Raw genomic sequence first — 72,089 nt, forward strand, 5'->3', positions numbered from 1 at the left:
CCAAATCTGCCTTAAAATGATATCCTGATTAATATTTGTGCTGTTAATTAATGTTGCTGGCTGTTGCTGCTGTACTCCTGTTTGATTTGTATCATGAAAGGTTTCCAGATTTTCTTATGACATCAAGTGGAAGCAAAGACAAAACTGGCAAATCCATGCATTACACCATTTTTGAATACAATGTTTATTTCAAGTGAAGCAGAAATGATCATTCAAAAGAAACTGTTACACTTTCACAACATTTGCTTGTCTTATATTCTCTCCTCCAAACTGAAGTGAATTTTCTCTTCTGAGACCAGTAGTCTTAGTTTTCTAAACTACCATCAGGAGATGCACATTGATTCAGTTACATTTTTTCCCCATTTGGAAAGTATTCACACAGTACTTTGTCTAACCATAGCGACAACACAGACTTCCCCATTATTGATGGAGAAGCATCACCTAGTTTTGAACTTAAGCATCCCAATGTCAGTTCACAGCCATGAAATATTTTTAACATTTTTATTGGAAGATTTCCTTTCAGCTTGGAGGAAATTGACCAAATTGAAAATTAGGGTGGAACAATAGTCGACTTGTATGATGGTGACAGACCCACTGATGTTGTGCAAGGCCAGAGCCCTGGAGTTCCTATCTGGTATCCACTGCTACTCCAATGAGAAACTGCAAATGTGTCAAGGTATTATCAGCATTCTATCATTATTTTAAAATAATTATTCTTTACTTCTAAAGTTCCACTTCCCTAATTTAAATAGTCGACTAAACTACAAAACCTAACAAATAAAACATATGTGAAAAGATCAAATCAAAGTGCAAATGATGACAACTGACACACTGTAGTGAAAGAGTTTTCTTTATTGGTTTCTCCCTTCCCCAATCAGAAACACACTTTTCCAGATTTAGGCAAACTTGAGTTTTAAAAATTAAAACACACCTTAATGATAAAACTCAACTGCAAAATAAAATCTCGCTCCATTCTCATACCCTTAACCTTTTATTTCCTGTTCTTTAAAGAGAAGGAAAAAATAAATAAATCTATCCTGGCCACAGATATCCATTTTCAAAACAAAACAAGTTCTAAATCAAAGTGGTGCCCTGCTTGATAATTTTATAGTTTGATTTATCAAAATATATTTCTTTTAAATTCTTAAGGTACATTTAAAATGTTTCAGGATCTGGTTATTTGAAATTTTGCAATGTTTTTTGTTTTTTTCTCAAAGCTAAGCACTATCCACGCATCCAGTCTGAATATATCTGAATCAAAACTTGTGGAATCCTTGATTGTTGGCAATCTGCAAAGAAAAAAGTAAAACATTTCATTATCTGGCTCCTCTCCAACTGGAACTTTCCAATGACTGAATCTCCGATAGCTCCCCTAACCTCACGTATCGCTGTTACTATATAAAAATACTCATGTTGTCAGTTAGAAGTGACTGCAAAAGAATTATCTGCAAATTGAAGTACTTTTCCTTCAGTATTTGCAGTGAAAAAATCAAATGGTTCAAAGGTTTGAAGCCTCAACATATTGCACTGTAAGTCAACAAGTTTTTATACTAATTATCACAAACTGCAATAGGTAACCAGCATAATTGATTTACCAGAACCACCTACTTGCTGTGTGTCATATAACAGGAATATTACTGGAACTTGAAACTACAGTTCAAACAATGTTACTATTTTAAAATTAATAAAACTGATTTAATCCAAAGTAAAATACCAACTAGCAAACCAGTTAGCAAGTTTTGAGAAGATTTGTAGCTCAGGTTGAGGTTCTGGATATAAGTTTGATCGCTGAGCTCAAAGGTTCATTTCCAGACATTTTGTCACCCTAAGTAACATCTTCAATGGGCCTCTGGGTGAAGCACTGACAATAATTCCTGCTTTCTATTTATATGTTTGGGTTGGTGATGTCATTTCCTATGGTGGCATCATTTCCTGTAGTGATGTAATTTCCTATTTTTTTCTCGGGGGTAGTAGATGGGGTCTAACTCTACATGTTTGTTGATCTTTCCCTTTAGACAGACATCAACACTTCCCATTCTGCACTCCAATCCTCCAACCAAAGTGGACAACCTGCCACTTATTATAGTCTAACTGCCATGTCTTGATCGCTTACTCTGCAAAACTCCTTGCAGCCTCTTTGAAACCTCCTCAAACTCACATTTTTAGTTTGACATCCACAAAAAGTTGGAAATTAATGCATTATTGCATTAATGTAACACAGCAATCTGCTGGAGTGAAGATTAATGTAAAGTAGAAATTTAATATCTTTGTCGTGCTCAGGAAATTCACCTGAAATGAGTAGCAGAAATTCAACAGCACTACACAATCCTTAATTGCACTTACTTCTAACAAAACTAAAAATGTTTTTATCATTGCTACTGCAAATGTCTTCACCAATAACCGACTGGCTACTTTGACAGCAGGTTCTAATGTCTCACAACTCAGTACTGATTGCTTTTGTGACAACTATGTTTATTTAACTGTATGAGTTTTTGTGGTCAAGTCTTACTTGTCCTTGCACAACCATTCAGCCATATGGCTTGTTTTACCATGAACTCATTTTCCTTGGGAACATCCAGACTTCGTTTCCATCAAGATGGCTTTAAAACCATTCTATTTTGTCATAACCCTGCTTTCTAGGACAATCCTTGTCCAGCTTCCTAAACAAAGCTCTTGAAATCTGAGACTAGAATTAAATCCTTAGTGACTTTGATTTGTCTATAATATTATAGTCACTTTTGCACAAATAATCCCCCAGAGGTATAATATTGTATCAAGTAACCAATCACCATTAGTACACTGTTGTTAGAAGAATTGTCCTCCAATGAATCTGGAAATACTGCCACATTTCTCAAGTATCTAAAAAATACTTTTGTTCTGGAAATTGTCACAAATTCTTCAGCAAAAGGAAAACATAACCTAGTTCTGACCCTGCTGGAAACAGTTTGCATAAATCAGCAATGAAAAACAAATACTGATCCAAGTAAAACTTTAATCCGATCACTTTATTTGTTGGAGTTCCCTTCCTCTTTCATAGGCACTTGTGATATATATTTTTTGATGATATTGGACAAACTCTCATGTCACTTTTCTGGTTGGGTTCAAAACTCCCATGTCATTTTTCTGTTCCTGTAGTTTTGCTTAGTTCTCCAGGAACTATGGTCCCCTTGTCCTGAAGGCTAGAAAAAATATCAGTCGTAGGCACAGAGTCATAAAGCATGAAAACAGACTCCACCCTCTTGATCTAACCTACCTGTCCATCTTCCTTCCCACCAATCCACTCCACACTTTCCACTGACTGATCACAAATACCTACCTTTGCGCACCTATTGCCATCCCACTTACCTTTCCCCTAGCCCAACCCCATTTATTTTTCAGCCACCTTCCCCTTCACCTTCTGATGAAACGTTTTGCATAAAACATCAACTCCCTTGCTCCTCAATGTTGCCTAACCTGCTATGTTTCCAACGACACACTTTATAGATTCGAACAGACTCTTCCATCCAACTAATCCATGCCCATTATGTGTCTAAACCAAACTAGTCCCAATTACCTTCATTTGGCCCATATCCCTCCAAAGCCTTCCTATTCATGAACTTATCCAAATGTCTTTTAAATGTTATAATTGTATCTACATCCACCACTTCCTCTGGCAGTTCATTCCACACATGAACTACTGTGTTTAAAAAAATGGTGCCTCTCATGTCCTTTTTAAATCATTCTCCTCTTATCTTAAAAATATGTCCCCCGGGTTTGAATTTCCCCACCCTAGGGAAAAGACTGCAGTGAAAAAGGTACCAGCCCAACCAACCTCCCCTTATAACTCAAACCTTCCATTCCTGGCAATATCCTGCTAAATCTTTTCTGAACCCTCTCCAATTTAATAATATCCATCCTAAAGTAGGATGAGCAGAACCGCACACAGTACTCCAGAAGATACCTCACTAACATTCTGTACAGCCTCTAAATGACATTCCATATCTTGTACTCAAAAGATCTGAGCAATGAAGCTAAACACCTTAACCACCTTGTCTACCTGTGACAGAAATTTCAAATAATTATGTACCTGAACCCCTAGGTCTCTCTGTTCTACCACAAATTGTACAAGTCTTGCCTATGTTTGTTTTACCAAAATATAATACATCACATTTATCCAAATTAAACTCCATCTGCCAATCCTCAACCCATTGCCCAACTGATCAAGATCTCTTTAATCTTAGATAATCTTTGTCATTGTCCACTATTCTATCAATTTTGGTGTCATCCACAAACTTACTAACTATGCCTCCTATATTCTCATCCAAATCATTTATATAAATGAGAAAGAAGAGTGGGCCCAATAACGATCGCTGTGGAACACCACTGGTCACAGGCCACCAGTTCAAAAAAACCCTCCACCACCACCCTCTATCTCTTACCATCAAGTCAATTTGTATTCAACTGGCAAGCTCATCCTGAATCCCATGTGATCTATGGGGTCCCCTCCACCAATTAAATTAGTCAACAAAAAACTGACCTATATTGGAGGTCAATCAATGATTCAAACTCTTACCATTGCACATCTCATTCCCAAATTAGGATGTAGCTACAACCACAGCTGCCTTCTGGGCAGCCTCTTTCTTGGCTTGATGGGCTTGTAGTACGGCCACAGCTTCTTCAACCTGCAGAAGACAGATTGCATATATACACAAATCACAACTCGCTATACAACGTGTACAGCATTCCATTAAATGGGGCAGCATGGCACGGTGGCTCAGTGGTTAGCACTAACAGTGCCAGGGACCCGGGTTCAATTCCAGCCAATGGCAACTGTGTGTGTGGAGTTTGCACATTCTCCCCATGCCTGTGTGGTTTCCTCCAATGTTTCGGTTTCCTCCCGCAATCCAAAGATGTGCAGGTTAGGTGAAGTGGCCATGCTAAATTGCCCACAATATTCAGGGGTGTGTAGGTTAACTGCATTAGACACAAGAAATGTAGAGTAATAGGGTAAGGATACTCTTTGGAGGGTCAGTGTGGACTTGTTGGGTCCAATGGCCTGTTTCCACACTGTAGGCATTCTATGATTCTAAGTAATATTTCTCAATATTTTGATAAAAGTTGTTAGATACCTTTCTTTGAAATTTCACTTGCATGAAAAAGATCAAGTCTTCAAAAAGTCTAAACTAGTGAATTATTGCTAGGTACTCAGCCTGTACTGGGTTTTCACATCCAAATACCCCTGCATGTCCTGGAAAACCTAACCATATATAAATTTTATTTGTTGTGTGGAAAAATCACCCTCAGATTCGGCTATTGTCAATGGACCAGCCCACAATCAAAAAGGAGGATCTGAAAATGAGCCTCCACAGGAACAAGCAAATTGTGAGGCAGCTTTAAAATCCAGAGAGATGGGTGTATTTTTTGCTGAAAACCATTTTCATCTCAGCCCAGGCAATGTCCTATTATCTTTAAAATTATAGCAGTCATTTGGATGTTTAAGCCAGTCTTTACCTTCAGCCACATAATAATTAATCTGAATCAGTATACCTTTGACCGGAGTGATTCTGGGGACTCCAACATGTGTAGCAGCTCGGAGTTATCTATCTCTAGGAGCATTCCAGTGATCTTTCCAGCCAAGGAAGGGTGCATACTCTGGATCAAGGGGAATAGACGTTCACCTGAAAACGGAACAGAACAGGATAGGTCTGTCACGGAATTGAATTCAACAGCAGATAATTGAGAAGTCAATGCATGCTTACCAATCACTTTGCATTTGTATTAAATAATCCAGCACTTTATATTTCCAATGATGTGCCAATATTTGACAACTCAAAGCCATACCTAATACTTGGTTAAATTTTATTGCAGCCACATGGAAGGTGGGCTTCAGATTTCACTTACCCAGCATCTGCTTCTGTTCCTGAGGAGGGGCTGCAGCAAGCATGGAGGCAGTCAGAGGTTCCTGTCCTTGTACAAGCACTGCAGATTGAGAGGGCTTAAAAATCACAGTAATTAGTAAGCTAAATGGTTTCTCTCTTTCCCCCACCACCAAGATCATTCCATTTCCAAACGTTAGACAAGGCACAATAGCCAACTTCCATACGAGAACTCTTGCAACAGTAAGTATGAGTGTGTACTAGACTAATTTATTTTTAAATTCATTTATGGGAATGTGGGCCTACATTTATTGCCCTTCCCAAATTTCATGGATAAACTTTCCCCCAGTTTTCCTAATACACCAGGGTTACATCTGTTGGTTATCCTTGGTAGGTAGCACTTAAGATAACATCTACTTCCTGAAGATTGGCACATTTTGCCAACAAGATTATGTTGGCCAGCTGCCTTCCTGAACCACTGCAGTCCATCTACTTTGCATCTATCTACAATGCCATTAGGCAGGGATTTCTAAGATTTAAACCAGGCAACACCGAAGGAATAGCAATATACTTTCAAGTCAGAATGTTGAGTGGCTTGGAGGGTAATTTTGCAAGTCGTGGTATTGCTATGTATCTGCTGCTCTCATCTTTTTAGATATTAGTGGCTGTAGGTTTGGAAGTTATGTGCACCGAGCCTTGGTGAATTTCTGTGGTACATTTTATAAATGGTACACTGAGCGTCAGTGGTGCAGGAAGTAAATATTTGTGAATGTGGTGTCAGTCAAGCAGGCTTCTTTATTGTGAATGGTGTCAAGCTTGTTGGAGCTGCAGTCACCCAGGAAAGTGGGGAGAATTCCAACGCACTCCTGATTTATGCCTTGTAGATGGAGAGATGATTTTCAGAAGGCAAGAGAAGACTTGCTCACGACATGATCCCAGATCTCTGACTTGCTCTTGTAGCCACAGTGCTAATATTGCTAGTCCTGTTTAGTTTCAATGGTAACCTCCAGGATGTTGACAGTGGAGGATTCAGTGATAGTAATGGCATTGAATGACTTGGGGGATGGTTAGATAGTCACTGTTTGGCCCTTGCATGGCATGAATCTTGCTTGCCACATCAGTCCAAAACCTGGATACTGCCTCAGTATCCTCAGTATTGCTGCTTTTAGGCATGGATTGCTTCATCGCAAATGGTGAACACTAAAATCAGAAGCAAACATCCTCACTTCTGACCTTGAGGAGGAGGGAAGGTCAATGATGAAGCTGAAGATGGTTAGACCAAGGACACTACCCTGAAGAACGCCTGCAGAGATGTCCTGAAGCTGAGCTAACCGAGGTCCAACAACCACAACCAACTTCCTTCTGCCAGACAGGACTTCAACCAGTGGAGAAACTTCCCCAGACTCCTATCCGTTCTAGTTTTGCTAGGGACCCTTGATGCCACAGTCAGTCAAACGTGATACTGTTGTCAAGGGCAGTCACTCTCACCTCACCTCTGGACTTCAGCTTTATTGTCCATGTTTGAAGTAAGGCTGTAATGAAAACAGGAGCAGGGTGATTCTGGTGGAACCCAAATTGAGTGTCAATGAGCAGGTTATTGCTATGCAAGTGCTGCTTGATAGCAGTGTTGATTACCTCTTCCATAATTTTTCTAATGGTCAGAGTAGACTGATTGGCAGTAAGTGGCCTGGTTGGATTTGTCCTGATGACGGGCAGAATATGGGTCCAGAGTGTGGTGCTGGAAAATCACAGGAGGTCAGGCAGCATCCAAAGAGCAGGAGAATCTATGTTTCGGGCATAAGCCCTTAATCAGGAATGAAGCTTGTGGGTGAGGGGGCTGAGAGATAAATGGGAGAGGGGTGGTTTTGATGGGGGGAGGGAGCTGAGAATGCGATACGTCGATGAAGGTGAGGGAGAAGGTGATGGTTGGAGAGGAGGGTGGACCGGATAGATGGGAAAGGTGATGGACAGGTCAGGAGGGCAGTGCTGAGTTGGAGGCTTGGGACTGGGATAATGTGGGGGAAGGGGAAAATGAGGAGACTGGTGAAATTCACCTTGATCCCATGTGGTTGCAGGGTCCCAAGGCAGAATATGAGGTGTTCTTCCACCAGGGGTTGGGTGGTAAGGGTTTAGCGATGGAGGCAGCCCAGGACCTGCATGTCCTTGGCAAAGTGGGAAGGGGAGTTGAAGTGCAAAACAGACCTGAGCAATATTATACATTGTTGGGTAGATGTCAGTGTGTAGATGTATTGGAAGAGCTTGGCTAGGGGCATGGCAAGTTCTGAAGCACAGACTTCAGTACTATTGCCAAATTGTTGAAACCTTTTCGGTATCCAATGCCTCTAACTATTTGAGATCACACAGGGCGAATTTAATTGGCTGATGACCGGCATCTGTGTTGCTCGAGACCTCTGAAGGACATTGAGCCAGATCATCCATTTGACCCTTCTTGCTGAAGACTTATGCAAATTAATGAGCCTTATCTTTTGCAGTAATGTACTCAACTCTCCAATCATTGAGCAAAAACATGTTTGAGGAGCTCTCTTCTTCAGTGAATTGTTTAATTATCCACCACCATTCACAGCTAGATTTCGCAGGACTACAGAGCTTAAATCTGATCCATTGGTTATGAAATCACTTAATACTTTCTATCAATTGCTGTAGGTTTCGTCCGGGTGCTCCAGTTTCCTCCCACAGTCCAAAAATGTGCAGATTAGGTGAATTGGCCATGTTAAATTGCCCGTAGTGTTAGGTGAAGGGGGAAATGTAGGGGAATGGGTCTGGGTGGGTTGCTCTTCGGAGGGTCGATGTGGACTTGTTGGGAACAAGGGCATGTTTCCACACGATAAGTAATCTAATCTAATCATATTGTTTGGCCTGCAAGTTTTGTAGCTTCACCAGGTTAGCACCTTATTACTGACTAAATGCAAAAAAAAATTATACTAGTTCAGTTTATCATGTACTCAATTCAGGTAATATTCCATTAATAACTGAATGGAAATTTCATAAACTTACAGTACCTGTTGTACGGCCATTTGAGGTTGCACTACTGATTGCTGTGGGTTGCGAACAGTGGGAGCATACTTATAAGGTGGAACACCCCTTGGTGTCGGACCAGCAATTCCAGGACGATGAGCCAGATTCTGAGTCGTTGATAATCCTGAAATACCAAGGCATAATTGAGATTTTCATAACAAGAAGTTGAACAAAAATAAATCAGTATTTATCATTATACTGAACAAATCATCTCAAGGCAAGGAATGTTGTTTCCATAATAGGTAATCAATACACCAGTAAAATGATTGAAATCAGATGACTATTGCCAGGCTTATGAAAAGCCATCTGCTATTACCTTAGAAGAACCCTGGAAAAATATAAGGCATGGAGCCCCTGACTGATTTTTCATATTTAGATTGAGTGAGTAGAATGGCCAAACCACCTACTACTGCCAAGGCTGAGATTAAGTAACTCAAGAGAGCCCTGAGCTCAAATTTAGAATGTTAATGTTTTCTGTAGCTCAATTCCATAAAGAAACCCTGAAATTTTCCCCCATTTTGCTCTGAATGTGCCCATTTCAATTAATATTGTACCTCATTAAGTGGTAATTTGTTAACAATAACTGCAGTATTTTCAGCTGCAAAGTTAACATCACCTGAGACAGAATATCAAGAGTCCATAGCTTCGCTCCAAAATCTTCAACACAATAATCTAGGCTAACATTGCCAAAGGAGCACTCACACTGTCAGAAGTGCCTGGTTTTAGGTGAGATTTTAAACTGAGATCTTGTGGTGGATATAAATGATCCAATTAATTTGTTTGAAAAATTTGTGCCAGAATTGTGTCTGAATTCATTGAAACATGTATCCTCAACCAACATCATTGGACAATACTACCTGGTCATTTATCTCCATTCTGTTTGTGGGACTTCACGAAGTGTAAGTGGGCTGCCACACATGCCTACATTATAGCAGTGACTTAACTTTAAATGTACTGATCAGATAGCATTTGGTAGACCATAAGCATCTGCAAGTCGTTGTTTCCTTCTAGAGGGACATCAGTACCAAGTCTAATACTTCATTCACAGGATATAGGCATCACTGACTAGACCAGTATTTATTACCTTTCCCTAATTGCCAAGAAGATAGTTGAGAGTCAACCACATTGCTGTGGGTCTGGAGTCACATGTAGGCCAGACCAGGTAAGGATGGCAGGTTCCTTCCCTAAAGGATATTAGTGAACCAGATGGGTTTTTCCGACAATCGACAATGGATTCATGGTCATCATTAGATTCTTAAAGATTTTTATTGAATTCAAATTCTACCATCAGCCATGGTGGGATTTGAAGCCAGGTCCTCAGAACATTTCCTGGGTCTCTAGATTAACAGTCCAGCAATAATACCATTAGGGCATCGTCTCCCAGATCCAATACTGACAATCAGGGCTGGAATTTCATCCCCATTCAAGGCGGAAATTTGCACCACCAGCCAACATCATCTCAATATCAAGCCTGTGTCCTGGAGGGAAGGAAAATCGGTGCTGCAAGATCTAACTGCCCCCAATGTGACAGGTAACCACATGAGATAGGTAAATGTCCACTTAAGCCAATGAAAGAGGACCAGTGGAAGTTTCCACTCAGTATGCCACATTCCTGAGACAATAGGGATGAAGCCAGTCACTTGGAGCCAGCACACCAGAGGCTTTGAAACTCTTCCTGTGGAGGGGCACTCCTATAAAATGCTGGCACGTACGCTGAGGCAGCAACAATATATAATCTAAAGTTTTTAAAGATTACAAATACAGAACTTCAAGATGAGGACAGCCCACTCTCACTTAATTGCAGGATGTTAAAATTATTTCTTGTTTGATAGGATGTGGGCATCACTGGCAAGATCAATATTTATTGCCCACTCTCAATTGTCCTTGAGAAGACAGTGAACAGTCTTCTTGAACTGGTATGGTCTACAGTGACAATGTAAGAATTACAATATCGTTCCAAGTCAAGATGTTATGTGGATTGCAGAAGACCCTTGCGGTCATGGTGTTCCCATATGTCTACTACTTGTACCCTTCTAAGCAGTAGAAGCCGCAGGTTTAAGAAAGAAACTTGCTCCAGTATATCTTGTACATGACACACACTGCATGACACCTCCACGTGACCCTGATATAAGGACTCTGACCCAAGAACCAAAATTATGCCCTCAATGTCAAATATTTGCACTTTTGATATAATTCACTGGACAGCCAGCAGGAGAAAGAACAAAGACTGAAATCGGCAATCTTTCCACAACCAAGAATAACATGTTTTTTGCTGTTAGGATGGTTCACTTCCTCCAAAGAGGGTATCAGAGGAAATAACACCAGGACTTCCTGTAGTTGGTTTAAAAATTCATATACAAGAAACCAGCCCTATCAGAATCATAACTTGTGAAACAGAAACATCAACAGACACTGATAAATCAGGGGGAAAAGTGAGCACTGCAGATGCTGGAGATCAGATTAAAAGGGTGTGGTGCTGGAAAAGCACAGCCGGTCAGGCAGTATCTGAGGCCTGGATGAAGAGCTTATGCTCCTTGGATGTTGCCTGACCAGCTGTGCTTTTCCAGCACCACACCCTTTGATAATGATAAATCAGTTAATATAAAGGGGAGGAACTTTACAATTCTTTAATTAGATATGAATTTAAAAGAACAGACGCTACATTTGCTTTGAGACTTATTCCGAAATTTCCAAAAACGTGATTCTAGTTTATTAGGAAGGAATGCAAGTAAAATTTAATGTTATTTAAAATAAATTATCTTCTGAATGTAATAGATATGAGAGGCTCTTCACCTACTATTCAACCATTTTCATGAATGCATTCCTCAACTGCCAGTATAATCTTTTTTCGGGTTATTTGAAGATGTATTAATACGACAAAATGCTTCATTCAGCAAACTCTCACCCATTCTCTGTGCACCAGGAATACCTCGAGGACCCTGAGTATTTCCTGTTGGCGTTAGGTGCCGCAGAGAAGGCCGAGGACCTCCCTGACGAAGGGCATTTGGCATGGCTTGGAACCCTGTTGAAGAAAAGAAGATTCTGAAACCAATCAAATAATTATTTTTTAAAAATATGTTTTTTGCTTCTGAAACCAAGCACAAAATTTCCCAAATGAAAGTTAATGTTTCACGTGGATGACCTATATGCCTCATTCCACAGATTCTGTTGAGAATTACCAATTTCCTGTTTTCCCCCCAATTTCCAGCATGCACAGTTTTTGTTGCTGCATTACTACAACTTGTAATTGAATTCAGATCTGTCCTGTAAAATTTGCATCTACTTAAAATGTTGTATTTTTAAGAATGACTTTTTATAAGATTGCTTTCTTACACTAAACTACCCTAATGTGAGCACTGCAACAAACAGGTCGTGCACAACCAGTGCTACTTTTAAAATGCGAACATAAGCAACCATATAGTGGTCGTAAAGGATACAAAATGCAACAGGCTACATACATCAAAGGAAAATTACAGGGGCTATTGCTTAAAACCTGAGAAAGAATACTAGGTTACATTTATATTTGTGACTTGAGCGTGCTGTCAATAATCCATTATACTCGTACACAAGTCACAAATTCAAAATTTCAAATCAAAAATCTACATAAACATACAACAATATTATAGACTGTTCTTATGTACATATTAGGTATAGTTAGCAAGTTTGCAAATTACACCAATATTGGAGGTGCAGTGGACAGCAAAGAAGGTTACCTCAGATTACAACAGGATCTTGATCAGATGGGCCAATGGGCTGAGAAGTGGCAGATGGAGTTTAATTCAGATAAATGCGAGGTGCTGCATTTTGGGAAAGCAAAACTTAGCAGGACTTATACACTTAATGGTAAGGTCCTAGGGAGTGTTGCTGAACAAAGACCTTGGAGTGCAGGTCCATAGTTCCTTGAAAATGGATCCACGGTAGATAGGATAGTGAAGGCGGCATTTGGTATGCTTTCCTTTATCAGTCAGAGTATTGAGTACAGGACTTGGGAGGTCATGTTGCAGCTGTACAGGACATGGGTGAGGCCACTGTTGGAATAGTGCGTGTAATTCTGGTCTCCTGCCTATCGGAAAGATGTTGTGAAACTTGAAAGGGTTCAGAAACGATTTACAAGGATGTTGCCAGGATTGGAGCATTTGAGCTATAGGGAGAGGCTGAACAGGCTGGGGCTGTTTCCCCTGGAGCGTCAGAGGCTGAGGGGTGACCTTATAGAGGTTTATAAAATCATGAGGGGCATGGATAGGATAAACAGACCAAGTTTTTTTTCCCTGGGGTGGGGGAGTCCAGAACTAGAGGGCATAGGTTTAGGCTAAGAGGGGAAAGATATAAAAGAGACTTAAGGGGCAACCTTTTCATGCAGAAGGTGGTACGTGTATGGAATGAGCTGCCAGAGGAAGTGGTGGAGGCTGGTATAATTGCAACATTTAAAAGGCATCTGGATGGGTATATGAATAGAAAGGGTTTGGAGGGATATGGGCCGGGTGCTGGCAGGTGGGACTAGATTGGGTTGGGATATCTGGTTGGCATGGACAGGTTGGACCAAAGGATCTGTTTCCATGCTGTACATCTCTATGACTCCACGATTCTATAAGAATTTTCCACTATATTGATAAAATGAAGTATGAACTACACAAATTAAGAATCTTCAACTTTGAAAAGTACTTTCAATTACATATTGGAGCAGTGTTAATATTCCAAACATCACAACCTGTTGTCTTCCAAAGACCAAACTGTCGTTCAACAACAAAATTATTAAGTCGGTAATGTAAACATTTTACTGAATATCACTAATTGTGCTTTTAAAAACTCTACAAGTCAAACTAGATACACAATTGCAACAAAAACAATAGTCAAACGTGTATTTGTATACTCCTTACTAGTAACTGGATCAGCATTTGAATTACTTGTGACTAAACTGAATTTACCATCTCTTTCCACCTAATCCAGATTTGATCATCCTTAGAAGAGATTTAAGTGTAAATAACATAAATGCTCACGTCCAAGACCACCAGGCAAGCTGGCATGTTTTAACAAAGCTATTGCCAATTAACACACCAGTCCTAGGCTACCAGTTCACATTATTCTCCAATAAGAATGCATGCTGGACAGCTACTGGGAGTCAGAGTCGAAACGTGTGGCAATGGAAAAGCACAGCAGGTCAGGCAGCAACCGAGGAGCAGAAGAGTCGATGTTTTGGATTCCTGATAAAGGGCTTACGCCCGAAACATTGACTGTCCTGCTGCCTGACCTGCTCTGTTTTCTTAGTGACACTCTTTTCGCCTCTGACTCTCCAGCATCTGCAGTCCTCACTTGCTCCTAGCTACTGGGAGTCAGCCAGGAAATACCCACCTCCCTTTGTCCCCCACACTAAACTACCTGAAATAGAAATCTCTCTACAGAATGAAGGCAAAGATCAATTCAGTTCAACAGAGGAATATTTCTTGGGGCTTTCCTGAGCCATTACATTACTGCCATATTAAATACCATTAGTAACTACTGAGGAAATCCCAACTTTTACATTAGAAACACCGAAAAGATTTTTCTTACAACTTAGAAGTAGTGACGAAGTGCTTTTTTTTAAAGAAAGCAAGTGTCTAAGAAAAAAGGAAAATCTTTTTGTTAGGAAGCTTTCCCTACATTTCCTTGAATTTTATAGATTTGTAATATCCAATATTTTCTTTCATACACAACATGCCTCATTCATTTCAAACGAGTAAACATGATAAATGCATACCTTGGGGTCTGGTTTGTTGCTGTTGCCAACGTGGACTGGGTCTCATCTGAGCCATCTGATTTGGTGCATAATATGTAGCTCTACCTTGGGCCTGGAATGAAACCAGAAACTGTTTTATCCTTTCAGCAACACATTTATTCTGTAGCTTGAAATCCCCAGATCATTTTCTTCATAATTAGTTTTAATAGGAATTAAATCCTAAAGTTGTGCAAAATTGTAAATTCATTTTATTGTACTTTAATTACTGTGTCACTTTCAGCAGCTGCTAAAGCCCTTTAGCAGTGCATCATTCTATTTTGTTTTGCTAACTTGATTACAAAACTTTTCTCCTACTAGTTATGCATTAATTTACTCACTGCATGTTCAGTTCTAGTGCTAATCCGACTGAGGCAATACCCAAAGCAGAACATAGAAATTATACCAGTAGGCAAAATACTCCTCCACAAAACAAGGTTAAATTGTAGTTTAGTTATGAAACTACAATACAAGCTATATGCACTAACTAGTTCTATGGTTGTACTATATAGCTCAATGATTGGTGGGGGAAAATAGGGCTCAACCATATCTGGGTTATGTCTTGCCTCACTGAAAATCAAGCCTGCTGGTCATCTCATAATTTAATGATTTTAAGAAACTATGCAAGTTCCCCTATTTTTGTGCTTGTTTAGACTCAGGTGACAGATCAAACAACCAGGTTTCTGTATAAAGATTATAACTTAAATCATAATAAATAAATTTTAGCTATTGGTAAACGATTATGAACTTTTGACATATAACTACTAGTTAAACCAGTTTAACTACCCTACCTACCTTCCCCCCCCACCCCAATAAACTCCACCCTACACAGAAAATATATTGCTGTGTGTGGAAGGAAGAACTGAAAAGGAGATTCAATTATCTGTGCACAGGTGTTGCAGAGATGATCCTTCTTTTAAGATCAGCTGTTCATTGATTTCTTTTGTCCAGATTTTTTCACATCCTTGCACATCCTGATTCACATGTTTTAAAGTTTCCCAGTTCCTGGTTAGAAGTTACAGCTTACAGCAACTGGTAAGGGAAAGGAAACAGGCTTTACTACACAGAGAGACTACCTCTTCCTTTGGAGGTTCAAATGCTTCTGGCCATATTGTTAACACCCACAAACCATTCAACTGCCTAGGAGCCAAACACAGTCAAAAAAATCAAAAAAACTATGGATGCTACAAATCTGAGACAAAAACAGAAATCACTGGAAAACCTCAGCAGGTCTAACACAACGTGTGGAGCAAAATCAAAATTAACTTTTTGGGTGCAGTGACCCTTCAGAGGTCCTTATGTCAAGAGCCCTTCAGGCCTGTTAATCACATTGTCATTGACAAAGCTGTCGTCTTGCCATCGACAACTGACCACATTTCTATCGACCAATCAGCTACTTGTGGCTGGCCAAATCTCACTTTGTACACATTCCCTGGTGCTAATTCAACAGCAACTAACCTTCTCCCAATGGCTGTACAAGCAGCAGTGTAGAACTTATCTAAATAATGATAACTTGCTTTAGAAAGTGCAGTAATTCCTTCCACAATCCTTGTTTTTTAAAACAGTCCTATTTCCAGTCCACAATCAAACATACAGGAAATAAAATACATATGGTCTTTACAGTTACAACAGTCAGAGGCATTGTAGCAGCTGTGACACATTCAAAATGATTGAGATAATTAAGAAAACAATGTGATTAAAGGAATGAATGCTTTAGGGAATTGTTTCATTATTTCACAAAGACTTAATTTAGATTGGTTTGATACAAATGCGTAGCATCAGCTTTCTTGTATTTGTATCTCTTCATATTTTGCCATGTAAATGATTGAGTTTCTATACATAAAAAAGACAAAAGTTAATAGTCTATTCACTTCTTCAGAGGGAGAAATAAAAGCTTGTCATCTCTCCCCTAAGGTGTTCACAGACCCATAAAATTTCTAGAGCGAGGAAGCATTAAGTCCACACTGACCCTCCAAATAGCATTCCACCCCACCCCTATAACCCTGCATTTACCATGGCCAATCCACCTAACACCTTTGGACTACGGGAGGAAACCAGAACATGCAGCAGAAATCCACACAGACATGGGGAGAATATGCAAATTCCACACAGTCGTCTGCAGCAGGCTTTGAACCTGGATCACTAGCACTGTGAGGGAGCAGTGACAACCCTGGAACCACTGTCCCACCCCTCTTGACCATGACTTCTAATTACTCTTTATGTGGTTTAGGTGTCAGACTTTGGCTGGTAGTGTTCATTTAAGGAATAGTGAAACACTGTCCTATGCTAAACTTACATACCCAGGAGAGTTATAGGCACATAAATAATTACTTTACTTGGATCAAAAAACATTGGGTGTGAAGTGTTTCTGGATTATTTGATAGGATATTAAATAAATCTAAATTCTTTCTACATGAAATCACAAAATATTCAAAAGCATGTTAAATGTACATACTTTATGTTACTGTAAATTAAAACAAAAGGACTTACAGGGTGAAATCTTCCCAGCTACCGAACAATGTGGGCATTAGTGGAAAAAAAATGGGAGAATCATCCTTGAAATTAGCAGTAAGGTGATACCCAACATCAAGAGCAAAATGTCCTATTATCCAGGCAAGAGTTGAATGGAAATATAAGACTCTTGTTAGTGAGTGTCAAGAGGCCTACTTTCATAATCATCCTCAATAGTACAGCACAGTACAGGCTCTTTAGCCCTCTATGTTGTGCCAGCCTTTTATCCTACTCTAAGATCAGACTAACCTACATATCCCCCCCACTGTACTATCTTCCATATGCCTATCCAAGAGTTGTTTAAATGTCCCTAATGTAACAAGACTCTACGATCTAGAATCAGTGCATTCCACACACTAACTACTCTTTGTGTAAAGAACCTACCTCTAACATCTTCCTTAAACCTTCCTCCAATTACCTTAAAATTATGCACCCTCGACAGACATTTCTGCCATGGAAAAAAGTCTCTGGCTATCCACTCTATCTATGCCTCTCATTCATCTTGTACACCTCCATCAAGTCACCTCTCATCCTTCTTTGCTCCAATAAGAAAAGCCCTGTCTCCATCAACCTTTCTTCATAAAATATGCCCTCCAGTCCAGACAGCATCCTGGTAAATCTCCTCTGCACCCTCTCTAAAACTTTCACATTTTTCCTATAATGAGGTAACCAGAACTGAACACAATATTCCAAGTGTGGTCTAACCAGGGCTCTATAGAGCTGCAGCATAACCTTGCAGCTCTTAAACTCAGTCTCCCTGATAATAAAAGCCAACACACCAATCGGCTTCCTAACAACCCTATCAACTTCAGTGGCAACTTTGCTCATGTTATGACATATCATCTCACTGATTTGCAATTTCCCATTCTCCCACCAACCAGACAGAAATAGACAGCAACAATTCCCAATATGAGAGAGAGAAAAGTAACCTTGCCCTGTGTGCTCACCTGGTGCTCCATCAGTCAGTAACATCTCAAAGCACAAACCATTGGCAGCAACCATACACATCCTTGTCCAGGAAGATCTCCAGGTCCCCACTGGCAAAACAGTGTGTCAATTTCTCTCTACGAAACATATCTGGGGTAACTGACAGGAATTATACAGGACAGCTGCAAACCGCCAGTGTGCCCAGATGCATAGCTGGGCTTTAGAGATGGCAGCAGTGCAGGAATCCTGGGACGTCCCAGCAGTGGCCAGTACTTCCACCCCCAATAAGTGGGAAGATATGATGGAGGCGACAGGGATGTGATATATAAATAATGAGTTTTAAAAGGTAGCATGATGGAAGCTCTGAGAGAAACCATCTATGAAACTTGCTAAAAATAGCATTTCTGTCAATTTCTGGTGAGATTCAGATCACATAAACCATGGTGAACAGCCTGCATTGTGGGTTTCCTCGTGGCAGAATGATTAGTTGCAGGCATGGTGTTACAATGCTTGCAAAGTCTTTAGGTCTTCTGCACTAATGTGGCCATACCTCAAATGAGTCACATTCTCCAAGAGGACCAAAAAACCCTGAAATTATTGTATAAAAGTAACTTGATATCTGTTGCTAAGTTGTAGAGACAGGCCTCAATTTAGAGGAGACCCATCTGGATTTACTCAGCATTGCTTTGGCACAACAGCTCCTCCAGAGTCTGCAATGACAATCAGAACTGGTTACAGGAATCAGGTGCTCCGTTACACAGAACTATATACAGCCAAAGCTATATAACTGTAAATCTGCAGTGTCTTCAAAATTTTTCCTATCTTAGGCAGTTTTGAGAAGATTTGTAGCTCAGTTGAGGTTCTGGATGTAGGTTTGCTCACTGAGCAGGAAGATTCATTTTTCGATGTTTTATTACCATACTAGGTAACATCATCAGGGAGCCTCCGGATGAAGCACTGCTGATGTGGCCCGCTTTCTATTTGTGTGTTTACATTTCCTTGGGTTGGTGATATTCTTTCTCAGGGGTGGTAAATGGGATCCAAGTCAATGTGTTTGTTGATACAGTTCCAGTTGAAATGCCATGCTTCTAGAAATTCTCATGTGTGTCTGTGTTTGGCTTGTCCTAGGATGCAAGTGTTGTCCCATTCAAAATGGTGTCCTTCCTCATCTGTATGTAAAGATACTAGTGAGAGTGGGTCATATCTTTTTGTGGCTAGTTGGTGTCCATGTATCCTGGTGGCTAGTTTTCTGCCTGTTTGGCCAATGTAGTGTTTGTTACAGTTCTTGCAAGGTATTTTGTAAATGACATTAGTTTTACTTGTTGTCTATATAGGGTTTTTCAAGTTCATTAGCTGCTGTTTTAGTGTGTTGGTGGGTTTGTGGGCTACCATGATGCAAAGAGGTCTGAGTAGTCAGGCAGTCATTTCCAAGATGTCTTTGATGTGGGGAGAGTGGCTAGGGTTTCTGGATGTGTTTTGTCTGCTTGTTTAGGTTTGTTGCTCAGAAATCAGCGGACTGTGTTCATTGGGTACCTGTTCTTTTTGAATACACTGTATAGGTGATTTTTCTTTGCTTTTTGTAGTTCCTCTGTGCTACAGAGTGTAGTGGCTCAGTGAAATAACGTCTAATGAAGCTTTGTTTGTGGATGTTGGGATGATTGCTTCTAAAGTTCAGTACTTGGTGCATACGTGATGTTTTCCTGTGGACGTTGGTTTGAAGATCCCCATTGTCTGTTCATTCTACTGTGACATCTAGGAATGACAGTTTGTTGTTGTTTTCCTCCTCTTTAATGAATGAAACCCTAACCACTCTCCCCTACATCAAAGACATCTTGGAAATGACTGCCAGACTACTCAGACCTCTTGGCATCATGGTGGCCCACAAACCTGTCAACGCACTAAAACAGTAGCTAATGAACTTGAAAGACCCTAAACAGACAAGCAAAACTAATGTCATTTACAAAATACCTTACAAGAACTGTAACAAACACTACATTGGATAAATAGGCAGAAAACTAGCCTCCAGGATACACGAACTAGCCACAAAGACATGACCCACTCTCACTTATATCCTTACATACAGATGAGGAAGGAAGCCACTTTGGGACAACACTTGTATCCTAGGACAAGCCAAACACAGACACGCACGAGAATTCCTAGAAGCATGGCATTCCAACCGGAACTCTCTCAACAAACATATTGACTTGGATCCCATTTACCACTCCCTGAAAAAAAGAACAGGAAATGACATCAGCACAGGAAATGATGCCACCAACCCAAGAGCCTGTCAAAACTATAAATGTCTGTATTTAGTTCAAGCCTAACTTATTTTAAATTGTCTGGTATGGTCTCTTAACATTAAATCACCCCCTCTCTAGGCAGCTCATCATGATGGGGCCACAGTATAAGCAATTGGCACAAGGCTGATGAAAACCCACATTCCAACTGTTAGTAAACAAACAGAAAAACATTTATAAGAAAGGTCACTTACCTTTAAAATTCATATGCCCATCCACAGCGTTCTCTTTACCAGGTTTCACTGGCCATGGTGGGGACTCAGTAAACAGCATGAATATGGGTAGGTAAAGTATGCAACTTTCTCTCCCTTGTCCCTTTTGCACATAGTCCTAAGGCTCCCAGCTGCCTTGAGTGGGAGCTTCAGATACCTAGACCTGACCAGAATATAGCAAGACCCAAAATCAACAAGAATCTGGCAGAACTAATTTCCACCAGACTTCCCAAACTGTACTGTCCTATCAGTTTCTGCTCTGGAGTGCAAAGGGGACAAAAATTCCAATGAGAACTCACCTGAGGTACAGCTGGCATAAAGTAGCCTCCTGCAGCTGGCTGAAATTGGTTGATGATTGTATTAGCTGGCATGGCCCGCATCCCTGCAATTCTTTGCATATACTGATTAGTTAAATGTGCCTTGCGTTCCTCTTTCCTTTGGGCAAGGGCTACATATAATGGCTTGGAACCAACAATACGTCCATTCATTTCCGTTACAGCTTTTGTGGCTTCTTCAGGAGAGGAAAAACAGACAAAGCCAAAACCTTTGCTTCGGCCATCCTCCAGCATTACCTTTAAAAATAGCAAAATAAGTGGCAGAAGAATTTGAAGTTTGCAATGAGAAAGAAACTGTGGCAAAAAAAAATAGTTTGTACTTATTCCCAGAATAATCTTGAATCTTAACTACACAGTGTGGTTAACAGCCAATTAAGTGCAACTATGACTAAAATTATCTTAATTATCCAATTGTGAAAAGGAACAGAGTAAAGACCAAATGCCCACCATACCTTGTGGCCTATTCTCACAACTGACAAAAGTTCCTATATCTGAGTTAGTTGGGTTAAGGAAGTGTATCCACCATCATCACCCCAATATATTATAGAAACCGAGGGTGAAATTAATGCTGCCCCAGGAGTTGGCTGGGAGGTGGGGTAGCCTGGAAATGGAGATCTTGGTACCTTTCCGACTTTTTCCAGTAAGGAGGCCACTTAGTGGCCTTATTGATGCCATTGGTTGTACATCAGTCAGGTGGGTGCCACACAAAATCTCGTCAGCAGGCTGCAGTGTGGAGTGGGGTCCCTCTTTCTCAGGAATCTTGCAATTATCAGATGATTCAACTGATGAGGCCATAGGAGAAACCCATCCTACCCTTTACAATGATCTCCCTCCACTCCCTTTACTGGGACCTCTGACTAGCTCCAGCTATCCCTTCCTATTCAACTTGAACTTCACTCAGAAGCTCCAGAAACAAGTTTCATTCTCAAGTCTCCTGTAAGCACCTTTCCTAATGAAGTTGCAAGCCCTGTAGAGTCAACAGCCTCTAACTGGCTGACAACTCAGATGAAGGACTTTTGCTCGAAACATCGGTTTTCCTGCTCCTCTGATGCTGCCTGACCTGCTGTGCTTTTCCAGCACTACTCTAATCTTGACTCTAATCTCCAACATCCGCAGCACCCACTTTCGCCTAACTCAGAGATGGGATACCTGTCCTGCATTAGAAACACAACAGGACATTTCTCTATTGGAGCCAGACCCCTTATAGCAGTTGTGAGCTACCTTACTGGGAATTATCAAGCTCGTGTCAATGGAAGGGGCCCACCATTGTGACTATGAAATTCTAACCCAGGTCTTAATTGGATAGCCCACAAAAACAATGATGGAGATTACAGTGCATGATTGATTTATGCGCAGCCAGCACACCAACAAACTCAAAGAAACCTAATAACAAAAATCGAGCAACCTCAATGAAACAGGCTTCCCCTTTCCTGCTGTCATTTGAATTAAATGTTAAGTGAAGGGATCTCCAGACATCAAACAGGGTTAGGAGTTTCAGTCTCAAATGTTTTGCCACAGAGACCTTGGGGCTGGTGGCTGGAATAAATTTTTAATCTGAAAATAAAGGTAACGGCTTCAGTCTCCCAATATTTACTCAGCAGAAACTTCTACTCATCCAGTATTGGATATAAGTAAGCAGTCTGACAAGTTAGTGAGAGTGGAGAGGGAATAAGAGATGTGAAGATGAGTCGTCAAAATTCATGTGAAAAGCGATAGTTTTTGTATAATGTTATAACGTTCGTATGATGTTATGTTTTGTTATATTATGCAAGATGGCACCAGAGCATGGCGACTCTTTATTTAGTCTCCAGCGATTGTCTTCTTGCATCTATTATATTCCTAAAATTAAGTCTGGTAGAATTATTAACAATGTTCTTTTCTCTAACACTTTCCTCTTCATTCTGTTCTATTACCCTGACGTACTTATGCAAGATATGATTTGCTTGGACAGCATGAAAAACAATACTTTTCAATGTATGTGACAATAGTCAAATCAAAATCAAGTAGAAGGGTAAAATGTAGATGTGTAATAGAACAAGGTCAAGGATGGATTTTTGGTTTCACCAGAGGCAATGGTACATGAAAAAATCAACTAGGAGAAAGTGAGGACTGCAGATGCTGGAGATCAGAACTGAAAGATGTGTTGCTGGAAAAGCGCAGCAGGTCAGGCAGCATCCAAGGAGCAGGAGAATCGACGTTTCGGGCATAAGCCCTTCTTCAGGCTAAGATAAAAATTAGGGGGGAGGGACTTGGGCAAGAGGCGTTGGGAATGCGATAGGTGGAAGGAGGTTAAGGTGAGGGTGATAGGCTGGAGAGGGGGTGGGGGCGAAGAGGTCGGGAAGAAGATTGCAGGTCAAGCAGGCGGTGCTGAGTCCGAGGGTTGGGACTGAGATAAGGTGGGGGGGAGGGGAAATGTGGAAGCTGGAGAAATCTGCATTCATCCCTTGTGGTTGGAGGGTTCCTAGGCAGAAGGTGAGGCACTCTTCCTCCAGGCGTCGAGTTGCAAAGGAGTGAATTTTAAACTGGGAAAGACAACTTTGGACCTTTTTACTTATTTTACCCTTGCTTGTTTTTCTGCTTTGATGATTAGCATTATTAGCACTAATTAGTAAATATACCTTAGCACTGGTGATTGATCCAAATGGTGCAAACTCTTTCCTCAGTTTTTCATCATCAATGGTGTCATCCAAATTTTTAATGTATAGATTCACACCCTAAAAACATTTGAGTAAAATCGTTAACTCTATGGTTTTAGTCTGAACTAACATTCTCAAATCTAGCAGCTGAAAAATAGAATAAAATTGGTTAACAATGCACTGCTGCATTATTCCATCTTAAATCAGTAAAACTGTCTATGTTCTAATACACACAAACCAAACATAAGCTAGAAAGCCATTAATCTAACATTAAAAGTTTTCTAAATTAAATGGTGCAGGTGACGTTTATAAGTTTAAAGTTTACATTATTAGGCATTATTGTTTAATTACCCATTTGATTAATTGTTCAAATATAAAACAAATTATTAGCTGAAAACACTTTCTATATTTGTCATTCAAAGCAAAAAAAAACTTATGAACTGTGAATTACAATAGTTACATTTTCTAAAACTAGCACTTTTCCAAACACACTTTTGCAGTCTTCTGGCATGAACTTACTGGGAACACTCCAATACAGAAACCTGCCAGAATCTAAAGGAGAAAAATCATGCAAGAAATCCCACTGTGCTTTCAGTACTGTTCAGAAATTTGCAGAGTGAGGACTCCTAGCGGGTCAGTTTCAAAAGGGATACCAAATGTACAAAAAGGAAGTCACTTAAGAACTTGATCTAAAAACTGATGAAAGTTTTAGAATACATTGGTGCTTAATACCCTGAAGTAGATTATGAAAGTACTGAAAAACTGTCTGCACTTATGGAACTGTGGCACAGAATGGGTCACAGTCTCTGGGAAAATATGGGAAAAACTTCCTGTATGTCTGAAAATCTGTTGCAAAGTTGTAGAGACAAGCCTCAATTTAAAGAGACCCATCTGGATTTACTCAGCTTGTACTTTTGCACGACAGCTCCTCCAGGATCTGCATGGGCAATCAGAACTGGTTATAGGAACTAGGCACGACTTTACAAACAGAACTATATATGGTTAAAGGCACACAATAGTATATTTGTTGCATGCACAACTTTTTTTTCTATGACAGTGCAACAGTTAGGTGAATTTTCCTTAACCGCAGAAGATCATATAGCAGGTAAACTATCTCTTTTTGTACCATATATTAAACATGTAACTTTCAGCTGATTAGTATTTCCTGCGTGCTGTCTACCCATTTTTTAAAAACGAGCACTGCTGCTTTTGAAAAGAAAATGATGATAATTTGCTCTTGCCCTACAGAACTCAATTTATATACAGCAGTCATTTAACACCTCCTTTGAATTGTAACTGCACCAAATTTGACAAAAATGAAAAAGTCAAAAGGAAACAGACTCTGTATATGTGTCCTGCAGCAAATTAATCAAGAGATTTCCAGTTTGATTGTAACTTTATTCCCAAAGTTTGTTAATAATAGGTGTAATTTCCAAATGTGGTTATGTATTATGAGGCCATTACAAAGGATCTTCATTCTGATGAAAAATCTTTGAATTGTTTCCCTCCCCACAGAAGTGCTAGACCTAGTATTTCCAGCATTTTGTTTTTATTTCAACTTCATTACACACCTGGTATCTACTGATTCGCTCCTGTTTTAATTGTTCAAACTTTCTTTTTAGTTCAGCCTGTCGTTCCACTTTTTTCTGGGCACGTCCAACAAACAGCATTTTCCCATTCAGGTCCTTCCCATTCATTTCTTCCACAGCCTAGAAGTACAAGACAAGAAAAGAGCATCAGCTTATCCACACTATTTCCCATGGCGGAAATGTCTATCATGAGGGGTCATAATTTTAAGGTGAATCAAGGAAGGTTATGGGGAGATGTCAGAAATAGGTTCTTTACATAGAGTGTGGTGGGTTATGGAATGCACTGCCAGCAGTTGTAGTAGAGTCAGATACATTAGGGACATTTAAATGACTCTTGGATAGGCATATGGAAGATAGTACAATGTAGGGTATGTAGGTTAGTCTGATTTCAGAGTAGGATAAAAGGCTGGCACAACAGTGAGGACTGAAGGGCTTGTACTGTGCTATACTGTTCTATTGTAAACAAATTTATCAAATGATATTTACTAAAGTATACATAAGCCAGGGTGACATAATGCTATACAATATTACATTAATGCCAAACATGTAGAACAGGCTAGAATACTGTGCATGTTTCATTTACATTTGTATTAAAACATTTACATTCTGAGGAATTAATTGCTCATGGCAAGGAATTTTATTAGCTGTTTTAATGAAATTTTTAAAACCTTAACATAAAACACATTCAAAAAAGTGGAGCATAAATAAATATTTAATACTTTTTAAGATATAGACTTCCACATTGACTGAGGGTTCCCCTGAAGTTATTAACTTTTGGCCCTATATACCAACAGCTGCTACATGCGGCCTGGGGTTAGTGGTTTTATTCGCACATCATAAGGTCATCGCCTCAGACTCACTCCAGAAATGAGAGCACATGAATCAAGGCTGGCACATCAGTAGAGTGCTGAAGAATTATTTCAGTCAGAGGAGAAGAGGTAATAAACCAAAGACCCATTTGCTCTTTCATTTGAATATGTGACCAAGATCCAAGAAAATCACATTGTGCTCTATATTTAATTCCAACAACTACAACATTTAAAAGGCATCTGGATGGGTTTCTGAATAGGAAGGGCTTAAAGGGATATAAGCCAAATGCTGGCAAATGGGACTAGATTTACTTAGGATATCTGATCAGGATGGACAAGTTGAACCGAAGGGTCTGTTTCTGTGCTGTATACCTCTACGACTCTAGCTAAAATCTGAAATACATGATCTGTTCATAGATTTAATTGCTGTTTATGGAACTCTGCAATGTGCAAAATGTCTGGCAGGTTGTTACATCACAACAATGATGATGTGTATCGGATATGTTCTCACTAAGGCTGTGGTGAAATTGTTGTTGTTTTAAGATACAAGGAGGACTATATAAAGTAGGTAATACACAGCAATTTCACCTGGTTCAGAATGGAAGAACCAGAAGATGCGATTTGCTCTTGAAGGGGATATAATTCAAAATTATATGTCAAAATAACATTTCAATAAGTGTTTGTATCAGTCTCTGTATAAATAATGGAAACAATTTATACTACTAAATGCAAATTTATTTTAATTCATTTGTGGGATGTGGAGATCGTTGAGTCAGTCAGCATTTATTGCCCATCCCTCGCTGCCCTTGAGAAGGTGGTGGCAAGCTGCCTTATCAAACTACTGCAGGCCATGTGCTCTAGCTAGATTCATAATGCTCTTAGGCAGTAAGTTCCCAGCTTCCCCAACAACACTAAATGAACAGTGATGTGTTTCCAAGTTGGGATGGTGAGTGGCTTGGAGGGGAATTTGCAGGAGGTGGCGTTCCCATGTATCTATTGTCCTTGTCCTTCTAGACTGCAATGGTTCTGATTTTGAAAAGTGCCATTTATGGATCTTTGGTGAATATTTGAAGTGCATCTTGTTGATGGTACACACTACTGCTCCTGAGCATCCATAGTGTAAGATTTGGATGTTTGTGGATGTGATGCCCAAACAGGTTGCTTTTTCCTGGATAGTATCAAGCCTCTTGAGTGCTGTTCGAGTTATACTCATCCAGGCAAGTGTGGAGTGTTCCATCACACTCCTGATAGTGTGCATTGTAGATGGGGGAAGAGGCTTTGGGGTGTCAGGAGAGGAGTTAGCCACTGCAGTAGTCTTAACCTCTGACCTGGTATTATAGCCACTTTTATTAATATGGCATGTCCAGTTCAGTTTCTTATCAATGGTAACCTCCTGGATGGGACAATGGGAGATTCATTGAATATCAAGGGGTGGTGGTTAGATCGTCTCCTACTAGAGATGTTCAGTGCCTGGACCTTTTATGATGTGAATGTTACATACCACTTGCCTACCCCCAAACCAGTATCTGAGGAATCACGAATGGTGAACAATGTGCAATCATTACCAAACATGCCCACTCTGACCTTGTGATGGAGGGAAAGTCACTGATGAAGCAGCTGAAGAGGGTTGGACAATTCGAAAGAAGTTCTTTTGGAAAATAATATTTTGGAAATCGATGGGAGAGTAATTTGAGAATTGAAATGGTAAATGTAGCATGCTAAAAAGGATGGTTCTCAAAGCATCACTGTCATTGTAAACTAATTGACAAAGCTATATTGTTATGACTAGTTCAATCTTTATTAGCATTGTTTTAGGTGATGATAGAAGGCAAACCTAAATAGATTTTGTTTCTTTACTGTCTAGCAACTATTATGTTCCTACCAATACACTTTAAAAACATATAATTAACTGTAAAGTGTTTTGGGACATCCTGAAATTCCAAACAATTTTATGTAAATGAGAGGATTTTTAAAAATTCACATATTATAGCTTTTTAATTGTCAAATATATTACAGACTGTGCAAATCCTGTCCTCATATGCACACATGAACTTCCAGAAGGATCACCTGAATAACAACCAGGAGAAATCTTGGCCAATTTACTCTTCTGAGACAGAGGGGCATAAAAGGCAATTGTTGCATCCTGCTGCTGCCTTAGCTAAAATCAGTTGACTTAATACAATACCAAAATTTAACCTCATGGTCTACCAAAGTTCATCTATGTAATGAATATTTATAAAACTTGTAAGTTTGGAAGAAGTTCACTTCTTTAATAAAGTAAACGCAGTGTGCTTCAAAAGAATTAAATTTTGTCTCATGATAAAGTTGAAATTTACATCAAAAGAATGGATGATTTTTTCCTTTAACTAGATACTTTCATGTAAGTCAAACTATTCTCAACCTAAAACCCTTGATTCGAATTCAATAGGGGTGATTGGATGGTCAGCATTTGCTTTTAAAGATCCTTTCCAAAACAGAGAACTAAACAGTCATAGTAAAATTTATGATCATTCTGAGCATACATTATAAAAATGCAGAATATTTATTTTTTAGTTGATTGACCGTAGATTGTGGCCTGGTCACGAACCATGCACAATGTCCTCCCTACCAGAGCTGTAGAAGTGGAACAAGTTAGAACACATTTGGCAATAAGAAGCTCTAGAGCAAAGAGTTATAGTTATTAGAAAGACAAGTATTGAACTTTGGAAAGAATAGACTTTGTGTGAAATTGTAAAAACAAACCAAACAGGTTATGACATGACTTTACTTCTATAGCAAGGAAGCATTGACTACACCAGATATTTTGGATAATGTTGTTGATGACTTGATGTCTAATTAAGTCTGACATCACCTAAACTAGGTCACATTATAGAATCCTGTTTGCATTGTATTGCTTGCCTTTTGCTTTCAGCATCAGATAATGCTCACAAAATTTAATGGTACAATATGTTTACAGTTTGAGCTGCCTTACTTGTTTTGTTTTCCATTAGTACATGGAACATTGTTCATATTTCTCTCCATTAAAGAAAGTTTGCTTTGAATTCAAAATCCTTATCTCAATTCAGAATTTATATAATGGAAAATATCTTTTTAAAAAATTAGATTTTGAAGTTCTCAATGCACCTCAAATTTTGAAAGTTGACCACAGAATGCCGCAGTTTCTTTTTCAGCTCACTATATTAAAATTTCCAAATTAAAATTTCAGGATTCGAGTCAATTCCATTTGTCTGACTTGTTCAAGTGCAGACAATTAATTTTGATGACTAATTAAATCATGATCCATTTCCGTACTGGTCCATAATGTTACAAGCTCCTGTGAACAACCATACAGACCTTAGAAGCATCCTCATGTTTTTCATAGCTAACAAAGCCAAAGCCTTTGCACTTTCCATTTGGGTCTGTCATTACTTTGACACTGAGGGTTTTGCCTAATAGGGCAAAGAGAAACAGAAAAAGGATAGATGAATATCAGGAGATATGAAACTAAGCAGCAAACATAATTAGCATTCCCTCACAAAAATAACATAAGCGCCCCTTTCTAAAGCAGTGAGGAGATTTGGATTGCTTCACCTTTCTCTTTTCTCTGTATCTGGTGATTAATATCTGTCATACCTTTTGCAGTCATTTTTTGCTGCTATGGAGTGCATAAGCTGTGGTCCCAGCAAAAGGAATTTTAAAAAAACTTGGGCTCTAAAGTAGTAGAAGGTAATTATATTATCTGAAAAACACTGGCACACTTTTATCCTTAGAACACATGTATGTGGAAATTTAGATGGATCCCATTTGCGATAATGAGCGAGACAAGTGATGCAAATGGATGTAGAAATTTATTTAGTTTTTATTTTTAAAGTTTTCATGTTTTCTTTGCAGTCTTTAGTTGGCATTATCCATACCTCATTCAGGGTGTTATTCTAATCAATTTTATTTTTGCAGAATTCATTTTAGTTTTAAAATAAGGATTGCAGAGCCAACAGTTGCAATGGTGGAAATTGTGGAAGCACAAAAATCATTTGTTTATTTAATTCTCAAAGTAAATTGAAGAATTTTAAAGTGATTGCAGCATGACAAGGTGAATCATAAGATTAAAAAAATAAAGCAAGCAACAATAATGCAGAAGCCTAATATTTAAATTCAAGTTTCATTTCACAATTTTGTAACTGTTATAAAATGGAAGTTAAATTGTGTATTTATAGTTCTCCCCATTTACAAAAGATACTTTCACCGTGTAGAACTTGCAAGTATTATGAACTCTGAGTAGAATAGCAATAAGCTTCAAAATAGTAGAGAAAGGCTGGTGGCATGGACAGATATGTGCCACTTGAAATGTAACTCAAAGAAATGAGAAGTGATATATTTTAATAGTAATAACAAAGAAAGGAAATAGAAGGGGTACAATTCTAAAGAGAATCTGAAAACAATCAATACAGCATATGGGATCCTTGGCTTTATAAATGGAGGCAGAATGCACAATCAAAGTAGTTATGGTGAACCCTCACAAAACACTATTTCAGACTCAACCAGAGTATTGCATTTTGAGAAGGATGTAAAGACACTGAAGAGTTTGCAAAACTATTTATCAGTATAGTACCAGGGTGACAAAATCTTCACTTAAGTAGATCGATTGGCAAAGCTGTTCTCCTTTTCTCCTTACAGACAGTTTAAGATATTTGACAGAGGCATTCAAGATTGCAAAGGACTGGACAGAGTAGAGAAGATGAAACCATTCCTGTTGGCAGATGGGTTGAGATCATTGGTTCAAATTGATTGACAAAAAAAGACCCATTTTACACAGCAAAGATCCAGAACACACTGTCTTGAAGCAGATTCAGTTACAGTTTTCAAAAGGGAATTGGATAAAAATCTGAAGAGAGGTAAAGGGTAGAGGCTATCTGAGGTATTCTTGCAGAGAACTTATATGGACAAAATATAACACTGAGTTAACCTTATGATTCCATGGGTAATTCACAGTAGTAAACAATAGTTCCAAAAAAGTCATTCCACGACTTTCTTTGAAAAATTAAAATGAGTACTCTCACCTCTAATGACCTTGTACCAGTTGCTTTTAACTGAAGTGAATTCATCACTGTCAATAGAAGACTTATGGGAGGAATGAAATATCTATTCTCTACAGAAAGGCATTGGGCCTCAAATAGCATCACCCAACAGCAAAGCACTGATCAGGAAACTTTAATGACAAGCAAAGTGACAATTTAGAAGATTTAATTGTCACAGAAAACTTTTGGGGCATCAAACTGGCATCAATTCATGCCTAAACATATGTGTAGAATTTGAAAACTTAGAAGACAAATTAAAATATATCACTTTGAAAGATAAGTGAAAATGCTCCCCATGACATCCAAACAAACTTTCGCAGGTGGTAACATCACCTCACTAGAGCAATGGAAAAACATAATGTAGGACTACTAGTTCATACTATCTCCATCTCACAAGCCACACTTGTAGCAGAGTTACACTCACCAAATTTATCAAACATTTCTTTGAGTCGTTCATCATCCATATCATCACCAAAGTTCTTTATGTAAACATTGGTAAACTCTTTTGCCTTTGCACCAAGTTCAGCCTCTCTCTCTTTACGAGACTTAAAACGACCGACAAATCTAAAAAGAAGTAATGCTGAAGTGAGAAAAAGCTGTTACACCCAGTGATTAGTTGGGAACTGGAATGCACTGCTTGACAGTGTGGTAGAGGCAGATTCAATCAAGGTTTTCAAGAGGCAGTTGAATTATTCATTTGAATAGGAAGCATATGTATGGCCATAGGGAGAAGTTCAGGGAGTAGCAGGAGGTAAAATACTCCTTTGGAGAGGCCGTGCAAACACGACAAGCCAAATTATCACCTCCTACACTGACACCATTCTGCATAAGGTGTATAATATTTAGTGAAATTCAAAAATCAAGCAGAAGCTTCCATGGTGCATGAAAAGTTATTGTGGTCATTTAGATCAGATATTTGTTCTTAAAAATACACAAATGAGCTTGTAAGATTTTGATGATTGAATCACTCAGTACAACCACATTCCCTTTCTTCTTGTCTATAAAGTAACATTCCTTAACTCTTCCTCATAAGAGATAACTATGAACTTTCACATAAATTGAGAGTAATAGCAATGTCCTAATCCTGAAGCTATACTGTCAAAAGATGAAAAATGAGCAGTATATAAAAGAGGCATCCTGAATGAGCCAAAACCCTTTTCACTAGATTTGAATACTTCTGAAAATTTTTGAAGTTGTGGATATTGGAGAGTTCAATGTAACATTATGAATAGACGTAGAATACAGCTGTCTCAAATCAGTGGGTTCCTGTGTTGACGATATTAGCAAAATGAGGAAATTTTCTATTGGAATCTCCCAAAACAAATCCATTTTTGTGCAAGGAGAAGTTATTTTGCTGACCTTAGCAGGTCATACTCATGTCACACATATTATGTGCTTGGTGTTATAAGGGTTTATGTTCCAAAAGCAAAGTTAATCAACTAAACCCTTTTTAATGGCCCTAAAATATCTGAAAAGGATAAAATTAATATAAAGCATTTGAAATTAATTCAAAAGCTCATTTTTATTCTTGAAGCCGTAAGAAGCTAGCTTTTTCATGCATTCTCTCACCTTTGTACTGTGAGGTGGGGTGATTCTTCATACTAAGGATCGGAGTTACTAAGCAGAAAACACAAATGTTGGGATAAGTATCGTGATGGGGTCAAGTTCTGTTAGGCGACAGATGTAGAACAGCAGCATGTTACATTGTTTTCTTGGTGCTAACCTATTATTGATATTTGTACAATACTCTGTTTCCAAATTGGTTTAACATATTAGTTGGTTGCTTTCATTGCTTCTCAATTTACTTTTACAGATGAAAAATGACCGAAGAGATATTTCTTTCTATCCTAAAATACACATTATAAGATCTGATCTGAGTTTCCAGCCTATTTCCCTGATGAAAAATTTGAGTCCAAGATAAAGGAATTACACTGCACAGCATTTACTATAACATTAAATCCTTCCACTTTTATTGCACCATTTCAGCTTTGTTGGATGTATCACATCCTAGCTTGGGCATCCAGTTTTAGAACAACAGATTTTTAATGGAAAACTAAAAACAGTGTCAAGGAGACCCAAATTCAGTTTATAGACTTTTATTACTTTCGGGAAACATTTATTCACTTAGAAAATTCCACTACACTCAAAAAAAATTTATACAATAGTTTGATCTGAGCCTGCATGACAACGGATCCATACAACCTGGGTGCGTAAGGACTTGGGTGTGAAAGAATAATTTGTGTTTAGTTAATCCAGTGTGATGTTTCACCATAACATCTTTAATGCTTTGTATTCCATGGACCAATTGTCTTGTCCATGCAACAAGGAACCATCAGCTAACTTGTTAACAGTTATATTGCATTTCTCTCTTTGATGCTAAATAAAAATCTCACTAAGAACCACTTACATCTACTTCTAGGCCTTGAATAACTGGGTGGCAAGATTGATGAGAGATCCAACAAAAGAACTGTATGTTAAATTATTTCAAAAATAAAAGAAACAAACACATATAAAGAAATAAAAAGTTAAAACAGAAAAATGGTTGGGAAGAAAAATGAATAGGCAGAAATGGGAAAACAAGTACAAAAAACATTTTACGTATAGTTTCAGGTTAACTTTAACTGAATTGGTTCAAATTTTATTAAAATAGAGCCATTAAATCAGCAGGTGGAAACATCAACATCTTTATCCTATAAACAAACTTAGCTACACAGTTAAACTTATATTATTCAGTATGTCCCAAAACAGGTGAGGCTAATAAAACACTGAAGTTAACAAGTTCCCTGTGGGAAGCTAATAAATAAGAATTGGGTGTGAGCAGGACCAATGTTACTGATCAAGGTTACTATTGATGTGTGAAGTGATTTGAATTCAGTTCTTAGAAAATTCCTAAATGGTACAGATCATTAAAACAAATCTTACTCTATGTCACATAAATACATAGCACCATTTTTTCCAGATTTACCATCTCTCAGAATAACCAGTTAATTATTTAATACAAGGTATGAGCAACACTGTTCAAGGTCTAACGGCACACATATTGAAACCACAATTTAAACAGCATCAGCTTTGAGGTACTCACACTTTTCGGTCATTAAGCAACATGCCGTTCATTTTGTCAATAGCTCTATCTGCAGCATCCTGAGTCTCAAAATGAACAAATGCATATCCTTTGGAGCCGTTCTCATCACATACCACCTAAAGAAAAGAAATGCCTGTGTTTCTGGTCAGCGTAAACTTATGCTTTACTTTCATGCACTTTTAATGAGAACTAAATGATTTCACAGTAGAAAGAGTTTAAAAAAACAAGTACAAAAGGTATTAAGACCTGGCGAAAGCCAGACATTTGATAGATCATGTCCTGTATCATGCATTTGATAAATTAAAGCAAGAAATAGCAACTTTAAACAAACTCTACAAATACTCAGAAACCTAGAATACTACTCTGAAGATCATAGGGTATATGTGACCTTGGTGAATTTAGGGGCAAAGGATTGAGAAATAAATAAATATAGGAACGAAAGGTTTCTGGAGTGAATCAATACAATACCAATTTAACTACAGAAAAATAAGTAGCGAAAAAAGACAAGAAAATTTAGCATTTTTACATGAGAAAATTCAAAATCTCAAAGAATAAGACAACATACTTATAATTAATGGGTCACAGAGATCTACATGGAGAAAAAATATTCTATGCAAAAGATTGATTAGCAATCTTCACACCATTAAAAGAACACTTAATATTGATAAATGATTAGACTCAACATTTTGTGGCCAGTTAAATAAGTTGTATACAAATGCAACAACTTCTTGAAAATTACCAGGTTACGGATGAGACATTGTTTTCAATGGACTAACACAAAATAGCAATCAATTTTTGGCTATTCACACTTTTCATAACTCACATTTTGGCAATTCTCTCACTACACGTTTCTGGTCAATTTGCACATTAAGAATCACACGCATTATTTAAACACCATAACAGCTGCAGCAAAATCTGGCTGATAGAAATAATTAACTTTTCTATGCTTTTCAACTGAACTGTTCATTTAACTAAATTACTTTGGCAAGCTACCTTCCAAATGTTCCTAAAGGCCATGTATTCAGAGTAGAATTATTCAAGACTGCCATAGACTTTCTGATAAAGTAATCTGATCTCATGCATGGGTGGAGCAAAATAATAGCGAGAAGTCTTGAGATTAGGTTTTAATCCATCATGTTTGAAAACTCACCTTACAAGACAAGATGTTCCCAAATGCAGAGAATGTGTCATACAAAGCCTTGTTGTCAATGGATTTGTCTAGATTCTTGATGAACACATTGCCTACACCCGATTTCCTCAGAGATGGGTCACGTTGAGACCACATGATTCGGATTGGTTTCCCCTTGATGACATCAAAGTTCATGGTATCCAAGGCACGTTCAGCTACAATATTAAGAAAATTTTAAAAGTTGTCCAAGTAAATTTAAAGTTAATTGGGTTTGTAATCAAGATGTGGAAAAAAGTTCAACAATATAATAAAGGTTGTCCTACTTTACACCAAATTTCTGTGTGTCTGATTAATGTGTCAGAACAATTTGCACAATTAAACATACAAATTGATCAGGATTGAATGAGTGACAACATATGCTTTAACTGAGAAAAGACAAATAATCACTCCTTCTCAGAAATCTTGTACAAGATAATGAAAACCATTGCTCAAAAGTCAAAAAACAGTAAATTCTGTTCTTGTTTACTGCCTATCTTTAAGTGAAATGTAATAGATCTGACACAACAGATGCCAAGATTGTTAACTAATAGTTATTACTTGGCTTCAATTCTGAAATTTGTTACAGTCAACTGGTAGATTTATTGATGCACTAAACAATATTGTAATGCAAGGTTTCATCAGTGAGTCAAAACAGAGTTCCTAATCTTATTGTCTAGAGCAAATATTTCATCTCTGTATAGAGAACAATGGGTAATTATGATGAGAGCTACATAAGTCCAATTCCATATCATCTAGAACTGACGTGTCTTATGCCTTTTCAGATGAGGTAATCATGTGGAATAAAAATACTAAGTAGTATACTGAAAGTTGTTGAATTTCAGCATGTAAAATTTTAATTCTCTCTGCTCTTGACAGAAATACAACTACTAATGCAGTAAAATGTTACAGGTTTGTAACAATTACAAAAGTATAAGGTTTTGAACCGTATTATTCTATCAAGGCAAGCATTCACACTAATTAAAATACATATATCTTATGATCCGCTTTCAAGTTTTATTTACCTGTTTTCATTGGAACATTACATAAAATGTTCACGTGCCGAAAAAAGTTAATAGGATTTATTTATAATTGACCTTTTGAAGCTCTTATTAAGCCTTGAAACAGAGGTCAAATCACAAAATGCTGTATAATTCAGCATTATATAATTATGATAGAGTATTATCGTTTTCACTTGAATTAAGAAGGTTGTAGGTATTTTACTTACACAAGTGACACATTTCAAAGTTATTTACATCTTCTCCTTTCCATTTCTCTGCTCAAGTCACGTCTCAGCTTTTACTAGTAACACTCAGAAAATTAATGTTGAGAAATACACATGCATGATTTTCCCTTCCATTACCTTTTTAAATATCTATTGCTGAAGAACCATTCAAAAATCACAGCACCTGCTCTTAGAAATGTCGCTAGAATTATGAAAGGCCTGTACTTATCACTTTTGCAACTTTACACTTTAATACATCATATTTTAGTTAAAATGTGTTAAAGAAGTTCCACAAACTCTTAAAACATTTTACACTGTTCTACTACTTTGTTAACAAAGCAGGAAAATTAAATTTGATGTGAGTAAATTCAAAAATAAATATGCAGCGCATCCTGCTTCTTTGGAGTTCTTCTACTTAATCACTATGCAAATAGACTTCTATAGCACAGTCAGCAGAATATATTTTCTCAAAAATTCTCAAATCAATTACCTTGATGTTAATATTGTACACATTTTGATTGCAAGAACTATTTGCAACAGACCTGTCCAATCCCCAGCACACTATTCCCTCTAGTTCCTGAAAGTCAGCAAAAGGAGCCAGCTCATCTTTTGCAGAATCCTTTGTTAGTAAATATCCTGCTAGAATGCGAAAAACTTCATGGACTGAAACTTGAGAGTGACAAGTTTTTCTCATCCCAAATTTGTTAAGCGTTATTTTCTTTCCCAAACCATTTAATCAAAGAATAATATATAAACCTCACTGAGGAAAGAAAGTGATTTATCAAACACATTCTTCTCCATCTTATAAACATTTTGATGGGTCAGCAGAAAGCAAGATTAACAAAATGACATTGGAAAGTTTAAACAAACAGAAATGGTGACTCTCATGTAACCCCGCTCAGGTCAGACTAATTCACCATAATTTATATTTTAAGTTATAACTAGATTCTATTAGCTTTTGAGCATTTTGATTACCATGGTGCACAGAGATTTTCCTGCACTCTTTACCAGCAAGAATTATTCTCACTGACCTTCAGAAATTTTTCCAGTAACATTTGTTTGGTGCATATTCACTAAGCAAATAATACAGTAATATGTGTAGGGTCTGGGTGGGTTGCTCTTCGGAGGGTCGGTGTGGACTTGTTGGGCCGAAGGGCCTGTTTCCACACTGTAAGTAATCTAATCTAATCTGAATGTGGAAATTGAGATTGTCAACAGCAAACATACTGCAATTTCACTATTTCCAAGGGGATTAAATGGCTGATTAAATGGCTCCTTCACGTTATACAGTCCTGTCTTCTAATAGATTTCTGAATGACCAAAATTTGTATGTGGATTAAAGAGCTATCTGACTAGAATTTGTCCTTTATACCGCCCTTTAAATATTCTAGCAGTACAAAAACTAACTCTCGTACAAGTTAACAAAAAACTTCAGTTAAAAACCGAACAGCATTTTTGACCCAGAAATCAGTTGATCCGTTTTAAATCTCAGCTTTGATAGCAATCTCTCCTGCTTCAAAAAACATTCAAATAAATATTGACAAGTACACAGATGCTAACTTTATTTACTGCCTTGTGTAAGAGGTCATGACATTTAGTGTTATATATGCTGTATCGGTAAGGAAGCTAATACCTAAGTTAAATAAGCACACCTTAAAACTTGCATTTTTCCCTAGTGCTTTGGTTTCAGCTTCCAAATTTTTCTCAGGGTGAAATCTTCCTGTCTGTAAGAACTAGCAGTCCTGTAGTTTCCAGTACTTAATTAAACTACTGCACTGTAACTTTCCACACTTTCATAAAATCTAAAATAATGTGTAATATTTACTAAGTATTTTACTTTACATGAACTCTCAAAGCCAATGAAAGCTATATTGCCATGTTAAATGATAACACACAGCCATTTCACAAAAACACCATCAATAGACGATGCAACCTCTTTTGTACTTCGTTGCCTGCTATTTTTAGCAAGTGATCCTTTAAAGGCATGTGCAGGCAGAAGAGCTGAATCAACATTACACTTACCACATGGTCTGAGCCAATCTCCTTTCCTGGGTTTAGCTAAAATAAAATCTGAATAGACAGACACTATTTAAGTTACTGATTACCAGGGATACTGGAATATTTATGGCTTTAGAGAATTTTATTTGACTCAGGAACATATAACTGATATAAATGCAAAGAATAGATTTGCTTAAAAAATTCAGGCACTTTCAAAGTTCATCATGCTGAGAAAAAACTGTATGTTTGTCATTTAAAATTAAAATAACATTAAAAAGAAACATTTTATTTCTCTACTCTAAATAATTCAAAACCTTTGTTTCGTTTTAAAAGCAAACCGGCAGAAATTACTCATAATTGGCCGAAAACTGGCAAATGTTTCTTCCAACTACTAATGAAATTTGTAAATATTCTACTCGTACTTAGTGAGTTACAATGATAACATGTAGAAACTGCATGTTATTGGTCGTAATTGCAATATGCTATTTAAAACTGCATTCAAAATTTGGAACACTGTACCCATCTTCCAAATAAACCGTTGGAGTTTAATACAAGTGTCAGGGAAAGTTGTTACTGTCTTTAAAAGCTTCATTTTCTGACATTCAAATTTGGAAAAGTTATTTCATCTGTCTGACATTCTACTGTTTCTAGTAATATTCTGCACTTCCAGCACCATATCTTTCCTCTCCCTGATTGTTTTTGCTAGTTTTGTGTATACACGCCTGCGAACAGAGTAGGAATCAACTACACTCTCAAGCATCTTAATGCCAACCTACATCATAGCTGGTAGGCTACCTTCACTTTACTATGAATGTATCATCTTGCCAGTGATTTAATGAGATCAATTAATATAAAGCAGACCAAAAATCTTAACTCTGATTTATGATATAAATTCATAACCACCTGAAAATGATTGTTTTTCCACCTATGAATGATACTAGGCATCTGAATATTAAGTCAGTCACAGTGGCGATTTGTTAAAAGTGGCATTTTTGGCAGTAATTTAAAAGACTTAAAAGTTGATTTAACAAAACTTTGGTTAAATTAATGCCCTCCATAGTGCTGAAGGAATTTAGAATTACTGTTTGTGTCTTTTTAATGCTTACATATAGAATAGTTGTTATGTTGAGTGAATACACTTCAGTTCCAAGCAGGCAGAAAACCCAACCTACTGTGAAAAGAATCTGACCACATATCTATCAGACCACATCTAAACCTTTTGTAACTCTCAATAACCTAATGGCTGCTTCATATGATGAGATTCATTACACTACAAAATTCTAGTGGCAATGTGTTAATTCTGATTTGTATTATAATACAGGCATTCCATCTGATTTTTAAACTACAGACATGTTGACTTAGAATAACATGAAATACTATTTTTGTTGTACAAATTTGAAAGGACTGTAAAGTTTGTTGCAGCTGGAGGCTATAATAGATTCATTTGAACTGTCTGAATCAAAGCATCCTAAAAGAAGCATATTAAGGCATTAAAATGATTTTTTTCCCCATAAAGCATATTAGCATAATTTGCTAATAAGCCCAGTGACAATTAATTTCTAATAAGTGGTTTTCAGGATGTACTCAACTCTGCTATTATCTTATGAAGGAAGCAGCACTTTTAAAACATTGCTTAACATTATTTGACAGAAAGGGGGTGAAAACAGATTTCATATTGGAAAACTTCCAAAGTCAAGTGACAAGAAAAGTCACTAGCATAGGGCAGAAAAGAAATAGTGACACTAGAAAGTTGTATTCTGAGCACATTAGACTACTGCTTCATATTTCATTATGGATAACGTGTAAATGCTCAAGTTGCTCCTTACCATGCGTGTAGGTTGCTGATAGTTGAACATTTATTTCTGATTTAGTTTAAGGAGGATTCCGATTGGCTGAGAACTGTGGTTATGCCCACGATAGTTGCACAGTTTCGCTCAGCATCAGAACCTTTCATTGTTTTGTGTTAGAGCTGGTGCTGTGATGTCAGGAGGATCACAGAACAACAACTGAAAAAGATTTTTTAAAAATTTTAAGACATTAAAACAAAGTGAAACTAATAATCTAAGCGCAACAATTAAATCAAAAAGGTATAATTATCCATACTTCAGCACAGCAGTTACTGTTTTAAGCACTCTAACTTGTGCCAACATATATTACTTGTGTGCTGAACAAGAGATTATACAATATCTGCTACTATCCTATTGTTAAATGGATTTAAGTCACTAGAAGACTTCAAATACCTTTTCCTCATCATAAAGAACTGCAAGTTGATATATGCCGATTTTTTCCAAAAATTCAATCACAACAGGGACAAAGTAGCATATGAAATAGCTAACACTGCACTTTCTACAGCAAAGATGAATACCATCTGCTGATAATCCCCAGCATTATTGCAAATACACAAAACTTGACCCAACAATCAGAGGAAGGGAAAGGGTAGATGTTCTCTGTGCAGAAACTAAGTAATGCCAGATGAGATTGAATAAACTAGTCCAACATAGCAGACAAGAAACAAAATTAATTTTAAGTACAAAAGTGAGCAAAATACCAGAAAACTATCTTATAGCAAGAAAAATGCACATGATCATTTAGTGGGTAAATAGATAACCTGATATTGCAGCGAACAGAAATTCAACAAAATCCACGGTTCAAAAGCTGTGATTTGCTAAATCCTCTGATCTCAAACCTGGGTTACAATCAATTTCAGCTCAATATGCTTGTGGATAAGGAGAAGCACTGCTTAAGAATATTGCAAAGCATTCAGTCACTGACAAACATCATATAATGTATATTAGCACTTCTGACACATCCTCACTATATTTCTATGACATTTAATATTGAAGGCATTCTTCAAACTGACTTGACTAGTTAGCTCCTTTAGCTGAACAGCTAGTTTGCAATGCACAATGACACCAACAGCATAGGTTTAATTCCTGCAACAGGTGAGGTTACCATGCCTTCTCAACCTTGCCCTTCACCAGACCTTCATGTATGGTGATCCGTACATTAAACTCATCAGCAGTCATTTCTCTTTAAGCAGAAAGCAATCTATTGTCCTCGAGGACTATGACTTCTGACTTCAATCTTGAATTTTAATATGTACAAAACTCTAATCCAATTCTCAAGTACGAGAGTAGTGATAGTACAAAACTACCAGCTCATCCTTCCACAATATATTGGTTCTTCAGAGATCTCAGTCAAAAGGACATTCTACAAATGCAAAGCTTGGATTGCACTTGCTTGTTGACTCTGGATCACAGACAAACTTTCCAGAAGGGGTTCATCAGAAGAAATCTGGTATTGAACACTAAATGTTTTTTCTTTTATCCCCCTAACCCAGGAACACTGAAGCCAATTTTAGTGCTCATCTTCTATAATCCCTGCTAAAAATTACTAATAAACAGTTTTTGTAGGTTATTTGGCCCAGTAATAGATCAAACCATCAGCCCACTGAGCCATGGTTGGTGTTCTACAACTTTTCTTCCTCAAGGACATAAGGCCCATAAGTGTTTTCTTATGCCTGAAATACTTTTCCCCTACTAGCTTAACATGTGTCTAGGTCCCTACCTGTAATTTATTTGGAACATCTTAACAAGAAGTGTGCCAGCTGCCTATTAATGGCCCAACCGTGACATTGAGAAATGTTAAAGTCATTATTGATTTTCATACCTGCGACATTGTGTTCCCCAAGGTCATGAGATTTCAATCCCTTCAGAATTCGTAACCTTTCTTAATTTTACTAGCCCATCATTTCAGCTACCTGCAATGAAATCGACGGGTTTTAAACTAACTGGTGGGTGCATTTTTTTTAAATTGAAAAACCGGGACAGGCGAAATCTCCCAGGATGAGAAAAGTTTGGCACTAATCGAACCAACAGACAGATGTGAAACATTTCCCTTCGCTCGCCAGCAGCCAGTGGTTATTGATATCTCCGGGCAATGGTCGAGAGTTGGGACATTGGCCTCCCGCAGCCACAGCCCTGGGGGGAGCGAGGGCTGGATGGAGAAAGCCATAGGAGGAAATGGTGAGGGGAGGGCAGGTGGTGGATGTGGGTTTGATCGAAGATTTTGTAAAAAAAAAACAAAACACCAAAAAAAAAAGAAAATAAAAGCTTCTGGCTCACCGTCTGCGGGCTGCTGGAAGTTGACATAAGCGTATCCGAGTGACCTCCTGGTGATCATGTCCCTGCAAACCCTGATGGAGAGCACAGGCCCGGCCGGGCTAAATTTCTCATACAGCATCGCCTCGGTCACATCTGGGTGCAGGTCGCCGACATAAAGCGACGCCATCGGGTAGCTGGCACCGGTCTGGTTCATCCTCAGACAGTCCGACGCAAATCAAAAGATCAACTTTTTTTTTCTCTTTCTCTCTCTCTCCTTTCCCCCCTCCCCACCTCCCCTAACGAAACGGGTGACGGCGAGCGCGAGGGATTCTTTTTAAAAAAAAAGGGGGGGGGGGGTGTGAGGGAAGAGAAGAGGCGAGAAACCGTTGGGCAAAGAACTTTCCAGAAACGCTTGAACCGGTTAAACCTTCTTCTCTCCTGAAGCCTGTGGCCTATGTACTTAACAGGATTCCCGACTCTTTCGATTTTTTTTTGTTTTTGCTTTTAAGAAAGCCGCTTCAAAATACTTCAGTTTCCAGAAACTTCGGAAGGTTTGTCCGCACCCGATTCCAGATGATAAATCCCAGAGCGTGGCTGAGACCTGGTTGGCTTTATTTTTCCTTTTTTTAAAATTATAAAAAGTAACTGGATTTTCCCCCTCTTCCAAACTTAGTTCCACCGATTTTTATTTGTTTTTTTCTGTTTATAAGATTTTTTTTGGATTTTTTAAAAAATTTTTTCACGTATGAGTGTGTGCTTCTGCAGGAGCTTTTCCACACTCACACATGTGGCTAGGAGATGGAGGGAGAGCAATGGAGGAGGAGGCTTTTTATATCAGGCAACAATCCCGTCATTTCCTGCACCATGAGAGTAAAAGGCAAAAAGAACAAGAGGGAGAATATTTTTTAAAACCCTACAACTCCGCTCAGTCAGCTATAGCCGCTGCCCTCTGCAGGCTCAACAGCTCAGAGTTTATGTTCAGCTGACTTGCAAAAGACTTCAAAACCAAAACGTGCCATCATGTATCCCTCTAGGTTACTTCCCATGGATTTGACCCAAAATGGTATTCATCGACTACAAGATTGGGTTACACACCCTTTGTGCCCTTGTCCCCTCTAAAGCTGTGGTGCTGTCTGGATCAGCAAGTAGAAGTTCCTGCATGGTCAAAGGAAGGGGTCAAATCTTCATTTTGGGAGTAAGTTGAGGTGAGGTGTAATATTGTCAAGATTAAGAATGGTGCTGGAAAAGCACAGCAGGTCAGTCAGCATCCGAGGAGCGGGAAAATTTCAGGCTAAACTCCTTCATCAGTGCTGTGCAGCAGAGCAATTTTTTTTATGGAATCTTGCAAAACCTCCCAAGGCAGAGGAGCGTTATAAACCAATGTGTGACACTGAACCCAATAAGGAGTATCTTAAAAGCGGAAGAGGGGAGAGGGCTGGGGTGGGGGGATTCCAAAGCTTGTAGCCCAGATACAGCCACCAATGGTGGAGTAATTAAAGTTAGGGGTAATGCACAAGAAGCCAGAGTTAGTAGATTGAAGATATCTCAGAGGGTTGTGGGTGAGAGATGAGGGAAGGCTCAGACAATAGAGAAATTTGAAAAAAAAAATGAGAATTTCGAAAACATAATGTTGCTTGTTTCAATGTTTGTTGGTCAGTGAGCACAGGGATGATAGGTACTTGTGTGTTAAGATACAGGCAACAACATTTTGAATGATCTCTCAATAGAGGATAGAATATGGGAGTCAAAGGTGCATTGGAATAGTCAAATCTAGAGACAAAGAAGACAGATGAGCTGAAACAGAGATGACTTCACGTAATGTTACTGTGGTGGAAATAGACTGTTTTAGTGATAGCATGAACAGGAGATCAGAGGTTCAGTTCAGGATCAAAGCCAGACTGATTTAATATCAGACTGTACCAGGGAGAGGAATGGATTTGGTAATTAGGGAGCAGGGTATGGATTTGGGACGAAAGGCAATGGCTTCAGTCTTCACAATATTTAATTGGAGGAAACACCTGCTCATTCAGTACTGGATATTGACTAAGCAGTCTGATAATTTATCAACAGTGGAGGAGTCAAACTACTATTTCAGGAGAGAGCCAAGGATATATCCTTGACACCAGAGATATAAAAGCAGTAACAGAAAGAGGAACGAAGACTGTTCTCTGGCCACAACTGAATAAATAAAAATGGAAACAGGTCAAACTCTGCACATGGATTGAGGAGAATTTAAAGAGGAAGTTTGCTATGGTCACAGTCACATAGGATGTAATTTGTGATTTTGATAAGAACTGTTCGGAACTGATGAAGGGCTTATGCCCGCAACATCGATTCTTCTGCTCCTCAGATACTGCCTAACCTGCTGTGCTTTTCCAGCACCACACTCTCAACTCTGATCTCCAGCATCTGCATTCCTCACTTTCTTCTAGAAGGGTAGCATCTTGGGTATCCAAAACTCTTAGCAAAATCATTTTACATTTAATGATTATGGATTTTACAGTACAAACAGTGCTATCTTTGAGATCATTTGACTGAAGGTAGTGAAGGGAATAAGTAATATATTGAACGCCCCATTTTCTTCATATCTTGGAAGGATATGCCAGCATTTTGAGTACATATTTTATTGAGTACACCAAACTTACACAAAATGTCGGTCAATCTGTCAACAACAATTACTCTAGTGGTATCTTTGATTTGTTGTACAAAAGAGAATTTGGTGAAAGTCAGTCATCAGAATGCAATTGTGTTTTTAAACATGGAAAATAGCAGTGAGGATCTTGCATCATGGCTCAGAAGGAAACTCATGTGGAAGGAGATGTTCTCCTGATTGTTGAGGTTGATGGATAGATTTGATGTTGCAGTCTGGAATTTTTGGTGTTGCAACTAATGAGTTTTCTACCTTGTTGACTGCAATAATATTTAGATTTGTGCATACTGGTAGACCAATAATAGCCGATCTATCTGTTTCAACAATGTAGAGAATTTTAGATGTGCATCGCTGACCTGTATTAATATTGAAGCTTGATAATATGAATGCAGGGGATGTACTGACATCTTGTACGCTGTTAGATTGCATTCCACTGTGCCAATTCCCTGTTCATATCTCATGTAAAGGGGTGAAATTTTCACTTTCACCAATGTCGATCTTGGCATTTATTGCATTTTGTTCATTCATTTTGGGGTTTATCACTTGGATAAAAGTGAAACCTTTAGCTTTTCTAATGGCATAACCTGGTATATCAACTTGGCCACATATACTGCCTGACACTGGTCTCTAGCCTGTGTCATTGTTGTTACCTCTTGGATTTTATTGATGTACTTGTGTGCCACGAATGGAAGTTGGAAAGGTTTCTTGGCATTGTTTCTTGATTGGTTCTTCTTCATATGTTACAGTGGACCATGATGTTTTACTTTGAATTTCTCTTGGCAATTGAACTTCCTACACATTTTAGCACAATGCCCTTTTTTAGAGCTTAGCTGACATATGTCACAAAATAGTGTACACTATCTTTGTGTGAGATAAGCCACATCTCACGCAGGATCTGGATGTCCTGCTAAACCTATTGATGGATGCAGTATTTGTTCCAGAGTCCAGCAGTTGCAGGTGCTGTTGGCCTGTTATAATTCCTTCTAATTTACATCCTCCTTCTGGCAGAGCATCATTGGTGTATTCTTTGGGTTGTTGTTAAGTACTTTACAGAAGGAAGTGATGGGTGTAAAAGCAGCAACCAGTTCTGAAAACCTTTCAGCTAAGTTAGCCAGAGTGCCAAATGGATGATTCATCTCCAGAGGTCACAGTATCATAGAACCATTGCCCATTGACATCCAATGGTAGTACCATCACCCCTCTTCTATTTATATCCTGGAGGCTACCATTGACCAGAAATTGAACTTGAGTAGTCACATAAATACTGTGGCTATAAGAACAGATCAGAGGTGAGAAATCTTCAAGTGAGTAAATCACCTCCTGATTCCCAAAGCCTCTCCACCATCGACAAGGCGCAAATCAGATGTATGTTGTGATACTCCCTACTTGCCCGGATGGGTGCAGCTCCAATAGTACTCAAGAAGCTTTGATAGCATCCAGAACAAACCACCTACTTGTTTGGCACCACACACTCAAACATTCACTCCCTCCACCACTGGTACAGGCATCATCCAAAACATGCAGAAATTCACCAAGACTATTTAGACTGACCTTCCAAAATCACAACCAGCTCCATCTAAAAGAACGGCAGCAAAACACCACCACCTGCAAGATCTCCTCCAAATTACTCAACACTGAGACTTGAAAATATATCATCATTCCTTCGCATTGCTGGGTCAAAATCTCCCAAATGGCATTGTGGATCTACCCACAGAACATGGACTGTCATGGTTCGAGATGGCAGCTCACCACCATCTTTCTCACCCACTTTCACAATTAGGGATGATCAGTAAGTTCTGGCCCAAATAGCGATGCCCATATCCCATGGAGGAATTAAAAAAGAAGCTAGTCTTCAGCCAATTTAATTAATTCCACATGATATCAAGAAATTGTTGGAGGCACTGGAGCTGCAAACGTTATAGGCCCTGACAGTATTCTGGTAATAGTACTAAAGTCTTCTGCTCCAGATCTAGTCACACACCTAGCCAAGCTGTTTTAGTACAGCTATGACACAAGCATTTACCAGTCAATGTGGAAAATTGCCCAGGTATGTCGTGTACAAATCCAAAGTGGACAATTACCATCCCATTAGTCTATTCTCTATTACTAGTAAAGTGATTAAGGTGTCATCAACAGTGGAATCAAGCAGCCCCTGCTCAGCAATAATCTGTTTACTGATACCCAGTTTGGGATCTGCCAAGGTCACTCAGCTTCTGACCTCACTACAACCTTAGTTCAAACGGGACAAAAGAGCTGAATTCCAGAGGTGAGGTAAAACTGAGAGACCTTGACATCAAGGCCACATTTGACAGAGTGTGGCATTGAGACCTAGCAAAACTGGAATTTGTGGGAATAATGGGGAAACTATTCGATGGTTGGAGCCATACCTGGCACATAGGAAGATAGTTGTGGTTCTTGGAAGTCAGTCCTCTTAGGTCTCAGATATCTCTTTTGGAGTTCTTCATACTAGTGTCCTTTGCTCAACTATCTTCATCAATGACCTTCCTTCGTAAGGTCAGACGTGGGGATGTTCACTGATGATTGCACAATGTTCAGCACCATTTACAACTCCTCAGATACTGAAGCAGTCCATGTCCAAATGCAGCAAGATCTCGACAATATCTGGGCTTAGGGTGACAACTGGCAAGTAACATTCACACCATACAAGTGACAGACAACAACTAACTCCAGTTAGAGACAAGCCAACTATTACACTTGACTTTCAAGGATGTTACCATCACTGAATTCCCCGCTATCAACATCCTGGAGGTTACCATTGATCAGAAACTGAACTGGACTAGCCATAAAAATACAGTGACTACAAAGCAGGTCAGAGGCTAGGAATACTGTGGCAACCAACTCACCATCTGTCTCAAAAACTGTCCACAAGGCACAAGATAGGACTGCGACGGAATACTCCCAACTTGCCTGGGTGAGAGCAGCTTACAACAACTCTCAAGACGTTTGACATCATCCAGGACAAGGCAGCCCAGCTGACTTGTGCCACATCCATAAATATTCAATAATTCTACCATCGACAATCAGTAGCAGCAGTGTTTGGTCAGGGTGAATCACCGATCCCAGAGCAGACTTGACCCGGTTAGCAATGACCTTTGACAAGATTTTGTAATCTACGTTCAATAGTGCGATTGTTCTCCAATTTCTGATTTCCTTCCTCTCCCCCTTCTGCTTGTAGACGAGGGTGATGATGCCTTTCCTCATGGATTCGCTCATGGTACCTGCCAGAAGCATACTGACATACACCTCCAGCAGGTCTTGGCCAATCAAGTCCCATACAGCAGAATAAAGCTCGACCAGTAAGCCGTCGCTTTTGGGAGTTTTATTCTTTTCGAAGGACTCGAGGGCCTTGGTCAGCTCGCCAGAGATAGCGGCTGGTCCAGCCTCTCCCGTGTTCTATCATCTAAGACCTCCATGATAGAGGACAGAAACAACTGGGAGGCCACGCTGTCAGTTGGCTTCGAGTCATACAGACTGGCATAGAAGGATTTGCTGATCCTCATGATGTCAGCCTGAGATGACGTTACCAAGCCATCTTCTTCCTTCAGGCCGCTGCACGGAGTTCTGTTTGTGCACCTTCTGGAAGAAGAAACATGAGCACGTCTCGTCCTGCTCCACCAAGCGGTTCCTGGAACAGAAGATTATCTTGGAGGCCTCCGAGGCAAAGAGCGAGGCTTGCTGGCCCTTCACCTTCTGGAGATCCTCCATGACCTCCATCATCTGCAGCAGGAGCAGGTTCTGCATACTTTCCTGGAGTTGGGACAGTTTTCCCCGCCTCTCTCTCGCCTCCTGAACACCTTTGAGGATGAAGAACATCTTGATGTTCCCTTTTACCGTTTCCCACCTGTCTGCTGGAGACTTAAAGAGAGGCTTCATGGTTCTCCAACCTATGTAATCCCTTTTGAGCTCCTCAATGTTTCCCGGGTTCACCAGCTTTGTGTTCAGCTTCCACGTTCCCTTCCCAGCCCGCTGCTCGTCCTGTAGGTGACAGTCGGCCAGCAGGAGAGAGTGGTCAGAGAAGAACACCGGCTTGACCTCGGTGGACGTGACCGAGAATGTTCGGGACACAAACAGGTAATCTATCATTGAGCGGATAGACCCGTCTTGCCCATGACAGGTGTCTCTACGCTGCGCTCCATCTGCTGGGGTGCTGAAGACGTTGTGCAGCTTGGCATCTTTGAACGTTTCCATCAGGGCTCTGGACGTGGCATCCAGTTTACTGTCCCCCGCCCCCGGATCATCCATCTGCATCAATGATACAGTTGAAGTCTCCGGCCAGAATGACCGGTCTGGATGTGGCCAGCAACAGTGGAAGCTGCTGCAGGACGGCTAACCGTTCACTCTTACCCACTGGGGCGTATACATTAATTAGTCTTAGGGGAGCATTCCTGTATATGATGTCAGTGACGAGGAGACGCCCACCCACCACCTCCTTAACCTTGGAGATGGTGAAGTTGCCTCCTAGCAACAGGATAGGTAAAAACAAAGACTGCAAATGCTGGAAACCAGAGTCTAGATTAGAGTGGTGCTGGAAAAGCACAGCAGGTCAGGCAGCATCCGAGGAGCAGGAAAATCGACGTTTCGGGCAAAAGCCCTTCATCAGGAATAGTGGCAGGATGCCGGTAGAGTGGAGAGATAAATGAGAAGGGGGTGGGGGTGGGGAGAAAGTAGCATAGAGTACAATGAATAAATGGGGGTGGGGATGAAGATGACAGGTCAGAGAGAAGGGTGGAGTGGATAGGTGGAAAGGAAGATAGGCAGGTAGGACAGGTCACGAGGGAGGTGCTGAGCTGGAAGGTTGGAGCTGGGGTGTTGAAGAGCTTCAGGGCAGAGGAGATGACCTGTAGGTTGCAGTGAGAGAGAGACTCACTGAGATTTTTGTAGAGAGAAGAGGAAAACTTCTTCAAGGCAGGCATCCTTGCAAGAGGATTCGCAGTAGGGTTAAAATCAACCAGGTAAAAACAAGCAGGATACCCAGGCCAGAGGAGTGGTTATCATTGCCCCCCCCGACCAAACTGACGGCCTATGGACCCACAGGCTCAATCAACTCCTGTAACTGCTGAGGTGTGGTATCCCACACTCCTGCAGAAACAGGACATCGCGTAGCAGATTTAATGCTACGCACATTAATACTCATAATTTTTATCACCATTTCACAGTTTATTAGGTTACCAGTGTCCATTTGCCATTGGTTCTACCTCTCTAGGGTAGCTGTCTGCATTCCCGTGGTGAATGCGAACTGCTGGACCCTCACAGGGCTGAGGTAGCTGTCTGGCTCCACGCTGCAGTCATTTCCCCGCTCTGGTGTCATCGGGCTGGAACCAGGATCTGCACATTCCAGTTCTGTGTCTGACAGTGGGGCTGCCAGAGGATTGCTGCTCCCAGTTACCTGGAGCTGTAGGGCAATGGATACCTCCTGGTTCTCACCAGGTGGGGGGTGGTCTTTACTGGTAACCTCAGAGGGTCTGTCATTTCCTGTTTGGGAGGTGCTACCCTCCTTTCTCCCCGTGGCACTCTGTCTCTTCTTTTGGTGACGACCCTCCTTGCGCCCGTCTTCACCATCCAAAGAGCTGCCTGTATTCTAACCATGCAGCTGCTGTTTCCCCCTTTTCTGGGAGGCTTTGGGGGCCTGGCAGGTTTTCCTCCTGTTGTTTACAGGAATCCACTCCTCTGCCTCCTTGGTTCCCTCCTCCTCCATTGCCTCCATCTGTCCTGTAGGAGCTTTGATCAACTGCTGTACCTCCCCGCTGGCTGCCGTCTGCTCCGTTCCAGCTTGTCCTTCCTTCTGGGTGCCACCAGACACCGTTCCCTGCTGGTTTGTGGTACCTTACAAGTCTTTTGCGGTCCACGGCTTGCATTGCCACCTCCGGCCATCTATGCGTAGGGGGCGGCCCCTCGTCTTGGGCAGTCCTTGCACATGTTGGCCCACCTCTTCGCACAGATTACAGATCTTGGCCTCTTTGCATTCCTTGGTTGGGTGACCCTCCTGCTTGCAGTTCCGACAGATAGTCACTTTACAGTCCACAGCCATGTGGCCGGACCTCCCGCAGGTTCGGCACACTTTCGGACGCTCTGCGTATGTCAGGTAACGTCTGCTCCCTCCAATTGCGAAGCTGGGGGGTGGTTGGAGGATGTTCCCATTGGCGTCTACCCTCAGGGTTACCTTGACCTGCCGCTTGCTGGTCCTGATCCCAAAAGGGTCGACCACATCGGTGCTTTCTTCCTCAACCTGGACGTATCTTCTCGGGAAGGTCAAGGCATCAGCTGCCGGGATGTGGGAGTTGTACATATGAATGGTGACAACCCGACTCCTCTGTGCAGGAAGCACACACAACGGGACCGCCGACAAGGTGGAGAACAGAGGCTCCCCTTCCTTCTCGTTGAAGACCCTGTGCTGTACCAGGCAGGAAGATCGCTGAGAGTCTCACACTCCTCAGGGATACGATCGCTTATGTGCAGGACATGGGGGTGGACACTTGCCCCATCAGCGTTGACTGGGAGGAAGCCTTTGACAGGATATCGCATACGTATATGAGAGATATTCTCTCCAAACTGGGCTTTGGGGAGGGAATCTGCAATTGGATCCGATTGCTCGACACCAACATTGTCAGTGCAGTCTCAATCAATGGGTGGGAATCAGACAGCTTCCTAGTCAGATCTGGAGTCAAGCAGGGCTGCCCTCTCTCTCCTGCCTTGTTTGTGTGCTGCATAGAGCCATTTGCCAAGTCCATCAGGAAGGATACGAGCCTGAGAGGGGTGACTATTCTTGGCAGTGGGGGCCTACAGGTTAAGGCCTCCCTGTACATGGATGACGTCGCTGTTTTCTGCTCAGATCTGATGTCTGTGCACAAACTCATGTGCATATGTGACCAGATCAAATGGGCCTCAGGGGCCAAGTAAACTGAGGCAAGAGCGAGGCCATGGTCTTCGGGAACTGGGCCGACCAATCCTCAATCCCCTTTACCGTCAGGACTGACCACCTGAAGGTGCTGGGTATTTGGTTCAGAGGGACTGGGGTGTACGCCAAGTCTTGGGAGGGGCGGATCAGGAAAGTGAAGCAGAAACTTGGCAGATGGGAGCAATGGTCGTTCTCCATCATGGGAAAAAACCTGGTCATCAGGTGTGAGGTACTGTCAGTTTTGTTATATGTGGCACAGGTTTGGCCTATTCCCAGAACCTGTGCCGTTGCAGTCACCCGGGCCATCTTCCATTTCGTGTGGAGTTCAAAGGTGGACTGGGTCTGAAGGGACATCATGTATAAAGATCTGGGCAACGGGGGGAGAAACACGCCCAATGCCACCCTCACTCTAATGGCTACCTTTGTGTGTGGCTGCATCAAGCTGTGCATGGATCCCTGGTACGCAAACACCAAGTGTCCCTACATACTGAGGTTCTACCTGTCCTCGGTGTTGCAAAGGATGGGCCTGGCCTTGCTTCCACGGAACACTCCAAGTAGTTGGACCATTCCGTATCACCTGTCCTTCGTGGAGAAATTTATAAAGAAAAACACCTTTGACCACAAATTTATCAGGAAGTGGTCAGCACGTAGTGTCCTTGAGACCCTTCAGGAAAAGTAGAGGGCGGATCCTGTTGAGCGGTTCCCTGGGCAGACTGTCAAAGTCATTTGGCAGAATGCCTCATTGCCAGAACTTTCAAACAAGCACCAAGACATGGCTTGGCTGGTGGTGAGAAGGGCTCTGGTGGTGAGAAGGGCTCTGCCGGTGAGATTCTTTATGTGTGCCTGGACTCTCTGCCCCACTGCACGCTGCCCTCGAAGCAGCTGTGGAGGGGATGAGACTGTCACACACCTCCTTCTGGAATGTGCCTATGCAAAGGAAGTCTGGAGAGGAATGCAGTGGTGTTTGTTGAGGTTCGTCCCGAGCAGCTCCGTGCCGCAGGACTCTGTGCTCTACGGTCTGTTCCCTGGGACGCACACTGAGACGAACATCAACTGTACCTGGAGGATCATCAACTCAGTGAAAGATGCTCTTTAGTCTTCACGAAACCTGTTGATCTTCCAGCTGAAGGAGTTGACCCTGACTGAGTGTTGCAGACTGGCACATTCCAAGACTATGTGTTGAGGGACGTGCTGAAGCTTGGGACAGCTGCCGCCAAGGCATGGTGGGGAAAGACCACCCTGTAAGGTCTGCCTGCCTAAGAAGAACAGCAGGTCCACTCAGTATTTGGGCTCCGCTTACACCTCAGCAAAATATCTGGATAGTAAACGTACAGATTAATTCCGATCTCTCTATGTAAAGAAATGGAATGTATACGTATATATGGCATCACCAATTGTATAGATATCAAAATAATTTTATGAATAAAGTATATTTTTGAAATAAAAAAAATCAGTAGCAGAATTGTGTACTATCAATAAGATGCACTGCAGCAATTCACCAAAGATCCTTAGGCAGCACCTTCCAAACCCATAACCACTTTCATTTAGAAGGACATGGGCAGTATTTATATAGAAAAAAGCACCACCTGCAAATTCCCCTCCAAGCCACTCACCATCCTGACCTGGAAATCCTTCAGTGTCGCTATGTAAGAATCCTGGAAATCCCCTACTAAGGGCATTATGGATCTAACTAGAACACATGGACCGCAGCTGCTCAAGAAAACAGGTCATTACCATCTTCTCCTGGGCAACTAGGAACAGGCAATAAATGCTGGCCCAGCCAGCGACACACATGATTAAAGGCTTCTGTGAAGTCAAATTTTTTACCTTTGTATCACTCGCCAATGAATCCTGTAGAGTTCTGGTTTGCCCTCAGTAATTAACTGATTTTAGGTGGTTCAAATCACCACCAGATCCCTGATTCTGACACTGGACTTATTTAGGGAATGTGAAATGAAGAAGGTAGTAGATAGGTGTTTCAGGGCAAAAGAATCTGTGTTTATTTAAATACGAAAGATAAGTATTATATAAGAAATAGATTTTTAAAAACACTAAACAGTGAAATTAACACTATCAACTATACAGAGGACAGTAATTAAATACACTTCTAAAATGAATGCAGAATAAATAAAATTAGAAGCTAAACAGCAGTTTTAATCACAGAAACTTTAATCAGGCTTCCAACCCTTGGGGTCCAGTGCACTGTCACCCCCTGCCTTGCCCTCCATGCCAACTAGGTTGGAAATTTTGGGATCTTGAGAGTTTTAGTTCACCACTGAGGAAAAAAAAACTGTTTTAAAGTGTGTCCAGTTGCTAAGATTCTTCCCATCGGTTCTCTTGATTCAGAACAGGCCTCTTGTTCAGATAGCGCTCGGTTTGCTTCTCCCCCTGTTGGATGTCCTTTGTAGTGATGATGCTCTTGGTTTGTCTTCCCAATTCAGCTTCTTTGTCCGGTCTCTGTGGTTCTTAGTTCTGAAGCTGTTTATTGGATCTGGAATTCTATGAGGAAGCTGTTTCTTCAGAAGCTTGTTGTTGAAAAAGACTCTCCGCCAAGGTAAGATCAGACTGTGTGCCCCGTTATCTCCTCTCAAGTCTGTGTTTCCACCGTTCTCTTTGAGGTCAATTAGCCTTCTGATAGTTAGGAGTATGCATGAAAATATTTTGATTGAAGTTGAATGTTCAGCATCTCTGAAGCTTCCTACAGCCTACATTGAGTAACTCGAGGTGTAAATGTTAGTTCTGGACCAGAGTGTTAGGTTTGGTTAATTGTTCTCTTAGAGTGGAGGTGTAAATTAGTGAACATTTGTCCCAGAGACACGTCTGGCTCTGTGTATATTTGTTGCAGCATGAGCTCAGGATTTTGTCCATTATTATAGATATTAAAAAAAGTTAACGCTCTTGTCCAGTATTTTAGATGATGGGGATTCTTACATAATCCTACAATGATGGGGGGGGAGGGGGGGGGGGCAGGGGGAGGTCTTTGATTATGTTGGTTGCTTTCCCGAGGCAGCGGGAAGTATAGATGGAGTCAATAGATTGAAGGCTGGTTTTATTACTGCTTTCTTTTTAACATGATAATTAATTGATTAATTTGGAACTGTCCTTTTAGCACTACTTAAAAGCCATCTCTTAAATTAGAACTGTCCTCGGCCTCTTGTAAATTGCCAATTTCTTTGTAAGTGTGAAGTATAGAGTACTCACTGTGCTTCTGTATAGATTTATAACCTTTAACTTTGATTGTAGCACTTTAGTCTTGGTTCTAGTTGTAAGTTCAGCTTTAAACCTGAATAGATTGATGACTGTTAGGAAAGACATTTCACAGCTTTCATACTACTGTCACCATGTCATCCTTCTGCATCTACTTAATGTCATTACCCAACTGTCATGACAAACTTTGTGTGAATGATTGCCACTAAAGTGATGCAGTTTGTGGTTTTCTACATGTTAGCCCATGTAACATATCACAGTTTTGTTGATTTAAATACCTTGGAATTTACAATGCTAAATTTCACACACATTCTGGCTTCTATCCTTACTATATTTTTAAAAAGATTCTCTTGTGGGACGTGGGTATCACTGGCTAGCTAGCATTTATGGCCTATTCCTCATTACCCTTGACAAGAAGGTCACGCTGACTACATACATTTAGCTGACTGACTGAGGACTGTTGATTCCATTATACTGAGCGAGTAACTAAAGGCAAAATTAGATCCCTTTATACTTGAATATTGTGATGCCATGTAGTGGTCTTAAAGTTACAGGCCTGTCTGGTTTGGAATATATGCTATAATACAACAACAGTGAATGATACATTAAGGAGATACAAGGTTCAATTCAAGGTTTATTTCAAGTTATCCAATCTTAGCAGGAGTACAGTAATCAAAAGTTTCCCTACCTTGGTTTTAAGAAATGGAAAAATCAAACAGGATTTCTTTTTACTCGTGATCCTCCAGTCATCATGGAAAATAGGGTATGTGTGAATTTAGTCTGGGGGCAGGGTTGGACTCTGTTGTGTTGCAATCTCCATTGATTACACTCTCTTGGTCCTGAGATTTGAATGGATTTTATTGGGTAATAGAGCCAGATACTATAGCTACATGCCAATTCATCAGATGTGGAGGATGGCAGAAAGAGAGTAAGTATTCACAATGGTTTGAGCCATATCAGCCTCTCACTCTGGAATATTCAACAACATGCTTGTTTCACAACATTTCTTGCTTCCTCAAAACAACTTCTCCATGTCTCAGTCTCCAATTATTTTCTGTCAAAAGGGACTGTATATATTAAAAATATTATTTTATAGAGAAGAAATTAAAAGGACATAAAAATTGGGAGGACTTGCAATGCAACAATGATAAAGGTTAGGAATATTTCTGTTTCTAAGAAGTATTGAGATGTTCACTTGTGATGCCAAAGCAAAGGCAGCTCTGGGCAAAGTACTTGAAAATGGGATTAAAATGGGTAAGAGCTTGTTTTTGCCTGGCACTGACAATAGACCAAAGGGAGTTGAGTTGTGCTGTAGACCTCCAGGGCTCTTTAAACAAATTGTTGCCCGTGATCACCAGAAAACTGAGATGTATCCCTACCTGTGTAGCTTACATGGTGTGGACTTAAAGAGTCAATATCTTTGAGAGAAAGGGAGAGAGGTAAGAAAAAAAGGTGGAGTATTGGAGCAGGAGACTGGAGAATCAGTAATATACACCTGTTTATATAACGTGCATTTCAGTCTTTCCTTTGTATTTATTTTCCAGAGGAACAACTTTGAAAGTAGTGAAATGCAGATCACAAGCTCAGAATTTATGGAGAATAAATAACAGGCTCAAAACAATCAAGTAGACTTTTTAATCTAAAAATCAACGTGTATGGTACAGGCTAGACGGTCATGTTTAGAAGAAATGTGCAGTCACTATGAGCTAGGCATTGCAATTAACTCAGTTGAGAAACTGGCATTGAATTCTGTCAAACTACTCAATTAACATGTTTCAGACAACCTGCTAATAAGAGACATGCATGAAGTATCCTACTTTCTGTATCTGGTCACCACAAAATGTCTGATGTTAGCAGATTTCCATATAAAAATGGTTGCTTTTAACAACACTGAATAAACGTCTATTGCATATAATAAAGTATAGGATTTTGAAATATGACACTACAGAAAACCAGGTTCAGTAGTGTAGTTTTATGTCATACAGAAGTCTGAACTTTCAATTCAGATGTCTGGTGATGCATCCAGAGAATAGAAGTTCAAATCCCATAGTGGCTGATTGAGAATTTCAGTTTAGAAAGCATCCACAAATAATATGCTGGTACCATACTAATCATTGACTCATTATAGCAGAAAGCAGCTATTCAGTACATTAAGTCAATGTCAGTTCTCTGTAGATTGATCTGTCAGACCCCTTTCTCCACTTGATTCCCTTTCTTTATTTTCAGTTATAATATTTAGTGATGTTATGACACACCCATGGACCAGATGGCACTTGAATCTTCCCTGGCTCAGATAGGTGTGCTTGATCAATGCTCTCACACACAACTGAACAGTTTTTCTTTTGCTCTCATCCCCCTTGCATGTCTTGTCCAAAGCTTTAAATCTGCACAACATAGTCTTCATATCAGAGCAAATAGAAGGTTTTACTTTCAAAACCTCCATCCCCATCCCCATTCACCTATTGTACTCTTTGCTACCTTCTCCCCAGCACCCTCCCCCCGAATTTATCACTACCCTGGAGGCTTCCTGCCTCTATTCCTGTTCCCGAAACGTCATTTTTCCTGCTCCTCGGATGCTGCCTGACCTGCTGTGCTTTTCCAGCACCACTCTAATCTAAACCATCATGGTCTTGTACACCTCCCCTCAATCTCCTTTACTTTAAGAACAAAACCAGCTTCTCCAACCTGACATTGTAGCTAACAAGTATTACCATTCCCTGATACTTTTGGCAAACCGCTTTGCCTTAAAACTTTGGTATTGAATTGCATTGCCACATATTTTCCTATTGCACTAATTTATCAACATTGTTACAGTCACTGTTTGCAACTACAAATTTCACATTGTCAGCAAATTTTTGAAGTTTCACTTATCCAAGTAATTTATATATATTGAAAATAACTTAAAATCCATTGTCTTCCATTCTCCAAACTGAAAAGCAATAATGTACTACAACTCACTGTTTTCTGGTCACAAGCTTTTTCTTTTGATTCAGATAACACACTCTCCTTCAATTTAAGTTTATATAGTGAACATCTATTGTATGGGGAGGCAGTGGATTACTGGTAATGTCACTGGACTAGCAATCGGAAATCCCAGGCCAATGTGCTGGGGACATGGGTTTGAATCCCACCTTGGCAGATATTAAAAGATAAATGAACCTGGGGGAAAAAAAAAGTTGGCCCAATAGTGGTTTGCCAGAGTTACCAGACTGGGCAAAAGTGAGGACTGCGCAGTAGTATATTTCAGTAAGATCACACCTCAGTCTTCTGAACTCCCATTCTTGATAATAGTCATCCTCCACCTCCCCCAGAAATGAATCCAGTTTTCCAACTCTTCAGCTATGCATTCATCTGTTCTACCACCGACTCATGTACTCAGTAATATGTGGCACCAGAAGTAATCCAGGGATTACAACCATTGAAGTTCTGGTTTTTAAGATCTGCTACCTAGCTACCTAAATTATGTTGGCCTAATGTGAACTACAATTTTTGAAGAGAGGGGGCTAATTGTCAGAATGCCCTACAGCCATTCAGAAACATCCTTGACCCAGCTCCAAGGTTATAGCTCATTGTGGTCTGCAGGATGCTGTTCCTAGAATATTAGACTAAGTTTTGCCAGCAGTCTCGGCATCAAACAGCAGACAGGGAAAGCCTGGGCTTAGTGGCTCAAAATGACTAATTGGAGCTAAAGACCATCGGCTTCACTCTACCCAAGATTTAATTGGAAGAAATGTCCATTCACCCAATGCTGAATGTATCAGTCTGGCAACTTAGAGATATTGAAAGGATTGATAGATGTGGGAGTGAGGTAGACGTCGATATCATCACCATACAAAATACAATAATATAAAAGTTTGCTAAGTATAAGTTAAAGCATAAATTAACACTTACTTCTACCTCAACATTCTACTGTTTTGCACATATTCCAGTAAATAGAAAAGTTATTAATACATTTGTATTAAGGAATTGAAAAATAAGGCCAATGAATACAAATAAACTTTTGATAAGATGCAGCTTAATTTTTGGTGTTTTACAGTTTCAACTTGAGTAAACCATTGCAATTCCAGCAAAGGTACACTGGATTCTTAGTATCTTAAGAATGATAGTCTGTCTTGGTCTTCTGAATTATTTCCTCATGACAGAAGTCAGATTTAATCAATATTCATCTTAACACTTATTTGCCAAAAAAGTGTCCATATGCAAAGTACAGCACAATATAATAACAGTACATTGGACCAGTGAGAACAAGGATGAAAGGCTAATATTTGAATTGTGGAGAAAGTGAGTACTGCAGATGCTGTTGATCAGAGTCAAAGAATGTGGTGCTGGAAAATCACAGCCTGTCAGGCATCATTCGAGGAGCAGGAGAATCCACGTATTGAGCATAAGCCCTTCATGAGGAAGGGGTTCCTGATGAAGGACTGATGCCAGAAACGTCAATTCTCCTGCCCTCGGATGCTGCCTGACTGGCTGCGCTTTCCCAGCACCAAACTCTAACTCTGATATTTGAATTGTGCATACAATGGCTGTCAGAATACCTGTATATGTAGAAATTTTAACAGTGGATGGCCATATTATTCTGCTGATTTTAAACAAATGGACTTGGCAGGTTCTTTCAGTATTTGCTGCCACTTACCAAATAATATTCATTCATCTGTCATCAGGACATTAAAATTATGCACAGGACTTGCAGGTATTTTGGAATAACTTGTACTAAATGTCCAGTAGTACTGTCAAGTGTAAGTGGCAATTTAGGGCTAACAGTTTAGGTTTAAATCAGTAAATTGGCTGTTCTCTGTTAAAGGGAATGATTCATACATGGTCTTCTGCCTCTGGTGAGGGGTGCAAACACCCAGAGTCTAAAGACTCATTCTTCAGTGCAATAGTAGTTATAAATGCAGTAAATGTTCTTCAGCTCATCCTTAAAAAGCAGTACAAATATCTACTTAATTTTACATCACTGGAAATTAGAAAATTTTCATAGCACAATAGAATCAAAATTAATGTCAGCCAGCTACACTAAATTATAGAAACAAATGTAGTCAACAGGTAAAGCAACAACATGAAAATTAAACAAGCAAAGGAAAGGTGAACTGACAAGTGAAATTAACAAATACAAACAGTAAAAGATGGAACAGTAGTAAATGGTGAATAGCAACCAAATTTCCCAGTAGTTTTCAAAAGCAACTTGCGATGCTTATTTTTGCAAGTGACATAACGTGGTAATACCACTATAGACACCTCAAAGTCTTTAAAAAAATGTAAAGAAATCTTCAATTTTCCTTTTTCTTATCAATAGTTAGAAGAAAAAAAAATTGTCAATATGGTACTCCAGCAGCTACACTAAGCATTACAGTCTGTAAATTGGGAGCATTATGTGCCCTTTCTCTGAAAGCTGTGTAGCTCAACATTGGTAATATTTTGCATTTTATTTCAAGCACAAAATTCTATGGGTGGATACTTAAATTAGTTGTTAAAGTACTAATCAGGATGCGTTAGATAATATTGTTGTAGTTCTGTTCACCAAGCTGGGAATTTGTGTTGCAGACGTTTCATCCCCTGTCTAGGTGACATCCTCAGTGCTTAGGAGCCTCCTGTGAAATGCTTCTGTGATCTTTCCTCCGGCATTTGTAGCGGTTTAAATCTGTCGCTTCCGGTTATCAGTTCCAGCTCCGTTGCAGTGGCTGGTATATTGGTTCCAGATTGATGTGCTTATTGATTGATCAACATACCGGCCACTGCAACGGACAGCTGGAACTGACAACCAGAAGCGACAGATTCAAACCACTAAATGCTGGAGGAAATATTATAGAAGCGCTTCACAGGATGCTCCCAAGCACTGAGGATGTCACCTAGACAAAACGTCTGCAACACAAATTCCCAGCTCGAACAGAACCACAACAACGAGCACCCGAGCTACATATCTTCTCACAAACTTTGATAATATTGTTAAACATGCAAGTAACGTTCCTAGCAATGGATGTAAGTTACCTTTGCAATTGACTTGGATAAATAAATCACACTTCAAAGCTTGTAACACTTATCCTTTCCAGTAGTTAGGATAGAACTAGTTTACTCGAAGATCCGTGCTGTTCTGCACATTCTTTATATTAGCATCAGTCACCTAAAGTGGGAGCTGGTCCATTTTTCAGTATTTACATAAACCTCAGCTGTAAATTCTGCAGTTGAGTATCCAGTCTATCTACAAACAATCTTCATCTAACAAGAGATGTTATTTGTTACTGATGCATTCCATATGTTTGATGAATCATCATTCATGTTTCTGATCAATGGGGGCAAGGAACAATTGAAAGAAAATGAAGCTGACTGTTACTTCATAGAGAAAAAAAATATTTTTTGTCTCCAAGTCCTCTCTCAAAAATGGGAATGGCTTAAACCTGCACTTCTTTCACTGGCAAAGATTAGTAGGTGGTGGTGGGTGGGTATTGAATTCAAGCATAATGATGCTTTTTCTTTTCAGAGCCACCTCCCAACTCAAAGAAGCACATCTATCTGCATTGTGCATTTTTGAATTAATGGCCTACTATTAATTTTTGCCTTAATCAGAATTTAACATTTTACCCATTTAAGGTTAAGAATTGTGTTTTTATGGAGGTATAGAGAGCTCAATACACAAGATGGAAGGCCATTCTTGGTTCAAGTGACACAAATCTGCAGGTACAAGATTAAAAGAACAAATTCTCCCCCCAATATTCTGAAAATTGGAAAGGAATCTGCATAAAAGCTGACAGCTGTAAACAAATTGAAATGTATTGTGATTTGATAAGTAAAAAGTGGGGGACTAAAAATGACTTCTCCATATTTCACTTCATCTATTTTCAGGGAATAGTGACCTCTAATGGTATTTTCAAGTATGACCATGTTCTATTTAGTTCAGTAACAACAGAAGGTATTAAGAGTTGTAATTTGTAGAAAATACTTTACACATTAACCTTTTTCTTTAATACTGCCCATTAAAAAAACCTCAAATGTTTAAGAGTGACTCCATATCTCTCAGACAAGTATTATCATGAAGCTTTCATTCACTAGATGAAAAGACCAAACTTAACATTTAAAAGGAAACCTTTCAGAATTGAAAATGTTTCATGGTACTAAGTAATGGTGATACTTGGACATCAATTGCAAAGCTGAATATTGCAAAGCAGATTCTGCAGCAAGTACTCAGTAAAGGTGAAATTTGCAAATATCTTCATCTTAGTGAAACTGCATTAAACATGTTTGTCAGATCAACCAATGTGCCATTGTGCTGTGGCTACAAGTAGAGATGAGCCTCCGGGGTACAGCTTCAAATGAAAAGCGAAATCATGTCTCTCCAGTCATTCCAGAAAATCTTGTTTCAATTATTTGAATCTCCAAATTTATTCCATGAAATTCATGTTCCTCACAGGAGAAAAAAAGTCTTTCCACTATCCAAAATTCCAAAGTGATCAATCCCATTTAATATAGTGTAATCACCATGATTTTACTTGCTCTGTGCAGAACAGGTTACATTCTTTGGAAGAAGGACTGCTCAAATACATGTAGAGATGTCAGATCACACCTCACCCCCTCAAAAGAAATGAGAGAATCCATTCAAAATAGGTAACAGAGTGGAACAGGTATAACAAATGACTGTTTGGTCTGTTAGATCAATTTACTTAAAACAGCTGGAAAATTTGAAACATAACTGCAACATTCAATTTGTTTCTTCTTTAAATAGAAAAAACACCAGTGAAACTTATTTACAGATCACAGTAGAAATACAGTGAGCTAGAACAATGACACAAGGCCTCTTTGCAGACAGATGACAATACTTCCAAAGGTTACTGTCTGCCAATAAAAGGGGAAGGCAATCAGCTCACAGCTCATCTTTGTCATAATCCTCAAGATCCACATCACTTAGATCAATGTCATCCTCTGCTGGCATCTGAGAAAGATTAAAAAAAGGACTCATTTGGAGTTGTGATAAGTACTCAAACATTTAATTGCCTCAATTGTCTCAGATTCTGTTAAGCCCACAAGCTCAGAGGGAAAGGGAAAAACCTGATACTTTGTTTGGGAAGGAGGCAGTAAAGGATAAAGAGAAGACTTTCAATTGTGTATTGCTACAATTTGCCAAATGCATGCTTGCATACAGTTAAAGACGCATCTTGCTCTATACTCCATCTTTTCCTTCCTGAAGGAAACGTCGATTCTCCTGCTCCTCAGATGCTGCCTGGCCTGCTGTGTTTTTCCAGCACCACATTTTTCAACTCTGGTCTCCAGCATCTGCAGTCCTCACCTTCTCCTACTCCATCTTTTCAGCAAATTAGAGTTCAGATCCAATTGTATACAAACTGACTAAAATGATTGGTAGCTCATTATGCTTTACCATTTTAGTACATATCCTTAGAGTACGTATGAGCCTTCATTTTTAGTAAAATGATTAGCTAGGAGTGTGGCATTTTATTCCACTCACTACAACCATGTTATTTTACTACTTGAAAACATTGTATCGTAGTAGGACTGCAAATTTACAAATTTTAAATGAATACACACCTGAAAATAAAATTGCTCTGTGCCACTACCACTGAACTAGCAGGCCCAGGTTTGAGTCCCACCTGCTCCAAAAAGGTAGATGCTAACATCCCTGGACAGGGTAACTGAAAGAAAAACTCACCTGACCATCCTTGCCATCCCATGGTTCTACCATATTAATTTTCGGGAATGCAGCTCCTTTGACAGGAGATGTTGAGCCCCTTCCAACTGACAGCTCCCTGCAAGGAAATTGACATCATAAGCAGCTTAGTTGGAAAATTAAATGAATAAGCAACTGAAGTGTTAAAACAGGATTGCTTCAGAAAGAGTTTTAAAATTCACAGACTAGTCTTGTAACACATTTTATGCACACCTCAGCTGACAACTACATTGCCAAGAACAAGGAGCACATTAAAAAGTGCTGCAGTGAGGGGAGGAGAGGGAGAGGGATTAAAGTCCAGAAAGTTCTAATGTGCCTTGTACGAAGATGAAGCCAAGAACTAGTCTTCAAAAAGAACAGTCAAATCAAAGTTTTTACAGACTGGGCAAATAAAAAAGCCAACTTAAAAATTCCATTGGAAAAATGGAAAATAATGAGAGAAAAGCATGCACTCGGGCCATGAATTGTGTATAAGCGAGCTACAGTTTGGTCCTCTGGAATCTTTGGATGAGAAATTTTGTGTGGTCATGATTTTAGACCATTTACAACAGTTCTGAAAACAGCAAAGGTTGGTCTGTGATTGGCAATTTCTTATTGAAGCCTTCCATATCCACTGACAGATTACTACGTGGTTGTGTAAAGAACACGGGAAAAGTAGTTCCCGATTTCCAGTTTGATTGAATGTCAAACACAATTACCTAAGAAATTCATTGATGCCCTGTTCACTAAATGAGCCTTTCAGCAGAGCATATTTCATCTTCCTGGCATTAATTGTAGCCATTGCTGGGTAGCCAAAACCACCAATACCCAAAGAATCTTCAAGTTCTACCTGAGCACCTGCCTCAGTCCACAGCCAACTGAAAAAAAACAAAAAAAAAAAGCAATTACTGCAAGGAATTCAAATATGTAACAGCAATTATTAGTATAATAGAGATTCAAGCTTTCAGTTCATCCATTTATATTTTAACAGTAAATCAGCATTAAGATTCTAAACATCTGATTAAGGTTTCCATTTGGAAACAATTTTAATAAATATACATACCCCCAGAACTTCTTTTTGTATTTGTTGGCCATAGTCTTCAGTACTGCCAAATATTCATTTCGCCCAGAAGCCCCTGTAAACAGATGTAACCAGTTACTTACATGATCAAGTAGAATGTATTCAGAGATCATTTTCATTTTTAAATGAATGGGCTGGCATTCGTCAAAGACTGAACCAACCTCAAAGAAAACAAAGTATACGATTTTTTCATGCTTTTAACCCACAAGATTAACACAGATAGGCTTCACTGACCAGTCATCTTTTCCTACTCATGGTTTCAATGAGTCTCATGCAACAGTAAGAACAGCTAAAGCCCACCTGTATCCAGAATATGTGGCAATACAGCAACAATACATAATTGATGGTCATCACACGTCTTCTTTAGGATCTCTTCGTTAGTAATCTATTTTATCAAAAAGAAAGATAGAAAATTAACGAAGGCATGAATTTATTCGTACTTTTATTGGTCCTTGTCAAATCTGAAAATGGGAGTGTAATCTTGACTGGAGCAAGATTCAATAATTGGTGGTTACCAGAGAATACAGAACCTTTTGTATACAATTAATTTGTTTCCTCACACTGTCTGGGGTCTGGTTGTGTACCAGTGCTGAGGATTACCACCTTATGAAAGACAAAGAGTTCGATTGTGGCTTGAATTGGGCAGCTGCAGTAAGAAAAATTTCCTGATTAACCAAACCAACCCCACCAGTAAAATGTCCCTCAGAATGGATGATTTTGTTCTATTTACCACAGAAGCAGACTACAATCATGGGATGGGCAATTTTAACCTAGTTATTAGGTCGAGCTCAAAAATAATTTCTATCTATCACAGCTCTCACTCTTGCACACTGTCATTTGTGGAACACATAAAGCCTTTAAATGACAGTTAATTCTTTCAAAGTCAACTATCAAAATCATCAAAACCTTTGATGTGCTCTTTAAATGTCAAACCATAACCTCAACATACTACTGCAATAACTGTAGCTTTTGAATCTCAGCCAAGCATTTACATAACAGCGCTGGAGGAATGTCAACAAAACTCTCGAAATGTATAAGGAGTAATAATACCCACAAAACCGCCCAGAAGCAAGCCATCTAAGGGCTTTCTAGAAAAACTGACAGTTGCAGCATTTGACTTGCTGGCATTTACTACCATACTTCTTTTTTCCTTCTGTAAATAAGAAAAGGAAAGCGCCAAAGCCAGACAGACAACCTTTTAACAATTGCACATACAAATGCAATCCTTTGGTTAAACCCAAGCGAGATGCAGAGCAACAGGAGCCAGAGTGTTAACATAGTTAGAGGCAGTCATCACTACCAGAACTGGACTATCAAGTGCACCAACTGGTGAGGTCAGGACCATAATTACAAACTGAAAAAACTGAAGGGAATGAAATACATTTAAGCAGTTTGACTTTCCAGTCTACTCCATACCTCATGCAGTTCTGGAGCTGGTGCATTTTCAGCAAACAATTCAAGAGCACGAGTGACAATATCACTTTTTGATCTTCCACCATCATAGTCATATGGACCATCTTCATCTTTGTGGAATACTTTAATGGTTGGATACCCACGGATCTGTGAGCAGAATCAAAAAGGAACCTTTGAGCATTCTTCCCAGATTAACATTTAGTATGTTTATCTAGCTTACATACTTAACAGTTCGACAACTACACTTTACAAAAAGAAAACACGCACAGTTAGAGGAACAACAATAACAAACATCATAGTCAGTCTCTGGCCCCACTGCATTGTGAGATGCCTGTTTGATGTGGCAGGCCTCCTTTCCCCTGACCTGGACAGCCGACTGGATGATTAGTACAACTCAGGGTTCCTTATGGGTCTTTTTCACAAGAATCCATTCACCTGGTACAATGTCAGGACCTCCCTCTGGTAGGTCTTTCCAGGCAACCAATACCTGTGAGGAAGCAGAACTCTCAGCATCGGTTACTATTTTGCAATGGGACAACAGAGCGTAACTCGTGACAGTTGGCAGCATAGTGGGAGTCAGTAAAAGTAGGCAGACTGATCCTCTGCTGCTCTGCAGACTTCAGTCAGAGCCTGAAATTCTGCTGGCAGTGCAGATGCCCCAGGGGTAGACTTCCAGATGTCATGAGTACTGACTGTCTTGACACTACATCTGGTTTTCCTGTGATTTACAGTTAATATCCATTCCCCACTTGCCTTTTGCATGGGCCACATGGGGCTGTTAGAGATACTGTAGGTTTTCATCAAAGTCATTTTTTCCTGTTTGGTTCAAAGTGGAGATGTTTTTGTAAAAGTTCAGTAACACGCAGTCATCTTGTTTATAATCCAGATGGTGCGGTCTTTTAGTTCTTTCCTTTATAGGGTTCTGATGGACTATGTTACCTGTCCATCATCGAAATGTAAACAGGAATTCAACTGGGTGAGGATATCCATTCTGAGGAGCAGCTAGGCTACAGGTTGTTCCCAAATACAGATTACTAATTTGTGGGGCGAAGAGTGCTGGAAAGGTACAGCCAGTCAGGCAGCATCCAAACAGCAGGAGAGTCGATGCTTCAAGCATAAGCCCTTCATCAATAATGAGGCTTGTGGACAAAGGGGGCAAGAGATAAATGGATGTGGGGGCGGTAACCTAGGAATGCAATAGGTAGCTGAAGGTGGGGGAGAAAGTGATACGTTGGAGAGGAGAGTGGAGCAGATAGGTGGGAAAGAAGATGGACAGGTAGGACCATTCAATAGGGCAGCGCTGGGTTGGGACTGGGATAAGGTAAGCGGACGGGAAGTGGGGAAATTGGTGAAGTTCACTTTAATTCTGTTTGGTTGGAGAGTCCCATGGTATACGATTAGGAGGTGTTCTTCCTCCAGGGTAGGGTTTGGCAATGGAGGCGGCCCAAGATCTGCATGTTCTTCGGAAGACTGGGAGGGGGGGTTGAAGTGCTCAGCAACAGGATGGTGGCGTTGGTCAGTGAAGGTGTCCCAGAGATGTTCTCAAATGATCTGCAAGTTGGCATCCTGTCTCCCCAATGAGACCATCTACTGCATCCATTGCACCTGATGTGATGTGTGCACAAGTACAGGTAAATTTCTGACTGATGTGGAAAGGAGCCTTTGGCCCAGGTTTTGCACTTCTTGTGACAGCAGGGGAAGGGTAGGTTGGTGGGGAGGGGGGGGGCAGACCTGACATAGGAGTCACGGAGGGATGGGTGGGGAGGGATAGAGAGATATTATATATGGCAATGGCAGAGGATGATGTGGTGTACCTGGAGGTTAGTGAGGTGGAAGGTGGAGGACCAGGGGTGTTTCTATCCTTGTTGTGACTGGAGGAATGAAGTTCAAGGCAGGGTTGTAGGAGGTGATGCACTCAAGGGCATAGTAAACCATGTGGGAGGGGAAATTCTGGTCTTTGAAGGAGGCCATCTGGGATGTTCTACGGTGGAACTGGTCCTCCTGGAAGCAGATGTGGCAGAGGATTGGGAATAAGGTATAGCTTTTTGTTTTACAGGAGGCAGGATGGGAGGAGATTTAATCCAGGTAGCTGTGGGTGTTAGTGGATGTCCATGTTGAGTCAGTCCCCAGAAATGGAGATGGAAAAGGAGGGAGATGTCCAGGTGAACGTGAGGTCAGGGGAAGGTGTTGGTGAAGTTGATGAACCATTCAACCTCCTTGTGGGAGCACAAGGTAGTGCCGATAGAGTCATCAATGTAGTGGAGGAAATGGTGGGAAATGGTGTCTGTATAGCTGCGGAAGTGGACTGTGCCACATACCCGAAGAGGCAGGCATAGCTGAGGCCCATCCAGCTGCTCATGGCTACACTTTTGGTCTGGAGGAAGTGGCAGGATTGGAAGGAGAAGTTACTGAGGGGGGAGGACCAGTTGAGCCAGTCAAATGAGTGCGTCAGTGGAAGGGTACTGGTGGAGTCAATGGGAGAGGAAGAAACAGAGGACTTGGAGGCCTTCGTCATGGCAGACAGATGTATACAGGGACTGGTCCATGGTGAAGATAAGGCGTTGGGGACCAGGGGAAAGAAAGTCATGGAGGTGGTGGAGGGCATGAGTGATGTCCCAAATGTAGATGGGGAGTTCCTGGACTAAAGAGTCAAGATATGCAGAGATAGGTTTGGTGGGGCAGGAGCAGGCTGATACAATGGATCGACTGTGGCAGTCAGATTTGTGAATTTTGGGTAGAAGGTAGAATCAGCGATGCAGGGTTCCTGCACTGAGGTTGGAGGCTGTGGATGGGAGATCCCCAGATGGGGGGAGGTTGCTTAGGTGATGTGAGGTGAGGCAGTGGTTGAGGGGGCAGTAGGAAGAGGTGCCTGCGAGTTGGCACTTGGCTTCAGTGGTGTAGAGGTTAGTGTACCAAACTACCACAGCACTCCCCCACCCTTGTATTAATAGCAACCTTAACACTTCAAATGCAAATAAAGCTCTACATCAAGAAGGAAGAACATTATGCTTTATAAGAAGGTTTCCAAACATTAAAACTGTAAGAGCTCAAGTTATACTACCTCCCAGAAAGCTAAGTGCTTCTGTCTACTTACCCCATACCGACTAGCTAGTAGTTGATTAGCTGTGGCATCCACTGCTGCCAATTTCACCTTCCCGCCAGTCTGACTTTTCACCTCAGTAGCTGCCTCTGCCCACTCAGGTTCCAACCTTTACAACACAACCAAGTTTTAAGAAAACAGTTAAGATATTTCACGTGTTCAATATTCTTGTCCTAGGTAATTATTTTTAAAAACTGCAGAGTGTACTAAGCATATAACAGTAGAATCATTATTCTGGGAAACTAAATCTCCAACACTATGAAAACGTATGGAGTGGATAGACATGCAAATGTACACTGAAATCACGTACCCAAAAAGAGTCATCCCCTTCGCCCAACCCTACTCCAATTAATTTACATTGTCTGAATAGCAATGACCCCTGATGACCAGCCTCTTAGGCAGAGGTTTTCTTCTAGTACACAGTTATCATTCTTCATATATTGAAGTGTCAAAATCAAATGTTTAAAAGAACAAGAACAAGCTCTTTGGCCCACGAGACAACATCAACATGATGCCTTTTTAAACTAAAAATCTTGACTCTACGCTGTTTGTCTCTCTATTCTCTGCCTATTCGTGTTAAGATGCCTCAAAAATGTATTGTATCGACATCTATCACCAGCTCCTCTGGCAGCACATTCCAGGCACTTATCACCTTCTGTGAAAAACGTACTTCTCACGTCTCCCTTAAAAACTTACCCCCTTTACTTTAAAAAGTTATGTCCAGACTAAAGGTTCTGCCATTTACTGTACAACACTCCTCCTGCATTAGATCACCCAAAATGCATCATCCTCACATTGTCTGGATTAAACTCCATCTACCATTTCTCCACTAAAGTCACCAGCCTATATGCTGCCACATCATCTGGCAATTCACCTCACTATCCACAGCTCCCCAATCTTGATCAACTGGGCCAATGGACTGAGGAATAGCAGATGGAGCTTAGATTAAAGCGAGGTATTGCACTTTATTCGTCCGAAGACAAATAGGACAGGTTAACGGTAGAGTCCTGGTTGCCCTTATTGGCCACAGTGTTGAGTACAGGAGTTGTGAAGTCATGTCACAGCTGTACAAGGCATTGGTAAGGCCATATTTGGAGTACTGCACACGGTTCTGGTTGCCCTGCTATAGAATGTTATTACACTGCAAAAAGTGCAGAAAAGATTCAAGGATGTAATGGAGATTAGAGAGTTTGGGTTAAGAAGAGAGCCTGGATAGGCTGGGACTTTTGTTCCCTGGAATGTATGAGACTGAGGGGTGACCTTCCAGAAGTTTCTAAAATCACAGGTGGCATGAATAAAGTAGATACTCCCCACAGTAGGGGAGTCCAAAACTAGACAGCTCAGGTTTAAGGTGAGAGGAGGAATTAAAGGACTGACAGGCAATTTTTAAAGAGGGTGGTACATATATAGACTGAGCTACCAGAGGAACAGTAGCAGTAAGTACAATTACAACATTTAAAAGACATTTAAACAGGTACATGCATAGGAAAGGCTTGGAGGGACACTGACCAAAAGCAGACCAGTGGACTAGTTCAGTTTAAGAAATCTGCTCAGCATGGATGTGTTGGGCCAAAGGGTCTGCTTCCCATGCTGTATAACAATTCCCCTTCAAATCATTTGTACATCTAAAAACAAACAACTGGGATCCCAACATGGATCCCTGCAGAACACTGCTCATTCCAGATCTCCAGTCAGAAAAATACCCTTCCATCATTGCCTCTGTCTTGGAAGACGGAGGCAGTTCTATATCCGACTGACTTTGGATCCAATGTGACTTCACCTTCTGTATCAACCAATAGGAACCTTGTCAAAAGGTCACTGCCCTCAAATCATCTTTGTCACTTTCTCAAAAATACTCAAACCAAATTTGTAAGAGGATATTCTCTAGTCCTCTAGGACCTCTCCTGCATCTAAAGAGGACACAAAGGCCAACATCAAGTTGCAGCACATGTATCTGAAGAACAGATGCTCATTACTGAGAATAATATGCAATATGATGCTATCAACTTCATATTTACTTCAAAAGAGTAAATTCCTTCAAAAAAATCTTACTGCTCTGACTCTTCAGAACACTTCAGAGTAACACTGAACACTATATCAAAGGCAAATTTCTCTCCAATATGCTTTATGAAAATGATTGGGTACCTCTTGCAGTGCCCACACCATGGCGCATAGAACTCCACCATCCAAATGTCACTGCTGCCAATTACATTTTTGTCAAAGGTGTCATCAGTCAACTCGACCACATCTTTTTTACCAGATCCATCGCCACTGCTCTGTAAGCAAGAGGGACAAAAAAAAAACAACTTACATCTAAAGAATGCAAGGGTTCAGTAAGGGAGCAAAAGGAGGAGGACTGGACAGGTGACATATATCCATTTCTGGTAAAGTATCAGGAAGAATGCAGACTTCTAGGATTAGTCATTAAAAAAACCAAGTCCAATCAGCCATCTCTGCAAGCTCTTCTGTGGGGTAAATGCTTT

At 40.0% G+C, this 72,089-nt stretch overlaps 2 protein-coding genes and 2 non-coding genes across 6 annotated transcripts in view; all 4 read right to left on the reverse strand.

Annotated features, from left to right (window-relative positions):
* Positions 1–834: 834 nt before the first annotated feature.
* Positions 835–43,396, reverse strand: LOC140453459 (polyadenylate-binding protein 4-like). Of its 3 annotated transcripts, XM_072548161.1 has the most exons (17): positions 42,605–42,759; positions 42,150–42,240; positions 40,307–40,486; positions 35,243–35,436; positions 34,093–34,208; positions 31,435–31,574; positions 29,290–29,384; positions 25,130–25,267; positions 23,541–23,636; positions 20,887–21,159; positions 14,626–14,716; positions 11,797–11,913; positions 8,876–9,015; positions 5,881–5,974; positions 5,527–5,657; positions 4,553–4,661; positions 835–1,289 (listed from the first exon to the last, which is right to left on the reverse strand). In XM_072548161.1, the coding sequence occupies exons 4-16, from the start codon at positions 35,414–35,416 to the stop codon at positions 4,575–4,577; spliced, it is 1,692 nt and encodes a 563-aa protein (XP_072404262.1). In that variant the 5' UTR covers positions 35,417–35,436; positions 40,307–40,486; positions 42,150–42,240; positions 42,605–42,759; the 3' UTR covers positions 835–1,289; positions 4,553–4,574. The 3 variants fall into 3 exon arrangements, with proteins under 3 accessions (XP_072404262.1, XP_072404261.1, XP_072404260.1); XM_072548160.1 differs by lacking the exon at positions 42,150–42,240; XM_072548159.1 differs by lacking the exons at positions 40,307–40,486; positions 42,150–42,240 and having other exon boundaries at positions 42,605–43,396.
* LOC140453755 (small nucleolar RNA SNORA55) lies at positions 18,696–18,827 on the reverse strand. Its single transcript, XR_011952490.1, has one exon. It is a non-coding gene; the product is annotated as a small nucleolar RNA SNORA55 (small nucleolar RNA).
* On the reverse strand, positions 24,403–24,499 carry LOC140453756 (small nucleolar RNA SNORA55). Its single transcript, XR_011952491.1, has one exon. It is a non-coding gene; the product is annotated as a small nucleolar RNA SNORA55 (small nucleolar RNA).
* A 19,312-nt stretch (positions 43,397–62,708) lies between the features above and the next one.
* pdia6 (protein disulfide isomerase family A, member 6) overlaps positions 62,709–72,089 on the reverse strand; it is a 20,116-nt gene continuing 10,735 nt past the window's right edge. Inside the window, exons 6-13 of the mRNA XM_072548162.1 lie at positions 71,752–71,882; positions 69,601–69,715; positions 66,510–66,653; positions 65,394–65,478; positions 65,076–65,148; positions 64,732–64,890; positions 64,016–64,112; positions 62,709–63,283 (exon numbers count right to left, since the gene is read on the reverse strand). Of these exons, the coding sequence (XP_072404263.1) occupies positions 63,215–63,283; positions 64,016–64,112; positions 64,732–64,890; positions 65,076–65,148; positions 65,394–65,478; positions 66,510–66,653; positions 69,601–69,715; positions 71,752–71,882 (873 nt within the window). The 3' untranslated portion in view covers positions 62,709–63,214. The remainder of the gene's footprint in view (positions 63,284–64,015; positions 64,113–64,731; positions 64,891–65,075; positions 65,149–65,393; positions 65,479–66,509; positions 66,654–69,600; positions 69,716–71,751; positions 71,883–72,089) is intronic.

The sequence above is a fragment of the Chiloscyllium punctatum genome, chromosome 27, assembly GCF_047496795.1.
Source record: "Chiloscyllium punctatum isolate Juve2018m chromosome 27, sChiPun1.3, whole genome shotgun sequence".
Lineage (NCBI taxonomy): Eukaryota > Metazoa > Chordata > Chondrichthyes > Orectolobiformes > Hemiscylliidae > Chiloscyllium > Chiloscyllium punctatum.

Excerpts from the sequence above, each read along its gene's own strand:
- LOC140453459 (XM_072548159.1), bottom strand. The coding sequence starts at position 42,797 with ATGAACCAGACCGGTGCCAGCTACCCGATGGCGTCGCTTTATGTCGGC. Across the intron at positions 35,437-42,604 it reads CTTCCAGCAGCCCGCAGACG|CTGAACGTGCCTTGGATACC; the intron begins GTGAGCCAGAAG and ends TTAATATTGTAG. Across the intron at positions 9,016-11,796 it reads TCCTGGTGCACAGAGAATGG|GATTATCAACGACTCAGAAT; the intron begins GTGAGAGTTTGC and ends TTGGTATTTCAG.